This window comes from Tiliqua scincoides, chromosome 3 (genome assembly GCF_035046505.1).
Source record: "Tiliqua scincoides isolate rTilSci1 chromosome 3, rTilSci1.hap2, whole genome shotgun sequence".
NCBI lineage: Eukaryota > Metazoa > Chordata > Lepidosauria > Squamata > Scincidae > Tiliqua > Tiliqua scincoides.
The window spans coordinates 594,342-661,708 of NC_089823.1; the positions used below are offsets into that span (position 1 = coordinate 594,342).

General features: G+C 57.5%; 4 protein-coding genes across 4 annotated transcripts in view; 1 reads left to right on the forward strand and 3 right to left on the reverse strand.

Moving 5' to 3' along the window:
• Nucleotides 1-4,683: 4,683 nt before the first annotated feature.
• On the reverse strand, nt 4,684-35,723 carry CNGA4 (cyclic nucleotide gated channel subunit alpha 4). The gene is made up of 6 exons (XM_066619283.1): nt 35,544-35,723; nt 14,421-15,733; nt 10,086-10,199; nt 9,446-9,552; nt 6,282-7,277; nt 4,684-5,072 (listed from the first exon to the last, which is right to left on the reverse strand). The coding sequence occupies exons 1-6, from the start codon at nt 35,721-35,723 to the stop codon at nt 4,684-4,686; spliced, it is 3,099 nt and encodes a 1,032-aa protein (XP_066475380.1).
• FHIP1B (FHF complex subunit HOOK interacting protein 1B) lies at nt 15,294-47,409 on the forward strand. The gene is made up of 12 exons (XM_066622145.1): nt 15,294-15,390; nt 36,494-36,837; nt 37,145-37,765; nt 40,167-40,325; nt 40,817-40,903; nt 41,248-41,415; nt 42,183-42,262; nt 43,043-43,212; nt 43,970-44,938; nt 45,654-45,832; nt 45,970-46,132; nt 46,920-47,409. Exons 2-12 carry the CDS (start codon nt 36,697-36,699, stop codon nt 47,213-47,215), a joined length of 3,033 nt encoding a protein of 1,010 aa, XP_066478242.1. The 5' UTR covers nt 15,294-15,390; nt 36,494-36,696; the 3' UTR covers nt 47,216-47,409.
• A 953-nt stretch (nt 47,410-48,362) lies between these two features.
• Nucleotides 48,363-51,529, reverse strand: C3H11orf42 (chromosome 3 C11orf42 homolog). Its single transcript, XM_066619286.1, has 3 exons — nt 51,461-51,529; nt 49,468-50,173; nt 48,363-48,493 (listed from the first exon to the last, which is right to left on the reverse strand). Exons 1-3 carry the CDS (start codon nt 51,527-51,529, stop codon nt 48,363-48,365), a joined length of 906 nt encoding a protein of 301 aa, XP_066475383.1.
• An 11,162-nt stretch (nt 51,530-62,691) lies between these two features.
• The window catches only part of LOC136644439 (ankyrin repeat domain-containing protein 50-like), a 6,249-nt gene continuing 1,573 nt past the window's right edge, over nt 62,692-67,367 (reverse strand). Inside the window, exons 3-4 of the mRNA XM_066620328.1 lie at nt 67,104-67,339; nt 62,692-66,767 (exon numbers count right to left, since the gene is read on the reverse strand). Coding sequence (XP_066476425.1) covers nt 63,778-66,767; nt 67,104-67,339 — 3,226 coding nt within the window. The 3' untranslated portion in view covers nt 62,692-63,777. The remainder of the gene's footprint in view (nt 66,768-67,103; nt 67,340-67,367) is intronic.

A 67,367-nucleotide genomic window follows, 5' to 3' on the forward strand; every position in this document is an offset into this window, starting at 1 on the left:
GAAACAATATCAGAGCCTTTGACTTCAAAGAGATCTAGGAGGTGGACGACGTCCAGTGTGATCAAGTCAAAAAAATGCCACTGAATCTTACCTGCGAGTTGAAAAGATTTTACAAAGTGAAATGGTGATAACACAATTAGAACCACTAACACCTGAGCTGTCCCTGTTCTGCGCTCTGCTGCTGGCCTCACTGACCGCACACAAGAGTCGGCAAAAAACCTGGAAGATCATGACAAGGCATCACTCCCAAGTCCCAGAAGTGATGTGGACACTCTGCCTACCAAGAAGATCAGGTGGAAAAGGACTTTGACAAGCTCCACAAACAGCAAGGAAGAAAAGGGAGCACTGACTGCTTACAGCAAAGGAGAACTGCTGGTCACAGTCTCTGAAGGAAGCCTCCTGCAAGTACAGAGCAGGACAGAAAGGCTGAGGCTCAAACACACCTGGAAAACTACTTGGTGAGCAATATTTGAAAGACATTGATAGTCAAATGGATACAGAAACACCTGGAAATGGCTGCAAACTGGACTGCAGGATCAGGCAACTGCAACAAGTGCAAGGAAGGCCAACAATTTACCTTCCCACTGAAATTCCTGGGAGCACAAACCGGACAAAGTCACTGAGAACAACCAAGCACAGAGTTTCCGAGATTTCAGATTACAGGCAGAAAAACATCTAGAACAAGATGCAGCAGAAGCTGACAAGAAGAGACATCAAGGTGGCACTGCACTGCCAGGAGGCAGCAGAGAAGAAGACACCAAACATCCAGACCTGCAAGCAGAACGTGGGCGTTTCTGGGAGCAGAAGGTCCACGTTGTGCCAGTCCACTGGAACCCTCGGAGCAGTCCCTGCAAGTCTGAGGAAACCCCTCGACATTCGGGGCCTTGAATGCCAGCTCAGTGTGGCTTGGAGCAGCAAGAATCCTCTGATGACATCACTGTGATTCCCAGGGCCTTGCTCGGTAGTGTACCAAGGGCAGGGGTTGGCAGAGCAGGGGGGCAGTCTGCCCTGGTGGATGCCGCAGGGAGCTGCCAGCGTGCCTGTCCTATCCAATGCCTGCACCGCAATGTAGGCCTGGCTGCCCCGGCAGATCTCAAGGTGGAGGCCAAGTCTATCCATGGCTTCCAACAACCAAGGCAGGGGGCAGGAACAGTCTGCCCAGGTGCCGATGGTGCTCCGGACATGGCTGCCTCGCTAGATCCCAAACTGCAGAACACAACCAGCCCAGCAGACTTTTTTGGGCTGTGATCAAGAACAGCGTAATGAGATAGTATAATAACAATAGTAATAAAGGAAATAAAAATAGTAGTAGTAAAGACCACAAAGTATGCAGATTTGCAGCTTGAAGCCAAATGCCTGTGGCAGAAAAAGACTGAAATTGCGCGATATCAAAACACTTGGGGAAAAACATCCCAGGTGCAAATGAAACCACTACACTCCAGCTACAAAAAGCAGCCTGACTTGACAGCATGCACACAGGACCCCTCCTGGTGAAGTGAAACTGCAGATATGGGCACATGCCACCCGCCCCAGGTGAGCTCCATTTCCCTCACCTCCAGAGGGCCATCGGAGCCCAGCAGAGGCCTCTACCTGACTCTTACAGAAGAAAAAAAAGTCCCTCCTGTTTTTTAAAAAAAAAAACTGGAAGTGACGTGCCTTATAAGGCATTGGGAGGCCTGGGGAAGCTTTCAGGGGATCTGTGGATTCGGGGTCCCCCTGTATTATGAAAATATCTGGAATATCCTGGGTCATTGGGAAAGGCCTGGTATTCAGCAGACTAAATCTAGCCACCAACATCAGGTGGGCTGTGCCTATTTTTCATCATCATCTTTATGCACTGGCACCCTAAGTTACAGATGGTGGAGTGCAGCATCTCCTTTGGTGGTGCTTTCCTACAGGCACAGTAGTGCTGGGCCAGCAGGAGCTAGGGGTGCTGTGATACAAACACTCCACAACCTGAGTAGCACATGATAGGAGGCAAATGGCCCAATCCGGTGGAGGGTCTGTGGCAGTGAGTCTTCCCACTTGCTGCCATAAACCTTTTTACAGCATTGTAAGTGTTGCACCACCATGGTGTGCGTTGGAGCTGCCAGCACAAACATCTGGAGTCTCCACATGCCTGCCAGAGATGGGCCCAGTCCGTGCTGGAGAAGGCAAGGGACAAGCAGGGGCAGGCTGTGGGTGGTTCATGGAGGACTGGAGCAGGGAGTGGTTGGGGGTGGACTCTGGCAGCCAGTAGCACATGCTAGGATCTTATCCCCGTTAAGACAGCCCCGCTGGATCAGGCCACAGGCCCATCTAGTCCAGCTTTCTGTATCTCACAGTGGCCCACCAAATGGCTCAGGGAGCACACAAGACATCCTGGTGCCCTCCATGCCCAACACTCTGCCTGCCTGTCTTTGGACTTGGGCCAGTTAAAGAGCTGGCATAGGTGCAGGGAGACCCATTGAAAACCAGGTGGCCTACAAAGAGGTGTGACTTTTACTTGGCTTTCCCAGGCTGTCAGGTTTCCCGCCCTCCACCAAAGCATGCAGTTTGCTCTGCCAGCACAGCTGCACAGTGTAAAATGGTGGAGGGCTGTGAGCATGCAACTGGCAGAGGAGATGGTGGCAGGTGGTCCTTGTGACTAAAATAATCACAATCAATATTTAGGGGGGAGACACAAGAGAAAGAGACAATCTGCCAAGACCTGGTGCCACAGGAACACTCTGGAATGAAAAGCTGCAGCTGGCAATTCCGGTGGCTGGGTGAACTCCCTAAACTGGCCAGGTTTTCTGCTGCTTCTGCAACCTTTCTAGAGAGAATGAACTCATGGAAGTTTCTGCAGAATCATATGACTGACCGCGGTGCTGAAGGATGCCACGTCTTCCAGGCGCTCTGGATGCAGCACCTCTCTCAGGATGTTAATGTTTATGTTTTCAGTATATTATCTCCTCACTGTGCTTGTAAGCCTGGATGGCACCAGAGGCCCCTGTACTGACAGCAAAGCCGATCACGCTTTGGGGGCACCCTGGGCACGTTCTCTGGCCTGTGACGAGGACACACTCTTCGTTCCAGGCACTCTGCCACGTTTCGCCTGTTGCAGGAGTGATGGCGGGGGGGGGGGTTTCTGCTCACGCACTCTCTTCTTATCAGGATTTTTCGAGGACGTTGCTAGGCTGCCCCCAGCTGGGCATCCAGAGATGCCAGATGATCTTCTGTGGCAGTCCAAGATCGATGGTGAGGATGCAGGACCCTCCTGACGATGGTGAGCAGGAAGAACACACAGGTTTCCACTGAGCTCTGAAGAACTGGAGCCTGAAGGGCGCCTGGGTCAGATTCTGGTCCTGGAGTTGTTTTTCTTCTTGGGTGCTGGTTGTCTTCACGCCTCTGGTTTCTGCCACCCACATGCGCAGGCAGAAGCATTTTGGTCTGCACGCCTCCTTATCTATGTCCACACGGCTTCTTTTGTTATGAATCCCACACTATTGCCTATCTACAGTTTTCAACTAGTGTGCTGTGACTGGTCTGCAGGTGTGCCTGGGGAGCTTGGCAGAGGGTCAATTATTAGTAGGGCCATTGGGGGATGTGAACCCCCCCCCCCAGTCAGCAGTGCAGTGTGCCTTGTCAATTGCCCAAAACCTAATGGTGTACATTGATCATTTTAACACCTCGTCAGTGAGCCATGAGATGAAAGAGGCCGAAAATTGTTGACCTGGATCATCACCTGGTTGAGATTCTGAGGTTTTCCCAGGAGGGCCTGGACAGGACACACTGACTCTACGCAGCAGCCCACTTGCCTCGTTAATGGACTCTGTTGCTCCCATATGAGTCCCTGCTTCATGGGAAGGCAGGACCCACATGACGTTTAGGAAGGGACAGCTGCTGTGGGGAACTGGGATGCACACACTGGCATCTTCTACTCTGTTCTTAGCTATAAGGAAAACAGGCACTCCTGGCCCCGGGTGGGACTGAGCACCTAGTGTGCCGAGCCGGTCTGCCTGCCTGGCCAGGACCCTTGCTGGTCAGCCTCCCCAGCTGCTTCCCAAAGCTCGCTCTCCTCGCTGCTCCTCAGCTGCCAACTCCCCCCCAGCCCCTGTCCTCTGGAGGAACTCTTGTCTGAGCCAAGCCTCCTGGCTTCCCATCCCTCCCTCCCAGCAGAGTGGGACACTATCACCCCCCATTCCCCATGCTGCATTCACAGCATATCAAGGGGCTGGAGAGGCCAGGGCCACCCTGGGAAGCAGGGCAGAGGGCACCCCCCAAGGCAAGGGGTCACAGGACTCCCCAGCTGCCTGCAGGGGAGTCGCAGCCTTTGGCCTTCCGCACCAGCCGGCAGCCTGGACCTTGGAGCCCCCTGCAGGAGCCAGGCAGACACTGCTGCACAGAGCAGGAGGAGGTTGCTTAGCAACAGCCCATTCACGCATTAACCCCTTCTCACTGATGCCTGGCCGTGGAACTCCCCTCCGCATCCAAACACGTTGGGGAGCAGGCAAGGCCAGGACCCGCCCTTCCTCTGGGAGGAGGGGAGCCCGTCTGCCACCCCCAAGGCGGCCCAGTCCAGGTGGTGAGAAAGAGGGTGCGCTGCCTGTGGTGCTGTGCTAAGGGGCCTTTTCTGGCATCACTGCAACTGGGGCTGGGTGGGCTGGGGCAGGGAACATGCCTCCCCCTAGCAGGAGGGCTGCCGGGGGTGGCTGGGAGAGACTAAGGCCCCGCCCCCTGTGCCTCCTCCCCCAGCCCCTCCCACTCCCGTGTCTGCCACTCCAGGTGCTCCAGGCGCAGGGCCATCTTGAAGGCACTGGACTCCAGGCCGGCCAGGATCCGGGCCAGCTTGGTCTGCAGCCCATCCAGGGCTTCCTCGAGGGCCGCGGTCCGCCGCTCCTCCTCCTGCTGCTGGGCAATCTCCGAGGCTTCAGCATTGAGGTCCAGCTTGTCCATCTTGATCAGGATCTCACGGCCCTTGGCCTCCAGCATGGCCTTGGCGTTGGGGAACTCAGCCAGCACCTCAGTCAGGTCTTCCTTTGACAGGCAGAAGAGGTCTGAAAAGCCAATGCTTTTGATGTTGGCTGTGCGCCGGTTCCCGGACTTGTTTCCTGCAGGAAAGAGAGACCAGGAGCCGGGGGGGGTCATAGAGGTGTCTCCCCACCTGCCCCTTCCCCAACACTTCGTCTCCCCCAAACCCTGGGGCCGTGGGCCTCAGAGAGGCCAGACCAGACAGAAGCCCTGAGAAGACCTGCAGGGTGGCTGGGAGGGAGAGCCTCAGAAGAAGAGGGAAGCATGTGGAAGTCTGCTGGGGTCCTGCGTGGGGGGCTCCAGTCTCACCTTGTCCCCAGAGACAGCCCCAGGTGCCCCTCCTCTCCCTGGCCCCAGCCTCCAGGCAGCCCCTCCAGAACAAAGGCTGAGCTGCAGGGAGAGCCAGCCTGCCTCCCGCTTGTATTGCCCCTCCTTGGTCACCAGCACGGGGGGGGGGGGCACGGCATCACCGGGTGTGCTGGGGTTGCTGCCCACCCTCCTGCTTGCCAAGATGCTGGAAGCACTTCTGCTGGCGGCTTCACCAGCCACCTCCTTAGACCAAGGCCGGACCACCCATGATGCGCCTGAGCCCATTTGCATTGGGGGGAGGGGTCAGGCTGAGACCTACGCAGAGGAGCAGTGAACAGACCCCACCCCTTCCCAACTCTGCTGCCTCCTTGCCCAGCCCATCTGCCACATGACTCTTACAGAACATCTGGAAACACAGGCCATGCTTCGTGCAAAGGACCTGCATGGAGGAAGGAGCAACCTCCATGGGGTTTGCAAGGTGGTGTTTCATGGGGAAGGGCAAGATGGTGCTTCCCTCTGGGTGGCTCTGCAAACACAGGAGGCTCTACGGAACGCGCTGAGGCTCTGGCACGTCTCTTTCCGGCCTCGCTTCATGCTGCCTCAGCCCCCACTTTGCACATGCCCTGGGAGCCAGTTCCTCGCCCCAGGCTTCCCTGTGTCCCCAGCTCAGGCCGGGTCAGGCTTGGCACAGAGATCACCCTTGGAAGTGCTGAGCGGGCAGCACCCCACACCCCACCTTGTGGTCCTCCTTTAAAGTAGGCCAGCACCATGGCTAAGGCCACACACAGCGCACTCCTGGGCACCTCTGCTCAGAACTGAGTCCCACACAAGTGCAGCAGGTACACATAGGATTGGGGCCCCAGGGAGTTTACCAAAGAGGCAACTTCTGGAACGAGGACCCCGCCCGCTCCTGCCCCCACTTTGCACGCACCCGGCTCAGGCACTCCCTCCACCCCCAAAGACAGGTTGGGGCCACTTGCCTTTGATGTTGATGATGCTGATCTCCCCAAAGTAGAGCCCCTCCCCGAGCACGGCGAACTGGGTCACGCCGTCGTCGGCCACCACGGCCAGCTGCCCCTCTCGGATGAAGTACATCTCCCGGCCGATGTCGCCCTTCTTGCAGACGTACTCGCCAGGGCTGTAGACCTGGGGCTTCAGCTTCAGCACCAGCTCTTCCAGCAGGCTCTGCTCGCAGTTCTGGAAGATCTGGACCTTGCGGAGGGTGGGCAGGTGGACGCTGACGGCCACTTCGACCCGCAGGCGCTCTGGGAGGTGCTGCAGGATCTCCAGCTCGTTGGTCATCTTTTTGTTCATTTGCAGGTGCTGGTACCAGCTGATCACTCGATGCTGGATGCGGCGGGTGACCCGGTGCGTGTGCAGGTAGCCCTTCACCAGGTCGTAATTGGGGTAGAAGGCGGCGTCAGCCTGGTTCATGTTGGAGACCACGGAGGTCATGCTGCCCATGATGGTGGCAAAGCCCATGACGGCCAGCAGAAAGTCGACGGCCATGAAGAGGAACTCCTCCTCGCGGTGCGGCATGGGTGTGTCTCCCACTGTGGTCAGGATGAGGGTGGAGAAATAGAAGCTGTAGAGGTACTGCCGCTGGAGCCGGTCAAAGCCGGGCCTGCTGGTGTTGGGGTAGACCCACTCGTCTGCCCCGCAGCCGATGTAGCGGGAGAGCGCAAAGTAGATGCAGCTGTTCCAGTGGATGGTGATGAAGACGTAGAGCATCAGCTTGGCAATGCGGAAGGAGTTGGGGTGCGCCGTGCGTGTCTCAATCCGGTCAAAGGCCTCAAAGAGCCGAGGGCTCCGCAAAAAACGGTTGGCCCGGACCGCTGGCGTGCCCACTCCCAAGTGCAGGTACAGCAGGTCAGTGGGCAGCACTGAAACCAGGTCCCACAGGAAGGCGGAGGAGCAGCTGTAGCGCCGGGAGATCTGGGCTCGGTCCTGGATCAGGATCCCTTGCTCCAGGAACCCTGTGGCAGGGGATGGAGGGAAGGTGGATCAAGGGGGGAAACGGCACAGGAGGGACGCAGGGTCTCTGGGAGCCCCTCCTCAGCCCAGGTGTACCCCCCATTCCCCAGCCTGGCCTGGTTCTGTCTCTCGGGGCCCTGGGGAACGCCTGTCCTTCCGGCCAGGCAATGCTGAGCTTGGGACATCCCTCCAGCCCAGGAAGGCCTCTCTGCTCCACAGTGCTGATCCAGCCTCTTCACAACTGTGTTTCCCCTTTAGAAGAGTGGGGGGCTGTTCCCCTGGGGCTTGGAGATGCTAAGCTAGGAGGAGCTACCAGGCCACTGCTTTTCTCCCTGCACTCTGACTGCAGGTGTGTTTCCTCCTGAGCCAGATGGGGCTGCGGTGCCTTCCCTGCCACTGGGCTCGCTGGCAGTCAAAGGCTGAGAAAAGGCTTTCTTGGTGGAACGGCCGCCTGCCCACCTGCCTTGTCTCTTCTCCTCCTGCTTCCCAGTGCAACCTATTGTGGGCTCAGCCTCAGTCTGGACTCCTCCCTCCAGAGCCTCTCTCGAGCCCCACTCTGGAGCCGCCATGCCAGGCAGCCTGCTGCCAATGGGTGGGTGACTCCCTCCTAGTCGAGCTTGCCCCCTCCACTCTCGCCCAGACTGCTCAGGCTGCAGGCCCACTGGGAGGAATGCAGGGGGTGGAGGGGCTGGCCCGCCTGCTGGAAGAGGAGCGCAGTCTGCGGAAAGCCAAGCCAGCTGCTGGGCACTGGACGCGCATCCAGGAGTCCTGGGTCCACCTGGTGCTTCCTAGGTGAGAGACCACTGCGCTGGCACGTCAAGGGTTACTCTCCGATGGTAGGGAAGGAGAGAAAACTGGTGTTGGGGCTATGTGCCGTGCACAACCCGTAGAAGCAGAAGAAGTGCAGCGGACCCCTGGCACTGACAGTGATTCAAGGTAGCTCAAAGAAGAAATAAAAACCCAAGCATGGCAGATGTCCACCACTAAGCTGCGTTCACATATATTACAGGGAGCAAGTCTCACCGGCAGCAAAACTGCAAGCACAGTCTTCGGACAGTCCAACATAGAAACACATTCTTCTTAAACTCCTCACAACGACCCTTGAGGGTAGGCTATGGCAGTCTCCTTTTTATACTTCCCTTGACCAGTCAGGTAAGGGATGACCTTGTCCCCATTACCTCGTTCTCTCGTGACTCTATTGCATCAGCCTCCCAAGACGCACTTGTCCCTCTCCCATAGACGTACACTGAGGCTGCATAGTCACAGTCACTCAGCGCATCTACAGTCTTGATTGTTCAGTCCAGGGTCACGTGGTACACATACCTTCTGCCTTACTTTGGCCACATACACACGGCCCAGGCTTTCAGGCCTTGCCCAGGCTTTCAGGCCTTTCATGCTCAGGCACTGAATTTCTGCAGGATGGGTCAAATTATCCTGGCAACTGGGGAGCCAGTGGGCCAGCTGCCCATCGAGTGGAGTGCTGCCTGCGGCCCATTCCTGTCTCCATCCACCTTCCTGCCAAGAGAGGGCAAGAATCCCTGTGCCTGCTGAAGGGTGCACCAACACCTGAAAGGCACCACAAGACTTTTGGCTGTGTTGCCCTGTCCGTTTCAGACAGCTCACTCTGTTGCACAAGGTTCTGCCCACATCTGGGAAGAGGGGAAGTGCTTGCCCAACAGGGCTGCCCTTCAGAAAGGAGGAGAGCTCAGCTCTCCCATCCTGCAATGCTGGGGGGCAGGAGGCTCCGCAAGGGACAAGGCTGCCTGCCCAGCTGCCCTTCCTGCATGTGGGAACCCCAGGGAACCACACCTGGGGGCAGAGGGTGCCCTGGCTGCTGCCTACTTGGTCTGGGCCCAGGTAAGGAGGGGAAAGATCTGATCCTTCTGGCTCACTCCAGGTGTCCACTTTCCTGCACTACCTTCCCAGGGCCCCAAAGATGGATAGCTGCTGCCACCCAGTGGATGACCTAGGCACTGCAGATTTCCCAGAAGGAAGACCAAAAAGATTTCCAACTACTGTATTTAAATGCCTTTTTCCCCAGTATGTTGACCACCTCCCTACGTTGACCAATTTTCTCCAGTTCCTTGGGTGGTCAGAGAGGTTCTACTGTATCTGATTCTATACAGTTTAAGTCAGGAGAAGGGTGAGGGGGTGGAGAAGGCTGACTTACCGGTATGGAAATGCACCCCAATGTCCAGCAGGTAGAGCAAGTCACAGAAATAGTCTAGGGCCAGCCACACGAACAGGTATTTTTGTTGCAGGTCAGGGAAGCAGGACCTGGGGGGGGGAGGCAAGAGACCCAGACTGAGGCCCCAGACATGGCCAGGGACATGTCTCCCCCCCCCACCATATGGAAGCACTGCTGGGAAGCCCCTGGCCTTGGGAAGAGCACCATGCACCCCGGCCTGCTTTGTGTACACAGCCTATGGGGATCCTTCATTGCAATGCATGCTATGTGGGGGGCTGCCCAGGAGCCCCTAAAAGCTGCCAGGAGCTGCTGCCACGTGGTGCTGCCTGCCTCAGAGGGGTGGAGGTTGCTGGGACCCTGGAAGGGTTGACCCCAATTCCAGGCACATTTTAAAGCACCAGTAGTGGCGTAGGAACTCTCTGTGACCTGGGTCCAGTTGTGCCTCAAGGAGCACCTGCTCCTAGATGGCTCCCCAGGAGAGTGGCCTGTGCCTCAAGATGAAAGAAGGCATCCTCAGCTCTGGAACCAACACCAGGCCCCTCCAGTATTCCTGGGCACCTCCCTCTCAATGGTCACCAGGCCCCCCTGCCCAGGCAAGCCCCCCCTTCCCCCAGTCATTCACCTGCAGATGAGAATGATCCAGTTGTACATTATGGGAGCCACCATGAGGCTGAGCCACCAATAATAGTAATCGCCGGAAGGATCCAGGATGCGCCTCTTCAGGCCATGGCCCAGGCTGGGGGAGACAAGAGGAGGCAGAGCCCATCAGGGCTGGCCCAGGACCTCACGACGCCTGCTGCCTCCTGTCGCCTGGTGAGGTGCCAGCCCCTGCTCCTCCTGCTCTCCAGTGTTCCAGTTCTGCACCCCCATTTCCTCTTCATTTTCCAATCTGGGAGTGGGAGGAGGAGGATTCAGGGAGCAGGCAGAGATGAGCACCCCCTGCCTGCCAGTCTGGAAGAGGCTGGAAGGGAGCCAGATAAGGCCTCTCGGAGTGCAGAGCTGCCCGGTGCAGTTGCCACCACTTGATGCTTGCAAGGGTAGCCTGCAGCCCCTGCAAGCCCCAAAGGGTCCCACACCTCCACTTCCATGCCTCTAACTGCCCGCCTGGCATGCTTCTTTGCCTCCCTTCCTCCAAGCTCTTCTTCCAGGTCGGTCTCACAATGACGCTGAACAAAGTGGCCATTTTGGGAGGTGCGTTGGCAGGCAAACTGACAAGGGGTGCTTGCCCTTGGTGCTGCCTGTCGCCCACTGAGCTGATTGCGTCAGCCCACGGCTCCTCCTCCCAGCACGCTTGAGGCATCCTGCTTCTTTCAAGGAGGAGGCGCACTGGAGCTCAAGGGAAGGGAGCAGGACCAGACTCCTGACTGCTGCGCCCCATCTCCCACTGCCCTGAGGGCTACTTGCCTGAGCAGTTGGATGGGTGCAGAGGCTGAGACCTGCTCTCTTGCCCTACCTTGGGCAATGACCTCCCACTGACTCAGCCGAGTCCTTTCAGCTCCATCTGATGGCCGTGAGGGTCAGCCATCTCCCCTATTGAGCTGATTACTCTAAATGCCACCAGGATCACCAAGACCTGGGAAGCTGCCACCAAGTCCAGGGTGGCCCTTGTCCCTAATGTCTCAGCTGTTCAGGGAAGTAAGGCATAGGCATTGGCAAGATAGCACAGCTCCCATCAATGACATTGCCAGTTGTGAGCCACTAGCCACAACCAGCCACCCTGACATTGGAAGCGCTGCAGGGCAGGACGCCTAGAAGCATTGTTAAAATACTTCAGATAATAATAGTACCTGGAGCTTAGTCACTGGACGGAATGGAGAACTCAGGTGTTGGAGGTGGGGAGCGCAGTGGAGTACCTAAGGCATCTGCTGCCTGGGGTCACAGAAAATGCGGGTGCCCCCGTTTGTTGGCAACCTTCAGTCTCGAAAGATTATGGTATCACGCTATGAAAGGTGGTTCTGGATCAGCGTCTAGTGTGGCTGAAAAGGCCGATTCGGGAGTGACAATCCCTTCCACACCGGGAGCAAGTGCAGTCTGTCCCTGGTCTGTCTTCCTGGCTGTGGGCCTTCCTTTTTTGCCTCTTTGCCTCAGACTGTTGGCCAAGTGTCTCTTCAAACTGGGAAAGGCCATGCTGCACAGGCTGCCTCCAAGCGGGCCGCTCAGAGGCCAGTTTCCCACCTGTTGAGGTCCACTCCTAAGGACTTCAGATCCCTCTTGCAGATGTCCTTGTATACAAGGGTGCCCCCATACAAGTTTTATTAATCAATGATGTAAATCAAGTGTATAGTATGTAGTATTAAACACGTAAATGGAATGTTAATATTTTTTTTAAAAGCTTGTCTCTTTGTTAAAGATGTTCATGCTACTGATAAATTTTAAAACAGTAAGCATTTGTTTAAAAGTGATCTCAAAATAAAGCCATTGGACCCAGGGAGCTCTGAGAGGCAGGAGCTGTCCTGGGACGGGTGCTTTTCAACCTCTTCATAAATGATCTGGAGACAGGGTTTAGCAGTGACGTGGCCAAGTCTGCAGACGACACCAAACTTTTCCGAGTGGTGAAGACCAGAAGTGATTGTGAGGAGCTCCAGAAGGATCTCTCCAGACTGGCAGAATGAGCAGCAAAATGGCAGATGCGCCTCAATGTCAGTAAGTGTAAAGTCATGCACATTGGGGCACAAAATCAAAACTTCACATATAGACTGATAGGTTCTGAGCTGTCTGTGACAGAACAGGAGAGAGATCTTGGGGTGGTGGTGGACAGGTCAATGAAAGTGTCGACTCAATGTGCGGCGGCAGTGAAGAAGGCCAATTCTATGCTTGGGATCATTAGGAAGGGTATTGAGAACAAAACGGCTAATATTATAATGCTGTTGTACAAATCTATGGTAAGGCCACACCTTATTGTGGCCAGTTCTGGTCACCGCCTCTCAAAAAAGACATAGTGGAAATGGAAAAGGTGCAAAAGAGAGCAACTAAGATGATTGCTGGGCTGGGGCACCTTCCTTATGAGGAAAGGCTACGGCGTTTGGGCCTCTTCAGCCTAGAAAAGAGACGCCTGAGGGGGGACATGATTGAGACATACAAAATTATGCATGGGAAGGATAAAGTGGATAGAGTGATGCTCTTTACACTCTCACATAACACCAGAACCAGGGGACATCCACTAAAATTGAGTGTTGGGAGAGTTAGGACAGACAAAAGAAAATATTTATTTACTTAGCATGTGGTTGGTCTGTGGAACTCCTTGCCACAGGATGTGGTGATGGCGTCTGACCTGGACGCCTTTAAAAGGGGATTGGACAAGTTTCTGGAGGAAAAATCCATTATAGGTTACAAGCCATGATGTGTATGTGCAACCTCCTGATTTTACAAATGGACTATGTCAGAATGCCAGATGCAAGGGAGGGCACCAGGATGCAGGTCTCTTGTTATCTGGTGTGCTCCCTGGGGCATTTGGTGGGCCGCTGTGAGATACAGTAAGCTGGACTAGATAGGCCTATGGCCTGATCCAGTGGGGCAGTTCTTATGACTTTCTGACATTTTTTTTTGCCACAATTTATGTTCCCTTTTATTCTTTTAGTCTCACTTTAGTCTCCTTTGTCTCACTCTGAGTGGGCTGTGACTCGGATAAGGCCCTGACCTCGCCCCTTCCTACTAGGTTCTCTGCTTTGCTCAAGAGAGGGGGGATTCCTAAGGCTGCAGGGAGAGAGGCGCAGGGCAGAGAAAACGCCACCAGTGTTCCTCTTGGGGCTTCTGGTAGTGGCATGATGACAGGCATATGACCAGAGGGGTCCCTTTCTTCCTTCTCCTCACTAGATCAGGGAAGATGTGCTGCCTGCCGACATTCTGGATCCTTGTTGTCACGTCAATCTGATTCAATAAATGCAACAATTGAGAGAGGGGCAGCAACTGCCAATTCCAAGAGACAGGCATCGCACTGTGAGCCAGAGGCTAAGAGTCACCTGAGCCAAAATGGGCAGCACCAGTCCCTGAACGCAACTGCTTTGACTCCCACCAATTTCAACTGCTTGCTCAACGCACCTGCTCCCCAAAAGTCAGGATGCAATTATTTGTTGTCTTCTTGTGTGCTTCCCAAAGCTGAGCAGGGTGGTGTTGTCATTTGAGAGGTGGACTTAGACCTGGACAATCAACGTTCAAATTCCCCCTCAGCCACGAAGCTTCCTGGGTGATCTTGGGCCAGTCATTTTCTCTCAGCCTCACCTACCTCACAGGGTTGTTGTGAGGACAAAACGAGGGGAGCAGCTGTGTATATTGCCCTGAGGTCTTGGAAGAAGGGCGGTATAAAATGTGAAAAATAAATAAGGCAGCTGGTGGGCCACTGGGAGATGCAGGAACTTTTAGGATACAACAAAGGTTGTATGCGCAACCTCCTGATTTTAGAAATGGGTTATGTCAGAATGCCAGATGCAAGGGAGGGCACCAGGATGAGGTCTCGTTACCTGGTGTGCTCCCTGGGGCATTTGGTGGGCCGCTGTGAGATACAGGAAGCTGGACTAGATGGGCCTATGGCCTGATCCAGTGGAGCTGTTCTTATGTTCTTAGGAAGCTGCACTAGATGGGTCTTTGGCTGGATCCGGCAGGTCTCCTCTGATGTTCTTAAAGTCAAAGCTCTCCATGAAAGGCTCCATGGAGCACCCTTGGATCCAGCAGCCTGGCCCCCACCCCCTATGGGGTGACAAGTACGTTGCGCACGCCCAGGGTAGAGTGTCACCATAGGGCAGGGAGACCGGTTCGAATCCTCCCCCAGCTTTGCCCTTGCTCCCAGAGATCACCTTGGGCCAGCCACTTTTTCCTCCCGGCGAGTCTCCTGAGCAGCCCGCAAGAGGGGCAAGAAGAAGGCCTGGAGAAGACAAGCCCGTCGCAGACCTCCCCTCCCGTCCGCAGAACCGGCCTCCGTGGACGCTCCCTGCCCCACTGGCCCAGCACCCCGCCCACTCACTGCGGCTGGGGAGCGGCTCCGGCGTGGCTCTCCCCCGTCCTGAGGGCCGGGCCCCCTCCGGCCTTGGGCCGGGCCCCGAAGGCGCGGGCCGGTGCGCTCATGTCGCGGCCCAGGCGCAGCAGCCGAGAGACGCCTAGCAACAGAGCGCGCGCCTCCCGGGGCCGCCGCACCTGAGCGGGAGGTGCGAGCCTAAAGGGCCAATCAGGGAGGGCGCGGCGGCCCAGGGGAGGCCGCAGGAGCGAGCGCGGGGCTGGCGCGGCAGGGGCCGCTGCGCTCGGGAAGCGGTTGCCGGCCGGCAGCTCCCTCGAGGTGGGCTGCGTGCTCGGCCCGGGACGGTGCCGGGCGGCCGGGCTGCTCGCCGGGAGAGGGGGCGGCAGGCCCGCCCGGGCTGGTGAGGCTCTGGGGCCGCGGCCGGGCCCGGCACTCGCGCTGGCCGCGTCCCCCAGTTCCGGGCGCCCCCTGCGTGCCCTGCTGGGGGAGCGAGTCCGCCTGCCCGGGGCTGCCGCAGCGCCAGGCCCGCCGGGTGCGGGACGGGCTGCGGACCGCCAGAGGAGGCCTGGGGCGCTCTTCTCCCGGAGCGGGGGCCGAGCGAGCCTGCGGAACTCCCTGCCGCGGGACGCGGCGGCGGCTGGGCGGGGTGCCGGGAGGGCTGCAGAGCGTGGCGTGGCGGACCCCCGCGGGCTGACCCCCCGGCTACGCCGCTGCTCCGCGCTCCCAGCCGCGGCGCTCGGACTGCGCGCCCTCCGGGGCAGGGACCGCCTCCCGCCGATGGTGGAGGCGCCGGGCGCGGGCGCGGGCGGGGCGGGGCGGGGCGGGGCTAGCCCGGGCGGCGGCGCGGAGACGGAGGCGGCGCTCAGGTGGCCGGCGGGGGAGCCTGGGCGGGGCCGCGGGGCGGGGCCTCTCGCTGACGCGTCTCTCCCCCAGCCGGCCTCCGCCACGGGCCGTGACGCGACTGCGGCCTTCGCTCCAGGTAAGCGCCCGCGCGGGGGGCCGGGCGGAGCAGCGGGGCCTCGGGGCGGGGTCGCGGGCGGCCTGGGCGCCCCGGAGCGGCGGGGCCCTGGCAGGCGGGCGGCCGGCCTCCTTCCCCGGTGCCGAGGCCGGGCCCGCCGCTCCGCTCCTGGCCTCGGAGCGCGACTCCGCGTAGGGTGTGGGCCTCCCTCGCGCTCTCTGCCTGGGGGCGCAGCAGCACTCCCTGCGGGGCCGGCGCTCAGTCTGGTCCTGGCCCCCTCCTGGCGGCGCCTTCGCGGCACTGGGGCTGTGCACGACGCCCTCTGCGCCACCGGCCCACGGCCGCTCCCCAGCCGGAGGCCCAGCTGCAAGCCGGGGACGGGCCTGGGGGCAGGTGAGGCAGAGCCTCCCCCAGAGTCCTTTGACGATCACTGCGCCTGCCTCATTAGGTCAGGCAGGTGAGGCAGAGACTCCCCATTGAAGTCCTTTGGGAAGCACTGCCCCCCCCCCGTGAGGCAGAGCCTCCCCTAGAGTCCTTTGAAAAGTGTTGTTGCTGCCATGCGAGGCAAGCACTGCCAACCCCGCGGAGTGAGTGTCTGCGCATCTCATGCAGCTGTGGCGCCACTTGAAAGAGTGCCTCTTACCCACTTAGCAGGGCTTAAAAAGCAAGATAGAAAGCACATTAATAGCAAGAAACAGCAGTCACGTAAAAAGGTGTAAAAGGAGCAAACAGCAGCAGTTTCTCAAAAGGCCCCAGGCCTGTAGCCTGATGTCAGGGTGTAAGAGATGTCAAAAAGTCGAAAGGCCAGGAATTCAGAAGGCTTGTCTGAAAGGAAGTGTCTTCAGGCCGCACCGGAAAGTTTCAGGAGGGGAGCAGTTTGTAAATCAAAGGGAGAGTGATGGTGCCACTTCTGAGAAGGCCCTATTTCTTGCTGCCGCCCCATGTACCTCCCTGGGCGGCAGCACTTGTAAAAAGGCCTTCTCTGATGACCAAAGGGGATGGGCTGGATTGTATGGGAGCAGGCGGTCTCTAAGATACCCTGGCCCAGAGCGGTATAGGGATTTAAAGGTCAAAACCAGCACCTTGAATTCGGCCCAGAAGCGAATGGGCAGCCAGTCAGCTGCTGGAGAAGCAGCCCAACCGAGTCAAACCACGTACCTTCAGTAACTACAGTGACTGCCGCATTCTGCACTAGTTGCAGTTTCCGAACTGTCTTCAAGAGCAGCCCCACATAGAGTGTGTTACAATAATCTAACGTCAGTATCACAGTGGTATGGATCACTGTGGCCAGGTCTGCACGATCCAAGTATGGCCACAGCTGGTGCACTAACCGAAGCTGAGCAAAGGCCCCCTGGTCACAGCTGCTACCTATGAGCATAAGAAGAGCCCTGCTGGATCAGGCCGAAGGCCCATCTAGTCCAGCTTCCTGTATCTCACAGTGGCCCACCAAATGCTTCAGGGAGCACACTGGACACAACCTGTGTCCCTGTGCCCTCCCCTGCATCTGGCATTCGGAGGCAGCCTGCCTCTCAAACCAAGAGCTTGCACATACCTACTATGACTTGTAACCCGTAATGAACCTCTCCTCCAGGAATGTCTCCAATCCCCTCTTAAAGGCATCCTGGCAAGATGCCACCACTACTTCTTTTGGCAAGGAGTTCCACAGACTAATTACATGCTGGGTAAAGAAATGTTTTCTTCTGTCTGCCCTAACTCTCCCAACACTCAACTTTTGTGGATGTCCCCATGTTCTGGTGTGATGTAAGAGAGAAAAGAGCATCTCTCTAGTCACTCTGTCCATCCCCTGCATGATTTTGTATGTCTCAAGCATACAGGTGTATGTCACCTGAGAATCCAGGAGCAGCTGTGAGTCCAGGCGGACCGCCAAGCTGTGCTTTTCAAAGTACTCCAGTGGGGAGGCTCTGCCTTGCCTGCCTCCCCACCCATCGCACTTCTCTGGTTCAGTCTGTGGCTAAGCAGCACTCTGGGGAGAGAGGTAGCTGCACCATCCCAGCCGCTCAGGTCCAGTGCTGGAGGGTGTCTCAGATGGCCGGTGACAGCCCAGAGGACCCTATTCTTTTGGTTTCTGAGTGCAGCGTTGATTGGGTAACCTGCAGAGGCCCAGCCTGACAGGTCTTCTTTCCCCCTGAGAAGTGATGGGTGGTGAGCCGTCTCTTGGAGCTTTTCATGTTACAGAGGTTGGGGGGCCTTTAGAAGGGGTCGACCATCCCTTGTCACAAACAAGCCAGGTTGGGGTGTGCAACCTCCTGGCTGTAGAGGCAGCCTCTTTCCGTGCACTAGGCGCGAGGGAATGGCAACAGGTTTCAGGGATCTTGTGCTCCTGAGTGTCCCGGAGGCGTCTGGTGGGCTCCTGGGAAACTGGGTCTGGATGGGGTCCCCCTTTGGACTGCTCCAGCAGGGCCCTCCTTTACTCCCACGGCTACCTAGCAAGTCCTTGGCACAAGATGGTGCTGTGGGCAGCGTAGGGCTCCTGGGTCAAACTCTGCCTTCTGAATGGTGGATGGGAGCCTGTCGACAGCCCAGCCCTGGCCTCACTTGGAATGGTGAGCCCTTGGCTGGCATGGGTGCTGGAATCTCTGACCTAAGACCTCCCCAGGTTGCCTGTCTGCTCTGGCCTGACTTGTGGTCTCTCTGGACCCAGCCTGGACCCAGGCAGGCTGCCTCAGTCCTTCTGTCAGGCACTGACCAGTCTCCCATTTATTGCATGGTCCACTCTGCCTCCGGTGTGTAGGGTTGGGTGGCTATTCCAATAGCCCCACGCCCCCAGCAGAGGCCTTAGTTCCTGCTTCCTTGCTCTTGCTGGTCGGGCTCCTGCTCCTCAGTCAGGCGTTAACTGGGCAGCCTTGGCGACTTAGGTGGTGGCAGCTGGCAGCTTTCCCCTCAGTCAGCAGAGTCAGACCTGGCCCTGGTGAGAGAAGGAAAGTGGCTTCTGGGGCGATGTGTCTTTGTCGTCATTGTCCCTCTTCCCCTTAGTTGTAAGTGGCACTAGTGGTCCTCATTTCTTAGAGGTGGGAGTCAGCAGCAACCTTCAGCATTCTTCTTAAGGCTTCAGACCCTAGCCAGAATGTCCAGGTGCCCAGGGTGCTCTGCTGGCAGCGGTGTAGAGAGAGCAGAAAAGGAGGGAGGTGTACTTTCACGTTGGTACCGAGGGTGTACTTGCCCTCTTGAGTCCTAGGGCTTGGCCTTGAGGGATGTGAAGGGTTAGAGTTAGAGGGGTGTGAAAATGGTGGTGTTTACTCGGAAGTAAGCTCATTTTGTTCAGTAAGGCTGTGAACCTATCTTACTGGAAACAAACATCTCTAGTGATAGTTCAGCTGATCATGTGCAGAGTGCTTTTCCTCAGAGCTGAGTGACAGTCACCAGTAAAATGTGCTTTGAGGGTTCGGATACCAGGCAAAGAAAGGGGGTTGTTTTTCAAGGCAAAAATTGTGGGGTGGGTTGGGAGAACAGGGGGCTTCTTGCACTTGCCCTACCTCTGAGTTATGTTTCAGAATCTTTGCCTCTCAACTCCCTCAGCCTCCAGGGTCCTGATTGAGAGAATCTCTCTCCCGAGCCAGGCCAGGGCAACTTCTGTCTTCCACTGTGCCTCTTGGGAGTGCCGGGGGAAGCAGCTGGTAAGCCTTCCTGAACTTACATAGAGGTTGTTTTAGTTTTTCTGAAGCAGCACCACTTAAACCATGCTCATTTCCTCCTCTCCCCACCAGGTCCTTCCCCTCATCTGCCCCAGCAAGTCACCCATGCCATCTCCCCGCCCTGCAATGCACGCGCCTGTGTTTGTAGGCGCTCCTGTGCAGCAGAGAAGCTCAACTCCTTCAGCCTGGGCTTCTGCCCTACAGTGGGCTGGAGCTCCTTTTTGGCTGGTAGCTGCCTTCTCACAGCCAGAGAGCAGCTAAGCAGTGGCCCCACAGGCCTTTCCAAGCTTAGCAGGGCTCAAAACGAGCCTTTTCCAGGCTAAATTTAGCCCTGAGGTTGTAAACATGCAGCTCGAGGGGGAGAGGGAGGCAGTTGGGTGAGGGGGGGCTTTGCCGTTCTGCCTTGGCAGCTCTGTTCATGGGCATTTGGCCCAGCGGGCAGAATTAACCAGGCTTTGATCTGCCAGTTGCTTCGCTACCCCGTTGGAGTCACCCGAATAGCCGCCTGCTGTGCCCGCTTCAAGCGCCAAGAAGGTCTCTGCTGCCTACAGCGAAGGATAGTTGTGTGTTCTTATAAAGGACCCTGCTGCTGCCAGCACCACCAAGGGTGACCAGAAATCTCCGAGAGGAACGTGGGTGGGGGATCTGGTGCTAACCTACCGGTAGGAGGCATTTTGCCCCCAGTGTGCTGCAACCTTCAGGCACAGAGTAGAAGCTTCCTTTTCGGGTCCTCCCCCCAAGGCTCCTTCTTGGCACTATCTGAGGAGGCCCGGCTTAGCAGCAGACCGTCTGTCTGGGGCGTGGAGGAACCCTGTGGACTTCCCTAGGGGTTGACCCTCAGGAGCGGAGAATGGTGGGGTCCTGCTGCATCTTGACCGCTCAGCCATTGGACCTCTTGGACTTCGGAGTCTGGCTGCAAAGAGCAACTTCCAGCTGACAGCTACTCAGGGTAACCTTTGCTTTGCAAGGCTTCTGTTGGCCCTCTGTGCCAAGGGAAGAGCACTGGCTGGCACCAGAGGTGGTCTCGGCAAGGGCCGGGCCCCAAATTCAGCTCTGGGGGGCATGTGGGACCAAGGGGCCATTTCGCAGGGAGGAGTGAGGATGCAGGGTGCTTGGCAATAATGCGTCTCTTGGTCCTGCCCAGGCTGCATCTGCATCACATCGGAGGGTAACCCAGCAGTGTCTCTTGGTTCAGGGTGTGGGTGCCAGATTCTGACAGTCGGTCATGATCTGTAATGAACTGGCTTGACTGATTGCCAGGGTTTAGGCCAGTGCTTCTGCTGCAAGTATTTGAATGCTTGGTTACGAGAGCAGCTTTCTGTTACTTCCTAGGTTTGTGATACAGTATTTTCAGCAACCTGGAATGCTTGTGCAAAATGCCTTGGTTGTCAGCCCAGCTGAGGCCTAGAAACAGCCAGCAGGAGAAGGGGCAGCTTCCCATTGGGCTGGCCTGGGAACATGCGGAGAGTGGTGCTGGCAACTGGACCCCTGCCCATATCTTCAGTAATCCTCCTCTGTCCTGTTCTCCATGCGCGTCAACCAATGACTTACTGGCAGTGTTATTTCCCACCTTTTTATTTCCCACGGAGGCTCTGGGGCACTTGAAACTGCCTTGCATGTGAACTCAGCATCACACAGTCCCAGCAGGGAGCAACAAAGGGCCCTGACCCAACTGTCCACAAGGCAACTTGCCTCCCTTCTCCCCCCCCCCAGCTGTAGGGAACAAGTGTTCATGCAGCTGCTACTGAGTGGGACTGGCCTGGGGCAAGGCACTTCTGCCAACCTGTTGGGAACTACTAGATAGGAGGCCCTCTTGCCTGTTTCTGCCCAGCCTGGGAGGTGGCATGCACAGAAGAGGCCTTCTCTCGGAGTGAACAGGGAGTTGAGCCTCTGAGAGGGGCTGCTGTCTCAGGGCCCCCCTCCCCCAGATCTCTGGTCTCTTACAGGCCAAATCATTCATCGCAGTAGCAGGTGCCTCACACTGGAATTGGTGGAGCACAGGCCAGGGACCCTCATCCCATCCTTGAGCTCCAGAGGATATGTCCTGGTTTCAGCTCAGCCTTTCTTGCCTTCCACCTCTGAGTGAAGGAGCCAGTGAGCCACTGCTGGGTGGGGCTTCTACCTTCTCTGGGTTGTCCTGGAGGGAGCAAAGGTGGGGTAGGGAAGGGGGGCTGAGTGGAGAATTGCTGGCTGGTCCCATCACAGGAAAGGGCTGGACTCCTCACTTTAGAAGCATGTGGGGGAGTTCCTTCAGGTGCAAAAATGGTCTCAACAGTTTCTACCCTGCCTTTCTTACAGCATCTGAAGCGGCTTAGAACATAATAGAAACTCAATAAAATGATAAACTGTAAAGCAGCCACATAAGATATGATTGTCGCAAACAGAAAAATGCAGCCCAAAGCAAAGTAGTGAAAACCATGATGATCCCAAAGGTGCCTGCCTCACCAGCAGCGCAGGTGAGCAGCCAGCCTGCCTCTAAAGAACACACATGCACCACACATTCCCTAGATCGAATTATGAAAAAGAGGCAAGGATGAAAGAGACGAGTTCTAAAACCCCAGGGAGGTCATGGGTGTGTGTCCGTGTCCGTGGTATTGCTACCACAGAGAAAGTTCTGCCTCTAGTTGCTAGCCCTTTAACTTCTGCCAGGGCCGCACGTGTAAGAGAACCACCTTACTGAGAACCTCACTAAGGCTGCCTTATATGGATGCAGGCAGACTCCCAGGTACTCTGGTCTTCAGCCATAAAGGACTCTGAAGGCCAAAACCAGCACCCTGAACTGTGCCTGGAAATGAGCCAGCAGCCAGTGTCAGTGAAGGAGCTGTGGCCCTAGAGAATTGGACCACCAAGCCTCAGAGACTGTGTAGGTCATTACATTTTGTTAATTGCAGCTCGCTGAGAATCTTCAAGGCCCCCCCCCCCCACATACAGTATATTGCAGTAATCAAGTCTTGATGTCACCAGGGTGTGGACTGCTGTGGCCAGGTCCAAGCAACTTGGGAACAACTGTAAGTGGCATACCAGCTGGAGCTGAACAGAGGCTCCTCAGGCCAGCACTGCTCCCTGGTGAGTTCAGAAGAATTCCCTTGCTGCTTCTGCTAGGGGTCTGCAGCCCCGTTCTGAGCAAGCTGACAGGCATGTGCCCGTATTGTCCGATTCTGAACCAAGAGGACCTCTGTTTTGTCTGGATTGAATTTCAGCTTGTTGGTCCACATCCAGTTCCCACCTGCCTCCTGGCCATGCTTGTGGACCTCAGCAGCCTCCCCAGTATTCTCTGGAGAGGAGGGGTAGCACTGCGGGCAACTGCATATTGGTGACATTCCTCCACATCCCCAGAGGACTTTTCTCCGGTGGTCTCTTGAAGATACTAACAGCAAGGGGCTCAGGAAGAACGGGAGTAGGGAAGGGTGGCAGCCTACCATGTCAGCAGTATGCAGCTGCTCAGAAATCCAACAAAATGCTCAAGATAGCCCTGTGGAGAGGCTTTGGGTAAAGGTTGGGGGGGGAAACAAGAAAGCCCACATGGTGGCGAGCATCTGCTGTCTTGGTTGCCAGGCTAAGGGGAGGCTGTGGATGAGACTTCCTTAAAACAACTAACATACATTATAAGGAATGTGAGGTGGTTCTAATGGGAAACATTAACAGCTGTAGGGAGATGGGCAGCCTAATCCTAACCAATGAAGTGAGTGAAGTGGTGAAGACCAGTGGTGATTGTGAGGCGCTCCAGAAGAATCTCTCCAGACTGGCAGAATGGGCAGCAAAATGGCAGATGCGTTTCAGTATAAGTAAGTGTAAACTCATGCACATTGGGGCAAAAAATCCAAACTTCACATGTAGGCTGATGGGTTCTGAGCTGTCTGTGACAGATTAGGAGAGAGATCTTGGGGTGGTGGTGGACAGGTCGATGGAAGTGTCGACCCAATGTGCGGCGGCAGTGAAGAAGGCCAATTCTATGCTTGGGATCATTAGGAAGGGTATTGAGAACAAAATGGCTAGTATCATAATGCCGTTGTACAAATCGATGGTAAGGCCGCACCTGCAGTATAGTGTCCAGTTCTGGTCGCCACATCTCAAAAAAGACGTAGTGGAAATGGAAAGGTGCAAAAGAGAGCGACTAAGATGATTACTGGGCTGGGGCACCTTCCTAATGAGGAAAGGCTACGGCGTTTGGGCCTCTTCAGCCTAGAAAAGAGACGCCTGAGGGGGCACATGATTGAGACATACAAAATTATGCAGGGGATGGACGGTGGATAGAGAGATGCTCTTTACACTCTCACATAACACCAGAACCAGGGGACATCCACTAAAATTGAGTGTTGGGAGAGTTAGGACAGACAAAAGAAAATATTTCTCTACCCAGCGTGTGGTTGGTCTGTGGAACTCCATGCCACAGGATGTGGTGATGGTGTCTGACCTGGACGCCTTTAAAAGGGGATTGGACAAGTTTCTGGAGGAAAAATCCATTACGGGGTACAAGCCATGATGTGTATGCGCAACCTCCTGATTTTAGAAATGGGCTATGTCAGAATGCCAATGCAAGGGAGGGCACCAGGATGCAGGTCTCTTGCTGTCTTGTGTGCTCCTGTGGCATTTGGTGGGCCACTGTGTGATACAGGAAGCTGGACTAGATGGGCCCTTGGCCTGATCCATTGGAGCTGTTCTTATGTTCTGATGTTCATTCTTCTGTACTGAAATGCAACAGCACCAAAATGGTCTCCACTGTATCCAGCGGGTACAGAGAGGCCACTGGACGTCTCCCCAAGGGAAGAGGGCCATCATCCCACTCCCTGGTGTGAGTCTCAGCAGCTCCTGTGGGGCTGCTTAGGCTTATGTCAGCATAATCGCTGGCAAAATTTTGGGCAGCCCCAAGTCAGGAAACCAAACCTGGGAAAGTGGATAGGAAGTTGCAGTAGCCACTGCTGCCATTTCCACCCCCTTCCTGGGCCTGATCTGCTCCCTCCCCCTGTCCTACCCTCTGCTGGCCCACAGTGAGCCTGTCTGCTCCTTCAGGCACTGGTCTCCAGTTGGCTGCACAGGCCTGTCCACCAGCACCACTTTTTCCTTTCCTCTGTCACAAGGTGCCTTAAGGCACATTTGCAGCTGTGTGTGCCTGTCTCACTGGCAGCAGCTGGTTTAGGATTGGACCATAATTCAGCCCAGCAGGGGAGCTCCAATATCTTCTTTTGTGTGGAGAATACCCATCTTCAGAAAAGAAGGAATGAGGGGGAGGGGCCACCCTGGAGCTGATCTTAACTAAGGGGGGAATTGGTTGATGAGGTCAGAGTAGTAGGAACTTTAGGGGAAAATGATTGTAAATTGCTGGAATTCTCAACCTTATGGGAAACAGGCACTGAAACCTGCACTTGGGATTTCAGGAAGCCTGATTTTAACCAGCTCAGAGAAATGATGGTAGACTCTTTGAGCAGTGAACTATTGGCAAAGGGGGGCTCAAGATGTGTGGGAGCTCCTAAAGAAGCGCCTGCTGCAGGCGCTGTCAAAAACTATTCCTATGAGAGAGAAAAGAGGGAGGCACCTCAAAAAGCCAGGATGGCAGCACAAGTACCTCAGTGGTGAGTTGAGGATTTAAAAAGACATTCATAGGAAATGGAAGAGGGGACTAATCAGTAGGCAGGTAGTGAGGGTCAGGTATGCTAAAGCTCAGTATAAGCTGAGGCTGGACAAGAAGGTCAAGAGCAACAGAGAGAAAGAGAGTGCACAAGGAAGAGGAATGAGAGGTTGGGCTTGCTGCTTGAGAAGAATGGCCAATTGGCATCCTTCATGACAGAGAGAAGGCAGAGCTGCTCAACTTTGCACCCATCTTATCTCAAGAGAAATGCTGGAATTGCCCTTCTTGACCAAGGAATTAAGTCAGGTAGAGGTTAGAAGAGAAGACATTACAGTCCTAATTGGCAAATTAAAAATCAGTAAGTCACAGGGCCCAGATGGCATCCACCCAAGAGGAATGGTTCTTCAGGAACTGAAGAATGAAGTAGCCGATCTCTTGACTAAAATGTGCAATTTGTCCCTTGTAACGGCCACAGTGCCAGAGAATTGGAGGATAGCAAATGTCACACCAATCTTTAAAAAAGGAAGGAGGGGGACCTGGGAAATTACAGGCCGGTCAGCCTAACATCTTTTCCAGGTAAGATGGTGAAATGCCTCAGCAACAGTAGGTTTTACCTCATGAACCTTTTAGAATCCTTGAAAAGGTGAGCAGGCATGTGGATGCGGGAGAACCCGTGGACATTACGTATCTGAACTTTCAGAAGGCGTTCAACACGGTCCCTCACCAAAGGCTACTGAGAAAACTCCACAGTCAGGGATTTGGGGCCCAATCCTATCCAACTTTCCAGCACCGGTACAGCTGCAATGCAGCCCGGAGGTAAGGAAACAAATGTTCCCTTACTATGAGGAGGTTTCTGTGGCTGCCTCCCCACCAAAGGATGCAGCACGCACCCCATTGGCACAGCTTCACTGGCCCTGGAAAATTGGATAGGATTGGACCCTTAGAGGGCAGCTTCACTCCTGGATTAGGAATTGGTTGAGGTCCAGGAAGCAGAGAGTGGTTTTCAATGGGCAGTTTTCACAATGGAGTGAGGTGAAAAGCAGAGTGCCCCAAGGATCTGTCCTGGGATTGGTGCTTTTTAACCTCTTCATAAATGACTTGGAGACAGGCTTGAGCAGTGAGGTGGCTAAGTCTGCAGACGACACCAAACTTTTCCGAGTGGTGAAGGCTGGAAGTGATTGTGAGGAGCTCCAGAAGGGTCTCTCCAGACTGGCAGAATGGGCAGCAAAATGGCAGGTGTGTTTCAATGTAAGTAAATGTAAAGTCAGGCACATTGGGGCAAAAAATCAAAACTTCACGTATAGGCTAATGGGTTCTGAGCTGTCTGTGACAGATCAGGAGAGAGATCTTGGCAGGGGTGGACAAGTCAATGAAAGTGTCGACCCAATGTGCGGCGGCAGTGAAGAAGGCCAATTCTATGCTTGGGATCATTAGAAAAGGTATTGAGAACAAAACGGCTAATATTATAATGCCGTTGTACAAATCGATGGTCAGGTCACACCTGGAGTATTGTGTCCAGTTCTGGTCACCACATCTCAAAAAGGACATAGTGGAAATGGAAAAGATGCAGAAGAGAGCAACTAAGATGATTACTGGGCTGGGGCACTTTCCTTATGAGGAAAGGCTACGGCGTTTGGGCCTCTTCAGCCTAGAAAAGAGACGCCTGAGGGGGGACATGATTGAGACATACAAAATTATGCATGGGAAGGATAAAGTGGAGAGAGAGATGCTCTTTACACTGTCACATAACACCAGGGGACATCCACTAAAATTGAGTGTTGGGAGGGTTAGGACAGACAAAAGAAAATATTTCTCTTCCCAGCGTGTACTTAGTCTGTGGAACTCTTTGCCACAGGAAGTAGTGATGGCATCTTGTCTGAATGCCTTTAAGAGGGGATTGGACAAATTTCTGAAGTTCATTACGGGTTACAAGTCATAGTAGGTCTGTGCAAGCTCTTGGTTTTAGATGCAGGCTGCCTCCAATTGCCAGATGCAGGGGAAGGCACCAGGTCGCAGGTTGTGTCTGTTGTCTTGTGTGTTCCCTGGGGCATTTGGTTGACCACTGAGATACAGGAAGCTGGACTAGATGGGCCTTTGGCCTGATCCAGCAGGGCTTTTCTGATGTTCTTAAGAGGAGGATTCTGCAAATGTGGGTGCTGGATCCTTGGCCCGTGGGTGGGGGGGGGGAATGCGTACATCCCCATGAAGGTGATGGAAACCTAGACGGCTCAGGTCTGCAGGTCAAGACTGATGGAACTAGTTAAGAACCAGGTAATTTGGGGCAACCCCAAAATTGACTTCAATGAGTTTAAAGTCATTTGGACTGACTGAGCTGCATCCTAGAGGGCTAAAAGAAGTTGTGGATGTACTCCTAGGAGTCAGCTCTCACTCCGCGCTTCTTGGAGTTTGCTTGGCCTGAGCTGTAGTGGCCCTGGAGCTGCGGTCAGTAGCCTGGGGGAACGCCTGGCCCACTGCCTTGTGGGGGAGAGGTAATCAGTGGGTGCTGGATTCTCCCTGTGCTTTCTTGGAAGGGGGATTCCCAGAGCATGAGTGCTGTTTTCCACGCTTGGGCTGGGGCGGCTTGCAGATCTCCTGGCCTTCCCCTTCGCAGGGCCTGCCTGCAGTCACTCTACACATCTCTGTTTTGGAGGAGGGGTGGAGGATTGCTGGGTGCAGGGTGTGGTTTCCAGGAAGTCTTGTGTCCTGGTGCTTGTCTCTCCAGGAGTGTTGCTGCCTCAGCCTGGGAGCTGAGCCCAGGCCAGGGGCTTGGAATGTGCCAGAATTTCTGTGGATTGGCAGTTCAAGGCCTGGGCAGGCTCGGCTTCTGCAGGCCACCCTCCTGCTGCTGTCTTCCCCTTTTAATTCTAGGGCGTGCCTGCTGTGGGTGGAAGGTGAGCAACGGGGGGGGGCATTAAGCAGGAGCTAGGCCTGCCATATGGGAACATAGGGCCCTCTGCTCAGGAGGGAGGATCAAAATGTGGCCATGGAACTGGGGAGTCTGAGCTGCCCCCAAGCACTGCCCTTCCCTGCCCTGGCCTCCTCTGGGCTCCTCCTCCTCTGCTGCTAGAGTGGCTGTTTGTAGGTTGAAGGTGATTCCTGCCAAGGGTGTCTGGACTGACCTGCCTGTGGTGGTCAGTTGGCATCCCATGGTGGGAAGGGAGGGGAGCTGGCAGGTTTTAACTCTGGGTAGAACTGCGCTGTAGCATGACCCTACCCTGGACCCATTTGCCACGATGACCCTTTCCATAGGGCATTTGGATGCAGCCCACCTCTGACCCTGCCTGCTCTGTGGCATCCTCGAGCATCTCCTGCGCAAAAGGCGTGTGCAACTGGGATCCTGCTGGCTCTCTCCCAGCTGAACAAGCGACTTCTGGTGCAGGGCAGTGGCTGCGGGGCTGAGCTGTGTCTGATTTCTCTGGCTCCTTCTCAAGGTGGTCTTTGCCAAGTTGCTCTCCTGTGAGGTTCAGTTTCTCCCATCTGCAACATGGGCAGATTGATGCTCCCTCAGCTTGACAGGGTTGTCAGGAGGAGAGAAAAGAGCATACGCAAGTGCCAGGTGGTGGCCTGAGGTGACCAGGGCAGCCCAGAGCAAAGGCCTCTTGTTTCCTGTAGGAGCCAGTCTGCGAGACCATCCCCAGGCTCTCCCCTCTCTCCCCCTCTGATCACGCTACACGTCCAGTTCCACCACCCCCTTGGCCCCCCAGAGGTCTCCTGCTTTCCTGGGTGTCTTTGCCCCCTCCACCTGGAACATCCTCTTGGAACAGCTGCGAGATCCCCCTCAAAGCCACCTCTCCCCCAGCCTTTGGCACCACATCTGAGTCATCGTCGTCGTCGTCCGTCCCCGTCCCCCCGCCTGCTGCAACTCAACTTCAGCACTTGCAACTGAAGCAGGCCCACATGCTCACCCCCAGGCGATTTTGCCTCAGAACCTCTACCTTTAGCCAGTGCCTGCATTCTGAGACTGTCTGTTCTGACCTGGGCAGCTGACTGCTTGACTTCTAAAGTGGTCCACCGGCAGCAGGAAGCCCTGAGAGCCAGCTGTGGTGCTCCTGAATGTTCACTGGTTGGATGCTTCAGCATTTGGGTCAGTTTCCCCTTTCAGAGAACCTGCCATTTGAGAGCAAGTTGCTATTTTTGTTTCTGGCATTTTTGGTGGGCACTCATTCTTCAGCACCCCGAAATCTCAGTGCCCCACAGGTCTCACCACCCACCTGCACCCTCCATGCACATAGTTCCACTGTGGCACTGCTGCCTCTCTTCAGGCACTGCTGCTTGTCGCCTGAATACTCTCAAAAGCAGGGCCATTTGTAGTCACCCCCCCCCCCAAATCTCCAGGTTTGGTTATGTGTGAATCAATCCAGTTTGGGGGAATGGAGCGCTTTGCTTCATGAGTGACTAAGATGATTACGGGGCTGGGGCACCTTCCTTATGAGGAAAGGCTACAGCGTTTGGGCCTCTTCAGCCTAGAAAAGAGGCGCCTGAGGGGGGACATGATTGAGACATACAAAATTATGCAGGGGATGGACAGAGTGGATAGAGAGATGCTCTTTACCCTCTCACACAACACCAGAACCAGGGGACATCCACTAAAATTGAGTGTTGGGAGAGTTAGGACAGACAAAAGAAAATATTTCTCTACCCAGCGTGTGGTTGGTCTGTGGAACTCCATGCCACAGGATGTGGTGATGGTGTCTGACCTGGACGCCTTTAAAAGGGGATTGGACAAGTTTCTGGAGGAAAAATCCATTACAGGTTACAAGCCATGATGTGTATGTGCAACCTCCTGATTTTAGAAATGGGGCATGTCAGATGCAAGGGAGGGCACCAGCATGCAGGTCTTTTGCACTCAGGATACTCCTCGGTGGGAGGGGGGTCGGGGGCTTCTTGTAGTGGGGAATTCGATTATTAGAAACATAGAGAGGGCGGTTTGCGATGGATGTGAGGACTGCATGGCGACTTGCCTGCCTGGTACGAAGGTTGCGGACATCACTTCTTGTCTAGACAGGCTGGTAGACAGTACTGGGGAGGAGGTAGTGGTTGTGGTGCATGGTGGCACCAACGACATGGGCAAGTGTAGCGGGGAGGTCCTGGAGGCCAAATTTAGGCTTTTAGGTAGGATAGGAAGCTGAAAGCCAGGCCCTCAAAGGTAGAGTTCTCTGAAGTGCTACCTGTTCCACGCGCAGGGCCAGCTAGGCAGGCAGAGATCAGAGGTATCAATGTGTGGATAAGACAGTAGTGTAGGGGGGAGGGATTTAGATTCATTAGGCACTGGGGAAAGTTTTGGGACACGCGGGGCCTATACAAGAGGGACGGGCTTCAGTTGAACCAGAATGGAACCAGACTGCTGGCACATAACATTAAAAAGGTGGCAGAGCAGCTTTTAAACTGATCCCTGTGGGAAGGCCGACAGGAGCCAAGGAGCATCCGGTTCGGGACTCCTCATCCCTCTGGGGAGGGCAGAGGCAGACAAGACAAAGGCAGAGTAGGAGAAGAAATGGGGAATGGTAGCGTGATGGGATGTGATAGATGGTTTGGCTCAGTGAGAGGATGTGGGGACAAAGGAGTGCATAAGCAGCCCATCCTGGGGCATTCCATGTACAAATGCTTTTATGCGATTGCCCGAAGTCTCCGAGCAAAGATGGGAGAACTGGACTGTCTGGTGACAAGGGAAAACATTGACATAGTGGGCATAACGGAAACCTGGTGGAATGCGGAGAATCAGTGGGATACCGAAATCCCGGGCTATAAACTCTACAGGAGGGACAGGCAGGGGCGTGTTGGAGGTGGGGTGGCCGTTTACATTAAGGAAGGGATAGAATCCAGCAAAGTAGAGATTGAAGGCGGGTCCAACTCCACCGTAGAACCTCCGTGGGTTAAATTACCAGGCCTGTGGAGCAATGCAATACTGGGGGCGTACTATCGTCCTCCAGACCAGAAATCGGGAGGAGACCTTGAAATGAGGAAACGGATCAGGGAGGTGACAAGGAGGGACAGGGTTGTAATCATGGGGGACTTCAATTATCCTCATATAGACTGGGTCAATTTGTGTTCTGGTCACGAAAAGGAGACTGGATTCCTTGACATGCTAAATGACTGTGGCTTAGAGCAGCTAGTCATGGAGCCCACCAGAGGACAGGTGACTCTGGATTTAATATTGTGCGGTACTAGGGACCTGGTTAGAGATATCAATGTTACGGAGCTTTTGGGGAACAGTGATCATGCTGCGATCTGTTTCGACATGCACGTCAGGGGAAGAATACCAGGCAAATCTCTCACAAAAACCCTTGACTTCCGACAAGCGGACTTACCTCAAATGAGGAGGCTGGTTAGAAGGGGGTTGAAAGGGAAGGTAAAAAGAGTCCAATCTCTCCAGAGTGCATGGAGGCTGCTTAAAACAACAGTAATAGAGGCCCAGCAGATGTGTATACCACAAAGAAATAAGGGTTTCACTAAATCCAGGGGAGTGCCCGCATGGCTAACGAGCCAAGTTAGAGAGGCTGTAAAGGGCAGCGAAGCTTCATAAGAACAGCCCCACTGGATCAGGCCCTAGGCCCATCTAGTCCAGCTTCCTGTATCTCACAGCCATCAGACTTCCTTCCAAAAATGGAAGTCTTGCCCTAATGAGAATTAGGAACATAATTTATAAAGGAACATAAACTGTGGCAAAAGAAATGTAAGAAGATGATACGGGAGGCCAAGCGGGACTATGAGGAACACATGGCCAGTAACATTAAGGGGAATAATAAAAGCTTATTTAAATAAGTTAGAACATAAGGACAGCCCCACTGGATCAGGCCATAGGCCCATCTAGTCCAGCTTCCTGTAGCTCACAGCGGCCCACCAAATGCCCCAGGGAGCACACTAGATAACAAGAGACCTCATCCTAGTGCCCTCCCTTGCCTCTGGCCTTCTGACATAGCCCATTTCTAAAATCAGGAGGTTGCACATACACATCATGGCTTGTACCCCGTAATGGATTTTTCCTCCAGAAACTTGTCCAATCCCCTTTTAAAGGCGTCCAGGCCAGATGCCGACACCACATCCTGTGGCAAGGAGTTCTACAGACCAACCATGCGCTGTGTAAAGAAATACAGTATTTTCTCTTGTCTGTTCTAACGCTCCCAACACTCAATTTTAGTGGATGTCCCCTGGTTCTGGTGTTAAGTGAGAGTGTAAAGAGCATCTCCCTATCCACTCTGTCCATCCTCTGCATAATTTTGTATGTCTCAATCATGTCCCCCCTCAGGCATCTCTTTTCTAGGCTGAAGAGGCCCAAACGCCGTAGCCTTTCCTCGTAAGGAAGGTGCCCCAGCCCCGTAATCATCTTAGTCACTCTCTTTTGCACCTTTTCCATTCCCACTATGTCTTTTTTGAGATGCGGTGACCAGAACTGGACACAATACTCCAGGTGTGGCCTAGATTCTTTGAAAAGGTCAATAGGCATGCGGATGCGGAAAAACCCGTAGACATTTTATATCTGGATTTTCAGAGGGTGTTCGACATGGTCCCTCACCAAAGGCTACTAAAAATCTCCACAGTCAGGGAATTAGAGGACAGGTCCTCTCATGGACTGAGAACTGGTTGAAGACCAGGAAACAGAGTGTGGGTGTCAATGGGCAATTTTCACAATGGAGAGAGGTGAAAAGTGGTGTGCCCCAAGGATCTCTCCTGGGACCGTTGCTTTTCAACCATAAATGACCTGGAGACAGGCTTGAGCAGTGAGGTGGCTAAGTTTGCAGATGACACCAAACTTTTCCGAGTGGTGAAGGCTGGAAATGATTGTGAGGCGCTCCAGAAGGATCTCTCCAGACTGGCAGAATGGGCAGCAAAATGGCAGATGTGCTTCAGTGTCAGTAAGTGTAAACTCATGCACATTGGGGCATAGAATCAAAACTTCACATATAGGCTGATGGGTTCTGAGCTGTCTGTGACCGATCAGGAGAGAAATCTTGGGGTGGTGGTGGACAGGTCGATAAAAGTGTCGACTCAATGTGCGGTGGCAGTAAAGAAGGCCAATTCTATGCTTGGGATCATTAGGAAAGGTATTGAGAACAAAGTGGCTAATATTATAATGCCGTTGTACAAATCTATGGTAAGGCCACACCTGGAGTATTGTGTCCAGTTCTGGTCACTGCATCTCAAAGAAGACATAGTGGAAATGGAAAAGGTACAAAAGAGAGCGACTAAGATGATTACGGGGCTGGGGCACCTTCCTTATGAGGAAAGGCTATGGCGTTTGGGCCTCTTCAGCCTAGAAAAGAGGCGCCTGAGGGGGGACATGATTGAGACATACAAAATTATGCAGGGGGTGGACAGAGTGGATAGAGAGATGCCCTTTACACTCTCACATAACACCAGAACCAGGGGACATCCACTAAAATTGGGTTTTGGGAGAGTAAGAACAGACAAAAGAAAATATTTCTTTACTCAGCCTGTGGTTGGTCTGTGGAACTCCTTGCCATAGTATGTGGTGATGGCGTCTGGCCTGGATCTCTTTAAAAGGGGATTGGACAAGTTTCTGGAGGAAAAATCCATTATGGGTTACAAGCCATGATGTGTATGTGCAACCTCCTGATTTTAATAATGGGGCATGTCAGATGCAAGGGAGGGCACCAGCATGCAGGTCTCTTGTTATCTGGTGTGCTCCCTGGGGCATTTGGTGGGCCGCTGTGAGATACAGGAAGACGGGACTTGATGGGCCTATGGCCTGATCCAGTGGGGCTGTTCTTCTTATGCCAGTACTCCAGTTTATCTTGGAGATTTTCACCCATGGACACCTTGGACCTTAGAGGCATTTCATGGAATCAGAAGAATTACCCCTGTCCTGTCTTGGATCTATGAGCCTCGGGGTTTTCATCCTGTCAGGAAATGGCATGCAGTGTCCTCACATGGCTGTACATCCATGACCTTGGTTGTATATATACTTGATACACCAAGGATCTTCACAAGGGCCAGAGGCAACCAAGTTCCTTTGCTGTTGTGAGAGAGATTTTCCGTGACCGGTATGATTGGCTTGTCCAAGTAATGACTCCTCAAAACCTGAAGTTCCTGTATGCAACCAGAATAAGTCTCAGGTGGAGTCAACGAGAAGGATCCAATTTACCAGAGATCTGCTGGATTCTGTGCACTGCTATGCCCATCTCCCAGTATTGAGGGGGCAGAGCATAATATTCCTCCTCACAGAATGCCAAGTGTCACAATCTGATTACCTCTGTGTCAGATGCAGGGACTCCTAGACCACCTGTAGAGCCAGGTGTCCAACAGCCCCAGACTGAGTGTGACCTTTTTGCCAACAGTAGTCTTGGCTTGGCACAACAGTTGCAAGTTTATGTTGCCTGTGCTTTAGTCACAACTTGGCTTCAGAAGGAGAGAGAGAGAGAGCTTGGCATCTGTTGGGTCCTGAATGAACCCTTGCCTCCTAGGTGCAGAGCATGGCATTATTCTGTGTAGACCTCAAGTGATTTATCTCCTGCTAGGGGCCCAGCGAGAACTCTGTCTTGTGCTTGGCTCACTGATACAGACAGTGGCTCGTCCCTTTGGAGGCCTACTCCACTGGCACAGCTTCTCTGCGGCATGTAGGTCATCATTGCAAGCCCTCCCTCCTTGGAGGCACCATGAGGCAGGGCTGACCAGTCAAAGGGTCAAGAGGTCACTAGGTAGTCTGCTCCAGAGCACTCCCCAGCGAGGGAGGCCTTCCTCTTGTGAGGATTCTGTGCCTGTCAGTGCTATGAACAGAGCTCTGCTGCTGGGTGTGGCTGGCAGGCCTCCATCCCGAAAGGGGCCAAAGTCCTTTGCTTGTTGCTTGAAGCATGAGAGTTTCCTTCCTGGAGCCACCCTGGCGAGGTGGGGCTGCAGCAGATTTGGCAAAGTGCCTTTGGCAAGGCAGGCCTCTGCTGCACCAGGGCAAAGTGTCTGAGGCTGGTGTTTTCTTCTTGGAGGACCTGTGGGGAGGCCTGGGTGCCTTCCCAGTTCAGGGCTCCAAGTGCTGTCTGTGCCATCTCTGATGTCTTACCCAGCAGCGCCCAGGTGGGGGGTGAGGCTGTAGTGCCTCCCCCAGCTTTGGTGTGAGTGAGTGCTGCACTGTGATTCTGCCAGGGCCAGTTGGTCTCGCAGCGGAGTGTGTGGCTGGCTGTGAGGGCCATGGGCCTCATGTCTGTGCCGGGACTGCCTGAGACTTTGGCTGTGTCCCTTCCCAGCTCCGGTGGCTTTCCATTACTGATTCGACCAGCAGTGGTGGAGGACTGGGCGAGGCTTCCCTGGCCTGCACTCCAGCCTGTCTTCCCCTCCCTCCCTGGCTGCCTGCCAGTACCTGAGCCTCTGGGTCTTGCCATGCCCTTGCAAGGGACAGAGTTCAGCCGCCAAAGGGAGTGGTTCAGATGGATGCTGCGGCAAGGTGCCTTCTCGTCTGCCTGCCCGCCCGGAGCCTGTGCTCCCCCTCCAGGGTGGGCTCAGGGAAACAGGTGGAGGCAGCTCTGGAGCAGTGAGATCCCTCCCCGAAGGGGCCAGGTGGGTGTCATGTTCTGGGTGAGGGGTGAGCTGTGCCAGTAGCAGCCCAGGTGCTGGCACTGCTGATGGGTCTAGGTCTGTATTTTGAGAGGGGGGAACGGGCGCAGCCTGCGGAGCGGGGCAGCAGGCTTTTGCTCAGTTCTGCATTCTCCAAGGGCAGATGGGAGAAGCGGCAGGCCAACCCTTAGCCAGAAAGCAGGACTTCCCAGTGACCCCAGAGCAACAGCGGAATCTCCATGTTGGTGTACCTGGCCTTCTGTTCCCAAAACAGGAGCCTCAGCCAAACATCTCCTGAGACTCCTCCTGCTTGTGGTGATGGGGAAGCGGGCCGAAAAATGCAGGCACGAGACCCCTGGTGGGAGAGCACAAATGGGAAGCGCTCCCCCCACCTGTCTGCCGAGAGACTGCCTTGAGGATCTTTCCGCCTATTTGCGGTGGTGAAGGAGCACCTTCCCCAAAGGGCTTTGATGGGAGACAGGCCCCTCCCCCTCGAGTCCCATGTACCACCACCAGGGGCTGTTGCCTGCAGCCTGTTTCCAGTGGGGGGCATGGAGGCTGTCCCTCGACTGCTGAGACACCCCTTGTGGGCTGCTGCTTGGCTTTGGCTCGACCTTCTGCTTGTCTGACATGGTGGCCAAGATGTCAGGGTGGGCCTTCAAAGGCAGCCCCCCCCCCACCTTTCCCACTTTTGGATGGATACCAGAAGGAAGCTTGGAGTGCAGGGACACAGTGTGTGCGTTTTGTACTTTGAGAGCCCGTGCCTGTTTTTTAGCACCCAGAGCCTTGTGAGCCAGCCCTTGCTGCCTCTGCTGCACATGCAGGGCCGTCCCGACCATTGCAGGGAGTCATTTCTGCAACAGCCTGTGGGGGAGGGCTCAGGCCCCCCTTTCTTGCCCAGTCAGGCTTTCTGTCCTGATCTCTCCTCCAAAGCACTGCCTGCCACGCAGTGCTCGCTGGAGATGGTGGCGTTGGGTCAGCCTTCCTCTCCTTGGCGGGCTGCTGTGGGTGCCTGGCCTGCGTACCTGTCACACCCGTGGCCAGGGAGGCCATCAGTGGCCACTGCTCTGGTGTGGCAGCCGCTCAGCCCCTCCTGGTTGCTTGATCCTCTTGTTGCAACACCCTGAGGTTTTGCCTCGAGGCCTCCAGCAAGTCACCCTTGAGTCAGAACTTTCCCCACATGTAATACCCAGTGCCTGCTCCCCCCCCCGGGTCTTCCTTTGCTGTGTGCCCCCATCGTGACTGGTGGTGCTGAGCTGCTTGTCTCTTGATGGAGGTGCTTGCCTCTTGGATGTTGTATGACCCTTCAGAGCTCCTAGTTTTCCACCGTGCTCAAACATGGGAGGTGGAAGCAAAACTGTTCCCGCCTCAACTCCTCTTGAATTTCCCTGTCTCTCCACAGCTGGGTGCCACATCTGAAGCAACATGGCACCTCTGGAGATGAGGGCCAGCCATACCTCCACCTCTCTGCAACCCCACACGTCAGCAGCTGCAGCAGCTCTTGGAGAAACCAGGCGAGCATCAGGGAGCTGCCCCTGACCCTCCAAGCTACCTCTGGTCTCTCCCTTCCCTGCCGGTTGCCATTTGGACCTTGGCCCTTCCCAGATGGAGAGGATGAGCTGGCTGAGCAAGCTGAACCCCCGGGTGACGGGACCCCGGGTGAGCCGAGGCAGCGGCCTGCAGAGCCCGGTGACCACAGCTGACCCTGAAACCTGCCTCATGGTCTTCAAGAACCACTGGGCCCAGGTGAGTGCCTGGTGCTTGCGGGCAGGCAGGCTTGGAGGCAGGACACCCAAGCCCAGTAGCAACGTGACATGCCTGGAAGGTGGGTGGAAGACCCCAGCACAGGCTCCGTGCCCTGCAGCATGGGGCTGGGCTGCAGGGCTTTGGCAGGCCTGGCCCCCCGGAGGGTGAGGCTGGGCCCCATCAGGATGTGGGTTTGATGTGGCAGATCTGGCAGGGAGTGTGCATTGAGGACAAGAGAGTGGGGAGGTCAGCCCCCTGCTCCTCTGCCCTGCTCACCATCCCTCCCTCCCTCCCTTCCTCCCTCCAGGTGCTGAGGATTTTGGAAAAGCGAGGGGGCTCCCGGGTGGCCCCTGGCGCAGCTGACGACCTTAGCGCGGTGCGCAACAACACCTACCAGATGATGACGCTGCTGGCGGAGGAGCGGCCCCGTGGGGGGGAGGCGGCAGCCATGGGGCCCATCCTCGAGTTTGTGGTGTTGGAGGGGGTGCTGGAGCGTTTGCTGGGCTGGCATCTGCAGCGTGACGTCCCCGAGGAGCGCAAAGTGGAGCTGCTGAAGCTCTACGAGATGCTCATCAGCCAGTCCCGCCAGCCCCTGCTGCGGCACAAGCCGGTCCTGACCCCCCTGCTGCGCCTGCTGGGCCTGTGTGCGGGGCCTGCCTCCCCACTCCTGGAGAACAGCCTGGTGCTGCTGCTGAACCAGCTCTGCGTCTCGGCTGCCAAGGAGCCCCCACTGCTGGAGCTCTTCTTCCACAGCCCCACGGAGCAGGGGCCTGCCAACCTCCTGGTCTTCTCCCTCCTCATTCCCTTCATCCACCACGAGGGGCTGCTGGGTCAGCAGGCCCGGGACGCCCTGCTGCTCATCATGGCCATGTCTGCTGGCAGCAGCACCGTGGCCCAGTACATCACTGACCACTCCTACTTCTGCCCGGTAAGGGGGGTGGGGGTGGGGCGGGCCAGAGTCACCTCCCTCCTGGGATTGAGCGCAGTGGCTCCAAAGGGCCCTGGTCTGAGTGCACAGTGCCAAGTGTCCTGGGCCCCCGGCTCGACTTTCCCTGGCTGTGGAAGAAACCCCTTGGCATCTGGCTGGTGCCTCCAGCCTGTGAACGGGATGCACCTTCATGCCCTCATGTTCTCCCCAACTGGTGCCGGCTCTTTCTGAAGGTGCTGCCAAGGCTTCAGCTGCAGGGGGGAGGGCTTCTGTCTCTGAGATGCAACCCCCTCCCTAAGCCTCCCAGCCATCACAAGGGTGGGGAACTGTGTTCTAAGAGGGAACCTTTGGGGACTGCAGGTGCTCAGCGCTATGCTTGGGGGTGGGTGGGTGTCAAAATGCAGAACTGTCTGGGCATCTGGGGAAGAGGCCCCTGGCACCAGCCAGCCAATGTGCACAGCCCAACCCTGCGATTTCCAAAGCATGCTGCAGTGTGTGTATGTGTGTGTGTGAGCAATCGGAAGGCTCAGGGGGGAGGAGGGAAAATATTTTCCTCAACTGCCAGTGGGTCTCCTCGGACCCACTTGCACCAGCCCAAGGAGAAAAGGGGGCATGTCGGCTGCCATCAGAGGGGCTCTAGTGCTGAGTGCCACCTTCTCCTGCCTCCAACATGCCCCTGGCCCTCCGAGCTGCCCTGTTCCAACCAGCCTGCTGGCTTCTCCGCCTTGACAGGGCTCCTCTTTGCTGCTGCAGCACATGGAGTCCTCCCTGCTGCCTGGGATGGCACACAGCTCCACACCCTTATGGACTGGGGCTTGCGGTGCTGTGAAGCAGGGTCTCTAAACTTTTTGACCGAAGGGCCACATCAAATATCTGGCACGGTGTTGAGAGCCGAAGAAAAGATTAAATATAAAATTTAAATAAATACATTAGAGATGGAACTTAGATGAATGAATGAATGGGCTCAAATGTCCAGGATTTCTCCAAGCACCAACTTGTTGGCAACCTTCAGTCTCGAAAGACTATGGTATCGCGCTCTGAAAGGTGGTTCTGGAACAGCGTCTAGTGTGGCTGAAAGGCCAATTCAGGAGTGACAATCCCACACTGGGGGCAAATGTAGTCTGTCCCTGGTCTGTCTCCCTGGCTGTGGGCCTTCCTTCTTTGCCTCTTTGCCTCAGTCTGTTGGCCAAGTGTCTCTTCAAACTGGGAGAGGCCATGCTGCACAGCCTGCCTCCAAGCGGGCCGCTCAGAGGCCAGGATTTCCCACCTGTTGAGGTCCACTCCTAAGGCCTTCAGATCCCTCTTGCAGATGTCCTTGTATCGCAGCTGTGGTCTACCTGTAGGGTAGACCTACAAGCACCAACACAGCCAAGGAAATAAAGCTCACACAAGCACAACTCTGGTTCTGTTTGGTCAACTGGGCCAGAGGCTCTCGGGATCAGAGGCTGGCCGCGGGCCGAATAGAGGCTCTCCGTGGGCCACATCTGGCCCCCAGGCCGGGGTTTGGAGACCCCTGCTGTAAAGCATGCGCCATCCCAAGGACACTGGTTCCAGCAGTGGTGGTGCCCAGTAGGAGTGGGCGATAAGCTTCTGAGTCCTGTCATGTTGCCTAAGTGGGGTCTACAAAAGCACCAGCCCCTTCTGAAGGATGGGCGAGCCAGAGAAGCTGGAGGGGGCAGCCTGAGAAGCATCTGCAGTGAGGCCACTGGCAGAGGCCGCCCAGCAGAGTCCAAGGTCTGGCTGTGGAGCACAGGTCTCAGAGTGCTCCTAGTTGTGCAGGGCACAAAAAGGAGGGAGGGTCAGATCCCCACCGCTCTCCGTGCCTGTCTCTGCCACCTGGTTTAAGGTGGCTTTGGAAAGCAAAGGGGGAATGGGCGGGTGGGGCGGCTTCTCTGAGCACTGTTTGCGCTCCGGGATTTGTGCCCTGTACTGTCTTTCAGGGGGTGGATGCCTTACCAAGAAGGAAAGTTGTATCTGTGGACAGGTGGAGGAGCCTTGGTGGGTTGGGTCACTGTTCAGAGCCCAAGCAGATGTTTGGGGGCAGTAGTCACTTGGTGGAGTCCAGGGCCTTGGCACAAAGGACCACTGTGGCCTGACCTTGGCAAGAGAGAACTTCACCTCTGCATGGTCTCCCCTGCTTCAAATGGGGGGAGATGTGCTGTAGTAACTGTGTTGTTCCCCCCATTGGAGAGAGCTGCCCCTCCCTTGGTGGTGTGTCTCTTGTGGCTGGAGGACAGTCCCTTCAGGGTGGATTGGAGGAGCTTTAAGCCTTGTCCCCTCTCGATGCTTCTTAGGGGAGGCTGGGGAGGCAGGTGGGCTCTTGTCTTCTGGGGACCCAGCAGGGCAGTCTCTTGTGGCCCTTTCCAGAGCCAGAGTGTTGTCTTTCTCCTTCCCTGCCCAGGTCCTGGCCACTGGCCTCAGCGCCCTGTACTCCTCACTGCCCCGCAAGCTGGAGGTGCGGGGGGACGACTGGCACTTCCTGCGGCGGGAGGACTGGATCGGAGTTCCCTCCTTGGTCCTCTTCATGAACTCACTGGAGTTTTGCAACGCTGTCATCCAGGTGGGTCTGCTGGGAAGTGCGTGGCAGGGCGTGTTCTCGGTTGTGGCAGCTGCACCTCTTGCCTTTGAGTGCTTCAAGGTGGAAGTTGCTTGGGGCAGAACAGGGAGTGACTGTCCCCCTGCTGGAGGCAGGTTGCTGGACTGGGCTCTTTTGCACCTGCTGGGGATGGGATGGGATGGGCTGGGCTGCTGGAGGGAGATCATGGCAGAGGGTGCAGCTCCATGGTGCTCTTTTCTCCATCTCTGGCACTGCCAACAGGTCCAGCAAGCTGTGGGTGGCCACTGGTCAGCAGTGCTGGTCCTGGTGTGTCCCCACTGTTCAGTATCTAGCTGGGGGAGCCAGGAGGCTGGGGTTCTTCCAGCTCTGCGGAGGCACCCTCCTTCAAGCCCCTACAATCCATTGCTTGAGAGGCAGTGGCCTGGAGCCACAGGGGCTGCATTGTGGGGCTGTGGGGCTGGGCACGGCCTCAGACTTGTTTCCTCTCACTGCAGGTGGCCCACCCCCTGGTTCAGAAGCAGCTGGTGGATTATATCCACAATGGGTTCCTGGTGCCTGTCATGGGCCCGGCTCTGCACAAGGTGAGGCTGCTGGCACCCTGGGGCCACATCTCTCTTTCTCTCCCTCGGTGTGAGTTGGACTTGATGTGAAGCCTGTAATTCAGTAAGTCTGGGAAATAAGCCCCCGCCAAGTAAGCTTTGTTTGCCTAAGCATGGGAAGTGCAGGTGTCGGCACTTCAGGAGGTGTGGTGGCCCTGTGCTGGCCTCAGGTGGGGCTGGGGAAAGGCGTGTCCTTCCAGGCCTGGCCGGGAGAGGAAAGGGCACAGGGATCAGCACAGCTGCGCACTGGGAAGCAGACTGGACCTCGGGCCTATGCTGCCCTCAGGGAGGGTCCTGCGCTGAGCCCTGCCCCTGCCTTCCCTCAGACCTCCATTGAGGAGATGATCGCCAGCACTGCCTACCTGGATCTCTTCCTGCGGAGCATCAGTGAGGCCGCCCTTCTCAAGACCTTCCTGCGCTTCCTGCTGCTCCACCGCCACGACAGCAGCACCATCCTCGACACGCTGGTGGGCCGCATTGCCAGCAACTCCCGGGTGAGGCCACCAGGCAGGGGCTTAGGAGGTGCATTGGCCAGCTGTGGCAGGTCTTGGGGAGCCATGCGTGTCCCAGAGTGGCTCTGTGCCAGGTCAGGAGCCTGCCTGTTGCCCAAGGCCAGCCAACCACCCAAGGCCTGTGGAGGCCAAGGGGGGCAGTTGCTGCTGCAGCTGCGGTCATCCATCCACGCCCTGACCGCAGGACTTCACAGCCTCCCGGCCTCATCAGCAGAAGCTGCTGCACCGGATGGTACTGCAGTTACAGGACAGAACCAGTGCAGGAGAGAGTTTGAGCCTGCAAGGGGTGTGGGGCTTGTGGCCACCTGCAGCTGTCAGGTGGCAGCCCATCCTGGACAACGTGGCTCCTCCCTTCCCCTCCCCCCCAGACAGCCACCCTCCCCACACGCTAGTGGCTGCACTCCTGGGCCGTGTGTATTGAGCTGCCTGCTGTGGGTTGTACTGCCATGAAAAGCATCTGTGGACACAGACAGGCCCCTCCCTCTCTGGCCCCTGCTGCTTGGCAGGAGCAGTGCAGGGCCTGTGGACTTGTCCCCTCCCCCACTGGGTTGCTGGAGGTTGGGGGATGGGGCAGGGTTCTTGGCCTGCCTGGAAGCATCTCCCTGTAGTCTCTTGGGTGTGGTTGGCGGCCTCCTGGGTGAGGGAGCTCTGCTAGACAGCTTCTGGCCCAGGTCTTTGAGGTGGGGGAGCCACTGGGGTGGGCTGAAAGTAGCTCTGGCCACACATTCTCACTTGTGCCCCCCCCCCAGCTCTGCATGGTGTCTCTCAGCCTCTTTCGGACTCTGCTCAGCCTCAACTGTGAAGACGTCCTGCTGCAGCTGGTGCTCAGGTACTCACTGATGCTTTCTTTCTGGGCCGGCAACAAAGCCTGTTCTTTCCTGGAGGGAGACCAGCCCTCCCTCCCTCAGACGCCCCTGCTGAGGCTTCTGGGGCCCGAGTTCTCTCTTAAGAAAACAAGAAGAGCCCTGCTGGATTAGGCCAAAGGGGACCCGTCTGGTCCAGCTTCCCGCACTTCACAGTGGGCTGCTAGATGTCTCTGGGAGCACTCAAGACACAAAGCCTGCATGCTGTTGCCACTCCCTGGCCCCTAGTATTCTGAGGTGGCTTCCTTCTGGAGGTTGCATAGTCATCCTGGCTTGTCACTGGAGATGGACTTTTCCTCCATGAATCTGTCTAATCCCCTTTAAAGGTATTTAGGCTTTCAGGTGCCATCACCACATGGTGTGGCAAGGAGTTTCACTAATTACTCACTGGATCTGGGCACTGTGAGGAACCCCACAGTGTGCAGGGAGCCCCATTGGAGTTGCTGATCTGACCTGAGAGCTGCCTGGTCACTTGGCGTGCTTCACTTGAGTAGAGGGAGCGGCCTGGATTGAGGGGAAGGCGGCTGCTCTGGAGGGCCTCCACTGAGCAGTGGTTTGATCAGGAAGGGCTGTGCAGGATTCGTTCCCCTCCTCAGGCAAGGGTCCTCGCAAGACCGCCTTGTGCCCTCCGTCCCTGGAGAAGCAGCTCACTCTAGTTGGCCTTTGAAAGCACAGCGTTTGCAGAGGTCAGTCAACCTGCCTTGCCTGGGCAGCGAGCAAGTAAGCGAGCTCTGTTGCCTGCCTAGGTACCTGGTGCCCTGCAGCCATGTCATGCTGAGCCAGAAGAGGGCCGTGAAGGAGCTGGACCTCTATGGCAGGGCGGCCAGCAGGTTCCTTTCCCTGATTCCACGTTGCTGCTGTCCGGAGAGCCTGCCCCTGCCTGAGCGTGAGGAGGAGCACGCCACCTGGTCCAAGGGTGAGTGGGGGGGCTCCAGCCACAGAGGGTGCCCTGGGCAGGCTGGGAGTGAGGGGTAGTGGTTATCGGGCCACAGAGCCCTGGCCTCTGGGGAGGCCTTCACAGCAAATGCAAGGACTGACTTCCTTGGTGGAGTTCCTCACCCCTTCCTGCACTGGCGGGGGGTGCTGGCCTGGGCTGCGTGTGTTGGCACACCCCCAGAGCCTTTGCTGTGGACCAGATCCATGGGGGTTGGTGGGAGGAGCAAGGATGCCTGCATGGCACTGGGCCTCAGTGCAGCCCTGGTGGGGCGCTTACAACACTGTTGGGCGTCAGGAAATCCGGGACAAGGACGGGGTTCTGCCAGTGGCCAGTGCTGGTGGATGGGCGTTTCTGCCTAGAGAGAGTGTGAGGGTCCTGCAGGGCTTAAAGGGGCCTGGTGAGGGGGAGTGTCGTCATTCTGTCTCGTTGGCCTTGCACCTTTTGCCACCATTTGGTGCAGAGAGACCTGAGACTTCTGAGCATGGAATGGAAAGTGCGTTTGCCAAGCATTCGTGTCCGGAGTGGAACTCGGCCCACGAGGTAGAGGCTGTGCAGGGTTGGACGGGGGGTCCGCAACCCCCGTGGATGTCGCAGAAGCAGCACCCGCCTGGTCTAGCCTCTGCCTCCCACCCTGTCCATCTGGGAAGCCAGTGGCTGAGAGCAGCCCAGCTGGGGTGAGGGACTGGGAGCTCGTGGTGTTCCTGCTTTTGAGAGACCTCCTCTGTGCCCCCCTCAGGTCACGGCAGCCCCAGTGTGGACTCGTCCTCCGTGGTGACCGTCCCCAAGCCCTCCACTCCGTCCCGCCTCTCTTTCTTCATGCGGCAGTCCAGCTTTGGTGCAGAGGCCTCTAGCCCCGCTCCCCGCTCCCCAGGGACGCCCACTGTTAGCCCTGGTCACCGTCCTGGCCGAGGCGAGGAGCTCTCCGAGTTGGAAGGGAACTACTTGGAGTACTTGCGGGATGCACGCCTCAACATTGACCGCTGTGTCTGGGCCTGCCGCGTGTGGTCAGCCCCCTATGATGGGGAGGAGCCCAGTGCCAGCAGCCTGGCCCCTGCCCCAGACCCCTCCCTACCCATCAACAGTGACTACTTCAGCTACACCTCCTTCCATGCAGGTGGGCATCCCGACCCCACATCTGCCTCCCCTCGGACTAAAAAGCGGGGCCCGCCAGAAGAGTTGGCCGCCCTCAAAGGGGCCTCGGGAGGCCCAGAGCCGAGCACCTCCACCTTCCCCAGCACCACGGACTCGAGCATCCTGCTGAATGGGGCCCATGCAGACCCTGGCATCAAGAAGGTCCGCTGGTGTCCCCAAGGGGCAGTGGAGGTGGTCGAGAATGGCTCCGCCTCCACCCCCAGCCCTGACTCCGGGCCAGCCTGGGAGCCTCTGCCCTGCCCAGACCTGCCCCTGGATGAGCTGCTGACCCTGGAACACACAGAGAACGGGGCTGCCTCGGCCATTGAGAAGTTCAGCACGGAGCTGAGTCTTCTGAAAGAGGAGATGGACCCGGGGAGCAGTGCCCAGGAGCCACCCGGGGCAGCCCCCCCGCTGGAACCAGACCCCCTCTCTCAGGAGGAGGAGGAGGCCTACCAGAGCTTTGCCTCCCCTGCAGACAATGCTGGGCAGCCCAAGCCGGCCGACCACCTGGCCCAGATCCTCAGCAGCCCCCCAAGGACCCCCGGGCAGCCCCCCAGCCAGCCGTTCACAGGTGAGCCTGTTGGGGATGCCCTCCTCCTTATTGCCACCTGTACCACCCTAGTGCACCTTCAGCCAGTGGGGTGCAGCCTCCTTCCACCCAACCCCGAGTCCTTTCCTGCCCTCCTGTCACTTCTGTGTCATGACGCCTTCCGTGACGCTGCCTTGTTTGTGTCCCAAAGTGCTGCTCCTGGCCAGGACGGTGCAGTGCTGGATGTGAGTGTGGGGCCGGAGCCCGGCAGAGGGGTGCGAGGGGGGGCTTTGGGGCATTACAGAGCTCCACCTCTTCGGGTGCAAAGCATGCTGCTCCTGGGCTTGGGGCCCTTGACTCCCCTCTCCAGGTGCAGGGCCCAGGGAGGCCCAGGGTGGAGGTGCTGCCCACGCCTTCTCTGACGCGTTCTCCTGCCTTGCCAGTCTCTGCAGGTTGGCACCCAAGGAGCGCTGGGGCCTGGAGTCCTCTGCGCCTTGCAGGGGTGCACACTGAGGCTGAGCTGGCCCTGGATAGGCTCGCTCGCTCGCTCCAGGCCTGAGGGTCTTGCAGGCAGGCACGGAGGCCGCCTTTGTTCAGTGGCCTGCAGGGGTCCAGCAGCCTCAGGCGCACTTGCCTGTGGAGTCTCCCCAGCTCTGTCCTCCCTGGGGCAAGACCCTTCTCTGCCGGGCAGCAGCAGTGCAGGCTTTGGGGCAACCCCGGGATTCCCTTGCCCTGAGGCTGGGCTTGCTGTCCGCAGGGCCCTTCGTGGCGGCTCTCTTCACCAAGCTGGAGAACATGTTGCAGAACTCCCTCTATGTCAACGTCCTGCTGACGGGCCTGGTCTCCCAGCTAGCCTGCTATCCGCAGCCACTCCTGCGCTCCTTCCTCCTCAGCACCAACATGGTCTTCCAGCCCAGTGTCAAATCCCTCATCCAGGTAGTCCGACCGGGGGCCGGTGGGGCCTTGGCTTGGGCAATGCAAGGCATGGAGGGGACTGATGTTGCCAGAGCCTGGGCGTGGCTCTGGCCGTGGGGCTGTCGCCAGGCAGTGACTTCTCCCTCCCTCCCCCCCAGGTCCTAGGCTTGGTGAAGAACAAGATTGAGAGCTTTGCTGCCAGCCAGGAAGACTTTCCTTCCCTGCTCCTCAAAGCAAAGAAGTACCTGGTTGCCCGGGGCAAGCTGGACTGGGCGGACCCCCCGAACTCCATCCCGTCCCTGCGGCGCTCGGAGACCCTCGGTGAGCAGGATCTGCTGGGACTGGGGGGGAGGAGTGAGCCCCTAGTGCCACTTGGGAAGGTGGCACTGCTTCTGTGGGGAGACCAGGTGCTGGGGCAGCGCTTGCAGGCTCAGCACTGCCTTCCTGATTGGTGAATGGGCAGGATCCTGGCAGCCTTCAATAGCGGGCTGGTGCTACTCCTGCAGTCGAAGAGCCTTCTCCCCTCCGAAAGCAAAATGGGTGCCCAGGTTGCAGTCGGAGAAGTGACTGGCGGGGTAAGGGTGGTTTGGGGGGCTCTGCAGCTGCAGGGAAGAGAGGGAAAGAGCTGGGGCAGAGCAGGTGCTGCTGCCAGTGACTGGCCAGCGACTCCCCTTGCCCTGAAGCTCTTTGGAAACTTGGCTGCTGCCCCCCAGGTTGCTCTCAGGTTCAGCCCATGATGGGGGGGTCAGAAGAGGTGGCAGTGGTGGGTCCCCCACCCTGAGGCAGCCATGTGACTCTGGCTGATGCAAGGTGTGGACCTGGGACCCTCCTGGCGACAGCCTTGACTCCCTTCAGTGTTCCAAGGCCTGGGAGATGCTCCCCCCCCAAGCCTCTGGGGCCCTCCAAAGAAAAGACGTGCACTGACCAGAGACAAAGCTAGCAGGCCTCACTGCCCTGGTCCTCTAGGCAGCCCAAAGGCGTGCTGCATCAGCCCAGCAGTGCCCTCCCCGCTGAGGGAGAAAAGCACTGGCAGATCTTGCCCAGGCAGCCTTCCTTGCAGCCCTCCACACTTCAGGGTCTCTCTCCCTCCCTCCCTCCCTCCCTCCAGTGAAGAGCCGGAAGCCGTCCATCGGAGAGATGCTCATGCGCCACACCAACAGCCCCACACGGGCCCGCCAAGCAGCCCAGCTGGCCCTGCAGCACATGCGTGAGGGGCAGGTGCTGCATGCGCTGTCGGGGGCCTCACTTGTCCGCAGCTCAGCCGAAAAGCAGAGTGAGGCACTGCGCGTGAAGAACGCCGTCTACAGCGCTGTCATCTTCAGTGAGTTCCTCAAGGAGCTGGCAGCCATCGCACAGGCCCACGCGGTCACCTCGCCCCTCCTGCTGGAGCCCTTCCAGGAGTGACCGTGGCCTGGGGCTCTGGACTGCAACCTGCCCCTCCCTCCTCCCTCCCTCCCCTCTCAGCCTGCTACTGCCAGGCCTGCACTAAATAGGGAGCCTGGAGGGGGCACCATGGGTGGGGTGGGGGGGAGAACTCCATGCCTGGAGAACCACCTTTTTAATTTATTGGGAATGAATGTTTTTTTTTCTGGAGAACTTGTGGCAATATGTATAAAAGGAGTGCTCTCTGGCTCTGTCTGTGGTGTGTGTGTGCAGCCAGGGGCCGCCGCTTGCTGGGTCCTGGAGAAGAGCCCCGCTGCTGGCTCAGGTCCCGGAGCCCACCTAGGCCATTGCCCTCTTTCCCAGGTAGGAGAGGAAGGCACCCCCTCCCCGCTGTCCTTTCTCTGTGGGGGACACTGTTGCAGTCAGGGAAGCAGGTTTGGCCTCCCTGCATTTATCCATCATTCTTTTCTGCTCATTGCTCCTTTTTGGCAGGTTCTAGGAGGTCTCACCCCCTCACCCCACCCCCGTTCAGACTTGCTGGGGCTGTGTCCCTAGACCTGAGAGGGAGCCTCCCAAGCCCAGCCAAGTCGCTCTGAAAGCCCTTCCCCTGCTGTCTGCATGCTCTCCATTGGAAAAGCCCAGGGGTGGTACTTGTGTGGGCAGCTGTGCCTCTCAGGCCACCAAGGAGGGGTCTGGCTGGAGGAAAGCGCTCAAGCCCCCCCCTCCCTGTCCTCTCTCCTGTTGGGCTGGTGCCAGGCCCAGAGCTACATCCCCACAGGCCCAGCTGAAGCTGGGAAGCCTTTCTGCCTCAGCAAGGGCAAGAGGGGCTGGGTCAGGCTATCACTGTCCAATCCCTTTTTCAAGACATCTAGGCCAGATGCCATCACCATGTCCTGTGGCAAGGAGTTCCACAGATTAATTATGTACTGGGTAAAGAAATGTTCTAAGGCTCCTGTCAACCACTTTTAGTGGATGTCTCCTGGGTCTGGTGTTCGCCTCTGCTGCAGTGGGGAGGGGGGAAGCTGGTGCTAGGGAGCAGGGTCTGGGGCCCTTAGCCCTCCTGCCTGGGCTCCCCCCAGGCCTGTCTTGCCCCCCCCCGAACCAGTCAGGCTGCTCCGTCTTGCCACAGTCTGCAAACAGCTTTATTGCCCATGGCGTGGCTGTCGGCTCACTCGTCCGTGTCGCTCTCGGCCACGATGCCCTGCAGGAGCGGCAGCAGCATGGAGTGTCTCTCTGGGTCTGCCAGGCTGGTGGTTGAAGGGCCCAGTGTGGGGCGGTGGCGCTTGAAGGGCCATTTCCCTGGCGATAGAAGTGGGCGAGGGCCTGTCAGGAGCTCCTTGGCCTGTGGCCTCTCCCCACTGCAAGGTTCCCAAACCCCCCTCCCACAGGGGCTTGCTGCCCTGTTGCTCTCTCCTGATTGTGAAGGGGAACAGGAACTCTCCTGGGCTCCCGGAGCAGGGGGTCAGGCAGTGGCATCTCCAGCAGGGGAGAGGAACCCAAGGAGACTGTCCAGGAGAAGGCGCTGGAATCCCTTCTCACTCCCTGCCTGAACTGCTTCCCAGCAAGACTAGAACTTGGTTGTGCTGGAGGCCCAGAAGACTCGGCTGGGTTGGTGCTTATGTAGAAGGAGCCGTTGAGGAGCGGCCTGCCCCCCTTCCTAAGCCCAGGGTGCCCAGGAATGGCCTGGTGGCACTTGGAGCAGCTGTGAGGCTGGTCCAGCAGGCCAGGGGCGGAGTCACAGCTGCAACCAGAGCGTCAGTGCAACTGGGCCAGACTGCTCTGTCGCCACTACCAGCCCCATGAAACTCCTGTTCAGAGCTACAACGTGCCTGCTGGGTCCTCATGTGCTGCAAGGCTCCCCCCTCCCTCCTTCCCTGCCAGCCTCTAATCAGGTGAAGTGGAGCCCTGGAGGCCAGAGCGGCTGCCACCACCTCCACCCCAAAGCAACAGCCTGCAAGAGGGGAGCAGAAGCCACGCATCCTGGCAGTTCTGGCCCATCGTGGTGGCAGCTGCAAGGGCAGAAACTTGGGTGCTTCGCTGCTTGTGTTTCTGGCCCAAAGGGAGCTCCCCCCAGTCCCCTGCCCACAGCAAGCCATGTACGCTCTGCTCTGGGTGCTGCACCGCTGTTTCAGAGATGTCTGGCAGCAGGACAAGGGCTGCACCCCGTTGTCAGCCAGCTGGAGAGGAGGTGCTTTGAGGCCTGCAGCTGGGACTCCCTGGGGGGTGGGAGACTCTGGAGCCCCAAACAACCCCAGAGCCGCCTGTTTCCTTACCTGCCAGGGGCCGTGAGGGTCTGACCAGGGGGTGCCACCGCTTGCGAACTGCTGTACTCTCCGGGGGCAGTGGGGGCTTCAGTGGCAGGCCAGAGCTGGGGGGCTCCAGCACAGCCATCCTTACCCAGGCGGCCCGGGCGGGCAGGGTGTGGCCCATGGGCTTCTGGGAGCCCAGCACACCCTTGCTGCTGAGGGCAAACTTGAGGCAGGAGAAGGCCACGGGGAGGGGCTGCTCCACACGGAAGCTGCGGTGCTCAGAGCCCTGGGTGACGGCCAGCACCAGGCTGCTGCAGTAGAAGACCTCGTAGACCACGTAGATGCTGCTCTGGGAGCGGAGCCAGGGCAGGTCCGGGCGCAGGGCTGCCGTGCCGGGCCGCAGCACCAGGAAGGCCACCTTCTTGTGCACACCGGCCATGGAGAGGCGGATGTGCCTCAGGGCCCCGTCCACCAGTCGCGTCTCCTCATAGCGGGACTCCCCCCGCACCCGGGCGTTGTACTCGCGTGTGCAGTGAGTCAGCTCCCGTCCCCCAGGGCCCCTCTGCAGCAGCTTCTCCAGGGGCCCAACAGGGAGCAGGCAGCGCTGCCGGCGCAGGAGACTCTGTCCCAGCTGCGGCTTCTTGATCAGGACGGTCAGCAAGTCATAGGAGGCAGCGTCTTCCAGGAAGGGAACCGGCACCACGGTGGGCCCAAAGCGCTCCTCGATGACCTGTTGGCAGAGAGGGGAGGTCTGGCAGTTGGCACCTGGGCCCCTCCCAGGATGGTTGGGGTGAAAGGAGGCTGCACGTGTTCCTTCCCCGACTGGCTGAAGGTGCACTAGGGTGGTACAGGTGGCAATAGAAGGTGTGGGGGCTGAAAGCAGAGGGATCTTGAAGCTGATGGCAGGAAATGGCAGGATGGAAGAGACTGAGAAAAGGCTCCCCGGGGCCAGGAATGGCTGTTGAAGAAGGGCGGGGGGGGGGGCTTCAGCTGCAAAAGGTGCCTAACTTGGCAGCTCTCCAGGACAGAGTCAGGCTCCGCTAAAAGCCCCCGGCATCACTGAGGTCTCTGCAAACATTTAAGCTAATCCTCGGAGAAGTCAGAACTGAAGTCAAATGCAAGCAGTTGCTGGCCAACTGGACTGTCTCGCAGAGGAGGCACTTTCTGGCACCTGCAGGGCTGTCGTGATTATCGTATTTCCTGATGTGTCCATTTTGCAATCTAGGTAGAAAGAGGCTGGGCTGATAACCCCCCCCCCCCACAAGTTCCCCTTTGCCCTTTCAAGGACAGGCAAAACCAGGGAGTGAAGCTGAGGCACAAACCCTGGTATGTCTCGGCTCCAATCACAAAGTGCCATCTGCAGAGCACAGTGGGGGGGGGGGGTCTGCTGTGTTCCTGCCCCCCCCCCGGTCTACAGGGTGACTGCAGCTCCCAATTTGTGACAGGCCTATAGCCCACAGAACTTCCTTTTTCCATGGGAGGCCCTGGCAGGCGCCCTATGCAAAGGGGCTTCTTGGTCCCACAGCCAGAGGAACTCCCCCACCAGCTCTGGGGGGGGGGGAGGTGTGTGTCAGGAGGGAGCAAATCAATGGGCAAGTCCTTGTGGTTCTTGCAGTGTTGGGGCTCTGGTCTCTGAAGAAGGGAGACCACCACAGGCGGCTCACCTAGCCAAGGGGCACAACACTAGCCTGGTGAGGTCTGAAAGGGCGACAGTCCCAGAGGGAGGACGGCCTGAAAGGACAGTTGCTGCTTTTCCTTGCTAAAGCTACATGGGTCTTGGCTGGTGCTTGGGGGGGGGACCACTTAGGAGCACCCCACAGGGGCCACTTTGGGATTCAGCACTGGAAATGGACACCCACCCAAGGACTCGGTGGGCCAGGAGAGCCTCTGCGTGCCCCTGTGACAGCAGCCAGGGGCCACCTGGCACCAAGGGACAAGCTCAAGCGGCCCTCTGTTCTCTGGGTTTGGGTCCCTCCTCACACTGGGGTTCCTGGGAGGCCTTCCCTGCCCCCCTCACCTTGTCCCTGATCAGCTCCCAGTTGGAGTCAGCCTCACCAATGTCCAAAGTCTGAACTCCACCATCCATCTTCTGGAGGGCTGGAGGGGGCAGAGAGGGGTCTGGGAGGAGGGCTGCAGAGGGTAGGCATGGGTAGGGCCGAGGTCCGGAGGGGTGGGAGGGTCTGCCCTCCCCCCAGCCCTGGAGGCAGGCAGGCACAGAAGCCAGAGCCAGGCTGTGATGTCACAAGGGGCCAGTTGTCTCTGTCCCCAGAGGGGCTGGCTGCGGCTGCTAGGCCAGGCCACTGTACCTGGGGCCAGAGGCCTTGTCTAGCCAGGACTGTGGAAGTCTTGGGACCCCAGGCTGGGCGTGAGGCCTGGCCTGCCGGGGGAAGCGGGCAGCCCTTGGCTGATCCTCGGGATGGCAGCCTCAAAGGTGTCGAGGAGAGCTGGAGGCCGTAACAGTGGAAGGGGAAGGCAGCAGCAATCAGCCCAGCGGGGCAAGCAGACTGGAGCCCCCCCCCCAGGCAGAAGCTTTCCAGTGTGGTGCAACAGGGAGACAGGCCATTCCATCCCGTGGGGCTTGAGTTCAAGATCATCCACTCCAGCGCAGGTCTGGGGCAGGCAAGAGCATGTCCTGCTAGGCACAGCATCCCGCTCAGTGCCGCTTGCTGGCCCAGGGCACCATGATGAATGCGGACCACCACCTGCTAGTCAGGCACCTTCTGGGGAGGGGCCGGGGCACAGCCGTCTTCCCGGGCTTTGGGCCTCCTTGGGAGGGAGTGGACTGTCAGAGGCTACTGGCGTCTCTGCACCATGTACTTGTCTTTGTCAAGATGCCGCTTCACCCATTCCATTGCACTGCTGGCCCTTCACTGCAAATGGCCAGGCTTCAGGCTTCCCTGACCACTCCTGCCAGGGCTCCTGGGCCGGCCCCACAGGCCTGCACCAGCAGGTCTCTCGCCTCCTGGGGTTTAGATGCCAGACGCTGCCTCTGTGGCACCTGCAGGCTCTCTGGGTTGGCCTCACGCCGTGGACGCTCCTGTCCCAAGCTGCTGCTTCCCACCGTGGCTCTGAGGGGGTCCTTCTTCTCTGTGCTGGACTCAGGGCTGCCTTCAGGTTGCTTGTTTGCCGCCTTGGGCAGTTTGCAGGTCCTTCTCTTTGCCCTTGTTGCAGCTCACTAGGAGATGCTGGGGGTCCTTCCATGCCCACTGCCTGTTGCTCTCCAAGCAAACGGCACCCCACTGCTCTCACCATGTCCCCAAGCAGTAAGACATCTCAGGGGTACAGCAGCATCCTTAGGGACAGAGCTCACAGGAGGCGCTCAGGGTCTCTACAACATCATGTACTCCACAAGCATGCACACTGGACTGTGGGGTGGAATCAGCATTCCTGATGACCAGCCTGTTGCAGTGGTTTCATTCATTTGTAAAGGAAGTTTAATGTAAGAAAGGTCCTGCTGGATCATGCCGAGTTGTGCCCCCACAGTAGCCTACCAGCCACTTCTGGGAAGCCAATGCACAAGCAGGAGGAAAAGGCACCTCCTCTCCCACCACTGGGGTTCAGGGCATGATGATGATGACGGTGACGAGGTTTTTGCACAGTCAAGTGTCTGTCGTTGACTGGTTTGCTTCATCCAGACACCGAGTCCTTCCCAAGGACCTGGGATGCCTGGTTTCTGTCCTCCTTTGCTGTTATAAATATCGTCACAAGATGTAAGCTGTTCCCAGTCAAGCTGCTTTTTGTAGTTGGTGGGTGGCTGCTCAGATGCTCTTCAAGGGGTTTTGGAATAGAACGGAAGGCGCCAATCACCCCTGGGGTCACTTGGGTCTAATTCTGCCTCAGCCTCTCAGTTTCTACTTGTCCATCTTTGCATTTTGTTGTTCTTTCCAGCTCTTTTTCCTCCACTCTGCTGTCCCCTGCGATTGTCACACCGATGGATTCAACTCGTCTTTCTTTCTTCTCAACTGCAGTTATGTCTGGTGTATTGTGTGAAAGGGGTTTGTCTGTCTGCACTCCGAAATCCCATAATATTCTGGCATCTTCATTTTCTGTGACTTTGTCCCTTGTGTGGTCCCACCAGTGTCTGGCTGCAGGCAGCTTGGATTTCTTGCAGAGCTTCCAGAGTGTCACTGTTGCTGCCTTGTCCTGCCTTTGCTTGTGTTCTGCGTGATCTTTTCACAGCAACTACTCGGGTGGTCTGCTGCTTCTTCATCTTCTTTGAGAGACAGCACTTGCTGTTGGCTGTTATTTTTTCTACCTTTGCTTTCACTGCATTTGTTCTTAATGCCTGTTCTTGTGCAGCCAGGATTAGACCCTCTGTTTCTTTCTTCCAGTTGTCTTTTTTCAGCCACTGACAGGTCTTGGTGATGTTTGTTTTCCCAGTAACGTCTCACATATATTGTCCATGCAGTGGCCAGACCTCCTGCCCTTTAATATTATTAAACTGTTTTGCTCAGTGCTGATGGAGACTTGTGAAGGCGCAATCCAAACCTGTGCTGGGGCAGGCAAGCCAGGAGGCTTGCGCTGCATCCAACGCAGGTTCGTTGGGTGCAGCGGCTCTGCCAGGGGCAAGGGGAAGCTCTTCCCCTTACCCCTGGGTAAGGGCTGCGCGCCCCAATGGGGCTCCTTGGACTTGCGCCACCTCTGTTCTCTCTGGGGATGGGGGTTGGGACCCAGCAGCCCTGCCCCTGGGTCCCTCTGGAGCTCACCTGGGGCTCTTGTGTTATTGTTGCTGCTCTGTACATGTTGGTTTATTTCTTGCAAATTATGAGTTATTTCTGCAAGCGCAGCATTTACATCTTTTAATACTTGAGCAAGATGCTTTTTTGCAACTGTTCTTCCAGCTGGAAATTATCCCCTGTGGTTTGCTTGGTTCATCTGTTCAGTTTTTGTGTGCTCACTGAAGCACAAGAGCCCCACCACTACTACAAAGTAGTGTCCCATTGGGGGGATAATGATGATGATTTTTATTACGATTGCATATCACAGATGCCCGTTCTTTAGCTGGACTTGGTGGGCACAATCCTAACCAGGTCTACTCAGAAGTAAATCCTATTGTGTTCAATGGGACTTACTTCCAGGAAAGTGAGGTTAGGATTACTAGTCAGGCCCCACCTTGGGGCCTAGGAGGTTGTTATGTATTGACAAATAATGTGTGCTGCACCAAGCAGGGCAGCTTTTTGAATGTGACTGATAGCAATTTTGTCAATATGCAGATGTTTCAAATGCAGTTCAAGCGTTTTTGGGACCGCACCTCATGTGCCAATCACCACTGGGATGACCACTGCTGGTTTGCGCCATAACCTTTGGATTTCAATTTTTAAATCCTGATATTTACTAATTTTTTCATGCATCAATTCTACTATCACCAGGTATTGCTATATTGATGAGGGTCACTTAATTTTTTTCTATTACTATAATGTCTGGTGTGTTATGAGCTAGAACTTTATCGTTTTCTGTCTGGATTCTCCTGGATGAGTTTTTGTTTTAAAGTCAGTATTCCAAGGGCAACCTTCCAGTCCCCTGCCACGGAAGCTGATTTCAAAGGCAAGTTGCATATTTTTATGAGAAGAGCTGCAGGAGAATGAGAAGTCTGGTGGGCATGATGGCGAGGGGATCTTGCGAGGGGATCTTCAGCCAGCAGGTGCATTTTTGAAAAACAGGAACATTCAGAAGGCGGCAAGCCTGTTGTTCCCATGGCTTCCAGGAGTGGAGCAGGTGAGTGAGCAACTTATTGAGGGGTCTCCAACATGCCCCCCCCCCCGTGTTTCAAGGTTCCACAGGCCTTCTGCTGTGTTCCAGCCCAAGCGTTTTCTTTTGGAGAGACTCTTCTGCTCCGCTGGGAATCTCTTTCAGCACGCCCCCCCAGCTCCTGTCTGCTCCTCCCCACAGATCTCCCCAAAAGTCAGATCAGCATGGGAGGGGGGGAGAGAGCGCAACGCATGAGATATTCATGGGGCCACTGGAGGTGGCAGCAGCAGCCATGGCTATGAAAGGAAGCTTCCCTGGCAGGAACAGTCCACATTTTCCCCACTGTCTTTGGTTCCTTTGTGAAGGGCAGCTGGGAGGGGCCAAAATCAGCATCTAACTGAACAGGGACAATGCTGAAGGGAGACCAAGCCCATCAGAAACTGCTCTGCTCTGGTCCTGCTCTGAATTAAGAACATAAGTGTTGGGGTTTCCCCTTTCCCATGGGTACCCAACTTACCCAGGACCGAGCGGGCAAGACACCTCCCGTCCCCCATAGGGAGGCCTCACAATAAGAACAGCCCCACTGGATCAGGCCATAGGCACATCTAGTCCAGCTTCCTGTATTTCACAGTGGCCCACCAGATGCCCCAGGGAGCACACCAGATAACAATTGTCTTGTGATTACAATTGTCTTGTGAACTGTCCCTGCTTAAGTGTGGGGCCTTAAAGGTTCTGGGAAGCTGGGCAAAATCCCGCCCAAGTGAATAGAAGGCAGCTACTGTTTGAGGGACTGGGTAGCAGGGGCCTGCTGTCTGGCAGGGGCCCTGGGGGAGTGCCTGGGGCAGCTTTCAGAGAAAGTCAGTATGGTTGGGGCCAGGGCTGCTTGTGCGCTGGAATGCACCCGAAGCCCCTGTCAGGGACCTGTCAAAGACAGAGGCAGTCCAGGGTATGGAGGCTCCCAGGGGACCCCAGGCCTCCTCCCTGGAGGGCTTCGGCGTAAACAGAAGGCATGGAGAGAAGGTCATAAGAACATAAGAACAGCCCCACTGGATCAGGCCATAGGCCCATCTAGTCCAGCTTCCTGTATCTCACAGCGGCCCACCAAATGCCCCAGGGAGCACACCAGATAACAAGAGACCTCATCCTGGTGCTCTCCCCTACATCTGGCATTCTGACTTAACCCATTCCTAAAATCAGGAGGTTGCGTATACACATCATGGCTTGTACCCCATAATGGATTTTTCCTCCAGAAACTCGTCCAATCCCCTTTTAAAGGCGTCTAGGCTAGACGCCAGCACCACATCCTGTGGCAAGGAGTTCCACAGACCGACCACGCGCTGAGTAAAGAAATATTTTCTTTTGTCTGTCCTAACCTGCCCAACACTCAATTTTAGTGGATGTCCCCTGGTTCTGGTATTATGTGAGAGTGTAAAGAGCATCTCCCTATCCACTCTGTCCATCCCCTGCATAATTTTGTATGTCTCAATCATGTCCCCCCTCAAGCGTCTCTTTTCTAGGCTGAAGAGGCCCAAACGCCGTAGCCTTTCCTCATAAGGAAGGTGCCCCAGCCCCGTAATCATCTTAGTCGCTCTCTTTTGTACCTTTTCCATTTCCACTATGTCTTTTTTGAGATGCGGCGACCAGAACTGGACACAATACTCCAGGTGTGGCCTTACCATCGATTTGTACAACGGCATTATAATACTAACCGTTTTGTTCTCAATACCCTTCCTAATGATCCTAAGCATAGAATTGGCCTTCTTCACTGCCACCGCACGTTGGGTCGACACTTTCATCGACCTGTCCACCACCACCCCAAGATCTCTCTCCTGATCTGTCACAGACAGCTCAGAACCCATCAGCCTATATCTAAAGTTTTGATTTTTTGCCCCAATGTGCATGACTTTACACTTACTGACATTGAAGCGCATCTGCCATTTTGCTGCCCATTCTGCCAGTCTGGAGAGATCCTTCTGGAGCTCCTCACAATCACTTCTGGTCTTTACCACTCGGAAAAGTTTGGTGTCATCTGCAAACTTAGCCACTTCACTGCTCAACCCTGTCTCCAGGTCATTTACGAAGAGGTTGAAAAGCACCGGTCCCAGGACAGATCCTTGGGGCACACCGCTTTTCACCTCTCTCCATTGTGAAAATTGCCCATTGACACCCACTCTCTGCTTCCTGGCCTCCAACCAGTTCTCAATCCACGAGAGGACCTGTCCTCTAATTCCCTGACTGTGGAGTTTTTTCAGTAGCCTTTGGTGAGGGACCGTGTCAAACGCCTTCTGAAAGTCCAGATATATAATGTCCACGGGTTCTCCCGCATCCACATGCCTGTTGACCTTTTCAAAGAATTCTATAAGGTTTGTGAGGCAAGACATACCCTTACAGAAGCCATGCTGACTCTCCCTCAGCAAGGCCTGTTCGTCTATGTGTTTTGAGATCCTATCTTTGATGAGGCATTCCACCATCTTACCCGGTATGGATGTTAGGCTGACCGGCCTATAGTTTCCCGGGTTCCCCCCTCTTTCCCTTTTTAAAAATAGGCGTGACATTTGCTATCCTCCAATCTTCTGGCACCGTGGCTGTTTTGAGGGACAAGTTGCATACCTTAGTCAAGAGATCTGCAACTTCATTCTTCAATTCCTTAATAACCCTTGGGTGTATGCCATCAGGGCCCGGTGACTTATTGATCTTTAATTTATCAATGAGGTCTGAAACATCTTCTCTTTTAACCTCTATCTGACTTAACTCCTTGGTCAGGAGGGGCCGTTCGGGCAGCGGTATCTGCCCGAGGTCTTCTGCCGTGAAGACAGATGCAAGGAACTCATTTAATTTCTCTGCCATCTCTAAGTCTCCTTTAGACTTGACCAATGAGGTCAAGGCTCATTGGTGCTGGAAGTCCAACATAACAAACAGGTTTTGGAGCCAGGAAGTGGCCAGCTGGTGAGGCCCTTGGTGTGGTGGCACCAAGCGAGAACAGGCGTTCCTTCTGTGTGTGCATCACGGAGGCTGGCCAGCTGGCTGATTGACCCAGACCTAGGGTGGTCCGATGGGGTCTCCATGCACTCCCTGAGGCTGCAATCCTAGGCATAATCCTTTTCCTGGGAGTAAGTCCCACTGAACATGGTGGAACCTACTTCTGAGTAGACATGCTTGTAGCAGAAAGTGGGAAGCCTCCCATGGGCAGGACAGGAGGTCTGGTCTAGAGGGCAGAGCCTCCGTTTGCCCGAAGATAACATCAGAAGGTCGCCAGTTCGAGGACACCAGCAGCTCCCTGAATGGCGAGACCTTGAGACAGCTGACAAGCCAAGCTGAGCCATCCATCTGCTCTGGCTGCCCTCCATGCGAGAGATGAAGGAGCTGCTTGGGAGGCACTGGAGGCCAGGAGAGAGATCAGACCAGGAAGATCCACCTGAAATGTTGTTGGTTCTTGAAAGAGAGAACCTCTGTGATTGTAAAAATCTCCTTGAGAGATTTAGAAACGCCTGCCTGTGTAAACCGCCTTGAATAAAGTCAGAGGAGTAATCCAATGACCAGAAAGTCGGTATATAAATACCGAGTTGTTACTACTACTACTACTACTACTACTACTACTACTACTACTACTATTCTGAGCCCACATTTTGAAGTGATGTGAGGAAATGAAGAAGGCTGAGCTGAAAGGTGGATTTGGCAAAGAAAGCTGTATTCTTCCCAAGGTCGTTCCCCCTCCCCGCAGGGAACCACCAATTCCATTATATCATCATATTTTGCTGCATAATTCCAGTGACTGTCCTCTAGCTCAGGGGCGTCAGACGTAAGGCCCAGGGGCCGGATGCAGCCCATGGAAGGCTTTTGTCGGCTAAGCAGTGCTGAGACATTACTGCTGCAAGGTCAGCCACATGAAAATTGGCTCTCCCATATCTTGAATAATGACATCACTTCCGGCCCTGGACAGGCATCAGGAATGCTGTTCAGCCCTCGGTATGCAGCAGTTGGACAGCCCTGCCCTAGCTGGAGTTTCTTCCGCCGTCCTTAAGTTCAGCCGGCCTGCAGTTTCACAGGCAGAGCGTGCTTCTGGGTGCAGTGGAGAATCTGCGCTGCCGAGCTGATGCAGGGTCCAGACGGAGTCTGTCCCGTCAACATGCCCAGGCCTGCGCAGGGCGGGGGCTGCCAGTTGTACCCCCCCCGACTGGCGGGCGAGTCCCTGCTGCTCTCCGCGGACGCATCTCCAGGCAGCCACGCACAGGGCCCCAGCGAGGCTCCAGCGTCGGCTGCCGCCAGCAGAGGGCGGCGTGATCCGGGGCCCCTGGCTGAAGGTCGCACTGCCGGGGCCTTCTGCGCCCACCGCAAAGTCGACGGACGGCCAGACCGACGCCGCCAGGCCCCCGAGAGGCGGGCTGGGGCTGGGGGTCCGCCCCACCTTCCCCGCCAGCCACGTGCAGAGGCTGGAGCGGAAGACCAGAGCCCTCGCCCCCTGCGCCTGCGGCGTGGGCGACGGACGGAGGCCCGCGAGGTGGCCCAGCCCAGCCCAGCCCAGCAGGACCCCGCTTCGAGCACAGCAGCTGGAGGACGGGCGGCCTCCGCCCCGCTCGCCTACCTCCGGGCTCTTCTGGCCGCGGCTGCCCGTCCGGACGCCGCGCTCCTCGACGGCAGCGCCCCCCGCAGCCCTAGCCGGGCGCGCCAGAAGAGAAGGAGGGCCTGCGGGACTCCCGCCGGGCGCTCCCTGAAGGGCGGCCTGGACGCGCCGCGGCGGGAGTGGGACGACGGGCGCTGGCCTGCAACCGCGGCTGGCGGCCTCCACACGCGCCCGCTGGCCCGCTCGGCCGGCCTCTCGCTCACGCTGCCCCGGGCCCGCCTCGTAGGGCGGCGGCCTGGCGGAGGTGCTGAGCCTTACCCTGGGGCAGAGGAGGGCGCGGAGAGGCCGGGGAGCGCGGCCTCGGCCCATGCTGAAGCCGCCACCCAGCCTCTGGAGCCTGCTGGGGACCGCCTGCCCCCAGGGCTGGACTGGCATTCTGTGGGGAGGAGGGCAGCACAGGCGAGGGGGCCCCGGTGGGGCCCAGAGCAGGGCACAGACCGGGCACTGCAGGAGATGGGCCTGGCAGAGGCAGTGGCGGCGGCCTGCTCCGGCTCACCAGCTGGCCCTGGCACCCTCTTTCATGCCAAGGCAGCGCTGGTGCGAGATCAGGACTCTAACAGTGGTGTGGAGCGGGGGGGGGGCACTCGGGCACCCTTGGGACATGGCTGTGCTGGGCAGGCCAGGGACTTCTCATCCTCCTGGTGGGCATCTGCCACATCGCTGGGGATACCGAGGAGAGCTGGGCCTGGCCTGGCGGATAGTGGCATGGACGTGGGGCCCCAGGAGGCCACAAGTGGCTCAGCATCGCTGCTGGAGACTCTTGGGGCAGTGACAGCCCCTTCCTCCTCCGAGGGGCCCAGCTGAGACGCAGCAGGAGTCCGCCTCCACCAGCAGCAGGGTGCCCAGGGGTGGCTGCCTGCCCAGCATGCACTGGCCCGGAGCTTTAGTGCGGCACCCCTGCCCTGCCCTGCAACCAGCTGGTGGGGCAGTGGGGGGCAGCAGGGCAACAAGCCAGGGCAGCTCTGCCTGCCCCATGGGCTCCATGCTGCAGCAGCTGCTGGCTGCCTCTACTTGGTAGACTTTGGGAATCAGCGGCTGCAGGAGGTGGGGGCGCCAGGTGCGTCCTCCTGCTTTGGGGCAAAGCTTACTTTGACGTGGCCGTGGGCAGGGCTGGATGCCTGGCCCTGACCAGCTCCTCTGGGTGCTGTGTGGAGCTGTACAGTGCTGGGGCCTTCTGCAAACTATGCATAAGGGCTTCAGGAGCCCTGTGGCGCTGCCACCAGCCCCCAAGGCAACTTCCTGGTGGCCGACATGCAGCTTGGGGCTCTGCGCATCCTGGGAACCCACTTGGCCTGCTAGTGCAGCAGGAAGCTTTGCTAGGCTTCCACAAGCCCTACCTGGTGGCTGCCAGTGCCAGTGGGGGGGTGACTGTGTCAGAGCTGGGGCTGCTCTGTGAAGGTGCTCGGCCCCACCGGACAGGTCCTGTGGGTGCTGGGGGAGCAGAGCAGCCCCCCAGTGCTTGCCAATCCCTGGGGTGTCTCACTGGACAAGGCAGGAAGAGTTCTTGTCTGAGTGGGGGTGCCACTCCCAGCAGGGCTGGGAAGCCACAGACAGTCCACTGGCCCTGCTGGACCAAGGAGCAGAGGCGGCCCAGCATGAGTTGTGCAGCGCAACCCTGTCTTGCACTGTATCCAGCGCAAGATGGGGGCAGAATTGGCTCAGCCAGAGGCAAGAGGAAACTTCCCCTTACCCCCGAGTAAGCCGCCATAGCCCCAACCCTCAGGAGGCGGCACAAGTCTGAAGAGAACATAAGAACAGCCCCACTGGCTCAGGCCATAGGCCCACCTAGTCCAGCTTCCTGTATCTCACAGCGGCCCACCAAATGCCCCAGGGAGCACTCCAGATAACAAGAGACCTGCAAGGCTTCCTGGGAATTGTAGTTAAGAACATAAGAACAGCCCCACTGGATCAGGCCATAGGCCCATCTAGTCCAGCTTCCTGTATCTCACAGCGGCCCACCAAATGCCCCGGGGAGCACACCAGATAACAAGAGACCTGCAAGGCTTCCTGGGAATTGTAGTCAAGATCATAAGAACAGCCCCACTGGATCAGGCCATAGGCCCATCTAGTCCAGCTTCCTGTATCTCACAGCGGCCCACCAAATGCCCCGGGGAGCACACCAGATAACAAAAGACCTCATCCTGGTGCCCTCCCTTGCATCTGGCATAACCCATTTCTAAAATCAGGAGGTTGCGCATACACATCATGGCTTGTACCCCTCACTCATGGCTTCGAGCCACACTGCACTGCTCAGGGAAGGGGTTGGGGATTGTAGAGAACTGCTGCAGCCCAGCCTCGCCCTGGAATGCCCTCCCCCCATGCCTCCTCCCCAGACGCTTGCATCGCCCTCTGAGTTGGCACAGAGGCTGGTTGTGGCCTCCATGGGCCCAGCCAACACACGAGGGGGCGAAACTGTGCTGTGACCCTCTGACTAGTAGTTAGAAGGGCCCCTTCATCTCTGACAGGGAAGGTGGAATGTGAAGTTCTGCACTGAGACGGCAACCAGCACAAGGGCGCTTGTGGAGGCACAAGCAGAACGCTGCTCTGGGGAGAGGCTGCTTCGTGACGCTCCTCTGAAAGAAGCACCACCGCCTTGGCAGGCTGGCCGCTGAGTGGGACTGGAACCGGGTCTTGCAGCTCGCCCGGCTCTGCGCAGCTGCTCTTCCTGGACGCGCCTCTTCTGCGAGCTCCCGCGCTCCGCCTCTGGGTGTGAAAAGCTGCGGGAAAGGCTGGCTCCGCAGGGGGGAGGATGAGAAAAGCGAGCGCCGCAGGGAGCTCCTGTTCCTGGGAAGGAAGCGCAGGATGCGCCGCCGGTCTCCCCCGCGGCAGCTGGGCACTGCCAGGCTGCGCCAGCCTCCCGCAGCGCGGCGTCGGGCCCCAACCCCCGTCAGACGACAGGACACGGGAAGTGCCAGAGTGCAGCTTTATTGGCGACAGGAATTCCGCAGCGCGGGGCACGCGTGGGCGCCCCGGCCCGGCCGCCAAGTCACTTGCGGTGCCGGGACGAGGGCTGGAGGCCGCGGTCGCAGCCTCGCTCGCTCCCGGCCCGGGAGGAGGCCCCTCGATGGGAACGAGACTGACGCAGAGGACGGGGCTGGAAGGCACGGGGCGCCGGGAAAGGCCTGGCTGTCAGCCGCCCCCAGGGCCGAGCGGGGTTGGCGGGGACGCTGCTGCTGCCTCCTCCCCGCGCACCGACCCGGGAGAAGCGCCTGCAGGCCGCGCCCCGGTGGGGTCCAGCAGCAGGCGCCCTCTCAAGCCCCCCGTCCTGCGCTGGCTCAACCTTGCAGCGAGGAGCAGGGCCGAGCCTAAGGCTGCGGGTGGAGGAGAGGTGGCGCGGGGAGGCTGGCCCCGACTGCAGCCCGTCCGGCTCTCGCCCCGAGCTGGGCAAAGCTCGCTGCGCCCCTCCCCGCCTGCATGGCAGCGGGCTCGCCCTCCCCTCCCCAAGCACAAGGCACCTTGGCAGGAAGCTTCTAGAGTGGTATTTATTTGCCCGAAGCGCCCCCAGCCTTTGCCTGCTGGCACTGGGGCGACCTCCCCCCCATTATGCTGGAATCAGCTGGGGGTGCAGGGGCAAAGCAAGCCATGCCCCCACCCAGGGCAGCCTTTTTCAACCCCTCATCCCACGGGCAAGGTGCTCTTCTTGTCAAGGCACACCATCAGTTTTTTGACAACTGACACTGCCTGTCCAGGGCTCATCCCCCCCCAATAATAGGGCCCTACTAATGATCCTCCTCTGGCTCACCAGTGCCACAGTACAATGGTTGAGGCTGCTCTAGGGTTTCCCCACCAACCCCTCACTCTGAGTACGCCTGGAACTCCCCTCCTGGAGTCGTGGGGGTTGCTAGGAGGGCTGCCCCCTCTTCTGGTAGTGGTGCCTCCACTCCTGGTCAAAGCCCCAGCCTAACTCCCGGCCTGCAGAGGAAGCCCAGGGCCGGACTAGTGACCCCAAAGTGCCAGCCTGCTTGGCACACAACCAGGACCCCTCCAGATCTGCAGCATCTTTCTGCCAAGGCAGGGCTGGGCTCTCAGAGGGGCGTCTCCTGCTTGTACTCATAGCCGCAGGTGGCTCCCTCAAACTGCAGCTTGATGGCTGCCTTCAAGTGCAGATGGGGGTCCAGAGTGTCAATGCAGATCAAGGGGGCCCCCAGCCCCCCGCTGTGCTTGTCCTCAGTGGTGGTGTGGGGGAGTGCCAAGAGGGCCTGCCGGCGGCGGCGAGGCAGCGAATGCTGCTGGATCTGCTGAGTGAAGCTGAGGCTGTCAACGGGGGCAGTCTGGGCAGTGGCGAAAGAGTGGAAGGTGGCCCCGGAAGAGCTGTGGGAGACCTGGGACCTGCTACGCTCCCCCACGGAGTCCAGGGAAGCAGGGGGGGAGCTGCCTTGCTTGCTGAGGGGTGCAGGGCTGCCGGCAGAGCTGCCAGAAGAGCCTAACTGCGGGGAGGTGGGCACGGGGGAGGCACCATAGTGTTCCAGCAGCCGCAGCACAGCCTGGTGGCCCTGCTTGGTAGCCAAGCGCATGGGGGTGCGCCCAGCCCTGTCAAGGACGTTGGGGTTCGCTCCATGCTCGAGAAGAACTCTCACCACTTCTGTGTGACCCTCCTGTGCTGCAATGCCCAGCGCTGTGGCCCCCTGGGTGCAAGCATGGTCTGGCTGGGCCCCACTGTCCAACAAGAGGCGGGCAGTCCTGGCGTGGCCCTGCCAGGCAGCCAGGTGCAGAGCTGATCGGCACTCCCTGTCAAGTGCATCCACATCCGCCCCGTAGCTCAGGAGCAGCTGCGTGGCCTCCACCTTGCCCTGCCAGCAGGCGACATGCAGCGCAGTGCGGCCCTGAGCGTCCTGCCCCTCCAAGCTGGCCCCGTTCTCCAGCAGCAACTCCACCATGTCCATGCGGCCCTCCAGCACCAACAGGTACAGCATGGGGCGACCCTCACTGTCAAAGAAGTTCACGTCGGCCCCCTTGCGAAGGAGCAGCTCAGCTGTGGCACAGTGCCCACCCAGCATGGCCAAGGCCAGGGCCGAAAGGCCATCGTGGCCCTGCCAGTCGATGGGGGAGGCGTGCTCTAGCAGGAAACGCACAACATCCGTGTGCCCCTCCTGGGCAGCCAGCATCATGGGGACCTGCCCATCTTGGTTGGTTTCCCCCACACGGGCCCCTGTATCCAGCAGGGCTGCACAGGTCCTGGCATGGCCCTGCCAGGCAGCCAGGTGGAGTGGGGTCCAGCCCAGCCCGTCCCGGTGGTTCTCGTCCAGGCCTCGCTCCAGCAGAGCTCTGACCACAGCCTCACTGCCCTGCCCAGCTGCAACCCCCAAGGCCGTCCGCCCCTCACTGTCTAGCACGTCCACAGCCGACCCCCACAGGAGCAGAGTGTCCACTACAGCTCTGTGGCCCATGGAGGAAGCTGCCAGAAGCGGGGTGCAGCCGGTGGCATCAGCCTCATCCACGCTGGCCCCAGCTTCCAGCAGCAGTTCCACCACGTCCGCATGGCCTTCGTAGGCAGCCACCAGCAGCGGGGTCATGCCGTCCCGGTCCGTGTGTCTCGGAGAGGCCCCGTGCTCCAAGAGGAGTTCCACCACCCTGGAGTAGCCACGGCTGGCTGGGACACACAGGGCTGCCACGGAGAGCGCTGTGCGCCCATCTAGGTCGGCATGGTCCACCTGAGCGCCATGCTTCAGAAGCAGCGCCACAATCTCGTGATGTCCCATATAGGCGGCGGCAATGAGTGCCGTGCGCCCCTCTGTGTCAGCCCGGTTGATGCTTGCCCCGTGCTGCAACAGCGTGGCCACAATATCTTCGTGACCTCCCCAGGCAGCTGCCCTGAGCGCAGTTCTCCCTTCAGCATCGGCACAGTCCACGTCGGCACCCGCTCGCAGGAGGACCCCAACAGCTTCGCGGTGGCCGCCCCAGGCCGCTGCCCGCAGTGCTGTCCAGCCTTCGCGATCCGGACGGTCCACGCTAGCCCCATGGGAAAGCAGGCAGAGCAAGACTTTGGTGTGCCCTTGCCGTGCTGCAAGGGTCATGGGGGTCTGTCCGTGCCGATCGGGGGTCTCTGCTTGCGCCCCACGGACCAGGAGCAGCCCAGCCACCTCGTGATTGCCGCTATGGGCGGCACTGGCCAGCAAGGTTCTCCCGTTGGCATCACGCTGGTTGACGCTGGCACCATTTTCCAGCAGGAGGCGGACCGAGTCTTCGCGCTCCAGAGCCTGCTGCAGGGAGGGCCCCGGTCCCTGGTCCCCCAGGCAGGCCCCAGCCAGGACCAAGAGCTCCAGCACCGCCGGTTCCAGAGGCAGCAGCATCTCATCCGGCTCCAAGCAGCGCTCCACAGGGGCCCCGCACCACACCAGCCACAGCGCCAGCTGCCAGGGCTCCATTCCCAGCTCAGCCTGGAGCAGGTGGTGGGCCAGTTCACGCACCTGGCCTGGGCTCAACTCTGGAGCCTGGCAGGAGGCACTCATGGCGAGCAAGGAATGCCCCCGGGCTGGGCGGCAGAGGTACTTCTGTGTGCAGTGCTTCACGTCGCACAGCCACTCCGCAAAGCTGGCATGGAAGAGGATGCAGACGCCACCGGGCCCCTGGTGCAGCAGCACCGCCAGGGCCGAGAGCCAGCCCTCAAACTCCCTTCGGGACACCGGCTGGCGAGTCCAGACAGCGGCGTAGAGCTCCTCAGGCCTCAGCGAGCGGGGGGCGGCCAGCAGGGCCTCCAGCAAGGGGCGGACACTGGCAAACTCACGGCTGGGGAAGAGGCGCTGGCAGAGCCAGAGGTAGAGTCCGTAGAGAGTCCCAGGAATATGGCGAATCTCACGCAGGGTGACCAGCTCCCCAGCCACGCCATCCAGCACCCGCTCCAGGTACAGCAGACACCCGTTGCTCTTGATGTGCAGCTGGCTCAGGGCCTCGGCCGTGTCCCGCGTTAGGTGCCGCCGGAGGGCCTCCTCCCGATTCAGCCGGGCCAGGATGTACTGCTGCACATCGCAGACCACCGGCTCCCAGCGCAAGTCATCCAGACACAGCCGCCGAAACCCTGCAATGGAGAGGAAGGGATGGAGACAGCCTGGCAGATGGGCCCCCCTGGATAGGGGGGCAAACAGCAGAGAACAGACAGCACCAGGGAACCGGAAGCAGCTCGCCACTCAGAGCTGCGCCCAGAAGGAAGACACAGGCAGCCAGACACCCTGACCACCACTCCCCGTCCACCCCTTTTCCTGTTGCAAGTCAGGCAGCAGGAAGAGAGACAGTGGAGGAAAGGAGGTGGGCGGGAATGACCCCCCCCCGCCTGCTGGCTGAAGGAACTGCTCCAGAAGCCCCACCAGCACTCTGTCCTCTCCACTGACCCAGACACCAGCCGTTCCAGCCTCACCTGGGAAGAGGTGGAGCACCTGCTTGCTGTGGGAGCGGGCAGTGCACACCAGCAGGAGCCAGGGGGGCAGCAGCTGGAGGTGGCTCCCCAGGAGCTGGGCAATGGTCTGGCTGGGCCCGGGGGGTGGAGCTCCTCGGTCCTCCTCCTGTTCGCTCCTGCCTGCGTCCAGCGCATCCACTACGAGCAGCAGCGGCCTGGGGGGCGGTGGCAGGTCCAGCAGTGGGAGCAGCACAGCTCTGATGGGCGGGAGGGAGAAAGAAGGGA

Coding starts and splice junctions, on each gene's coding strand:
- CNGA4 (XM_066619283.1), bottom strand. CDS start 35,723: ATGTCAGACAAGCAGAAGGTCGAGCCAAAGCCAAGCAGCAGCCCACAA. Junction 9,553..10,085: donor TGGATCATTCTCATCTGCAG/GTGAATGACTGG, acceptor TCCCCCCCCCAG/GTCCTGCTTCCCTGACCTGC. Junction 5,073..6,281: donor CAGCATCATCAACATCAAAG/GCAAGTGGCCCC, acceptor TCTTTCCTGCAG/GAAACAAGTCCGGGAACCGG.
- FHIP1B (XM_066622145.1), top strand. CDS start 36,697: ATGGAGAGGATGAGCTGGCTGAGCAAGCTGAACCCCCGGGTGACGGGA. Junction 40,904..41,247: donor TGGGCCCGGCTCTGCACAAG/GTGAGGCTGCTG, acceptor GCCTTCCCTCAG/ACCTCCATTGAGGAGATGAT. Junction 45,833..45,969: donor GTGTCAAATCCCTCATCCAG/GTAGTCCGACCG, acceptor CCTCCCCCCCAG/GTCCTAGGCTTGGTGAAGAA.
- C3H11orf42 (XM_066619286.1), bottom strand. CDS start 51,529: ATGGATGGTGGAGTTCAGACTTTGGACATTGGTGAGGCTGACTCCAAC. Junction 50,174..51,460: donor GGGAGCTGATCAGGGACAAG/GTGAGGGGGGCA, acceptor CTCTGCCAACAG/GTCATCGAGGAGCGCTTTGG. Junction 48,494..49,467: donor ACCCTCACGGCCCCTGGCAG/GTAAGGAAACAG, acceptor TTCTATCGCCAG/GGAAATGGCCCTTCAAGCGC.